The 70,771-nt window shown below is 37.3% G+C and overlaps 3 protein-coding genes across 3 annotated transcripts; 2 read left to right on the forward strand and 1 right to left on the reverse strand.

Moving 5' to 3' along the window:
• The first annotated feature begins 3,406 nt into the window (after positions 1 to 3,406).
• LOC104247119 (AUGMIN subunit 5) lies at positions 3,407 to 21,762 on the forward strand. Its single transcript, XM_009803071.2, has 10 exons — positions 3,407 to 4,218; positions 4,942 to 5,481; positions 6,267 to 6,408; positions 6,776 to 6,952; positions 7,346 to 7,555; positions 8,840 to 9,025; positions 15,992 to 16,151; positions 19,764 to 19,959; positions 20,174 to 20,309; positions 21,054 to 21,762. The coding sequence occupies exons 1-10, from the start codon at positions 3,725 to 3,727 to the stop codon at positions 21,180 to 21,182; spliced, it is 2,370 nt and encodes a 789-aa protein (XP_009801373.1). The 5' UTR covers positions 3,407 to 3,724; the 3' UTR covers positions 21,183 to 21,762.
• Positions 21,763 to 22,802: 1,040 nt separating this feature from the next.
• Positions 22,803 to 24,403, forward strand: LOC104247118 (uncharacterized). Its single transcript, XM_009803070.2, has 2 exons — positions 22,803 to 23,080; positions 23,326 to 24,403. Exons 1-2 carry the CDS (start codon positions 22,909 to 22,911, stop codon positions 24,102 to 24,104), a joined length of 951 nt encoding a protein of 316 aa, XP_009801372.1. The 5' UTR covers positions 22,803 to 22,908; the 3' UTR covers positions 24,105 to 24,403.
• A 2,494-nt stretch (positions 24,404 to 26,897) lies between these two features.
• LOC104247117 (transcription factor BIM2-like) lies at positions 26,898 to 37,844 on the reverse strand. Its single transcript, XM_009803068.2, has 7 exons — positions 37,656 to 37,844; positions 37,455 to 37,571; positions 36,412 to 36,496; positions 34,158 to 34,227; positions 33,956 to 34,051; positions 28,633 to 29,045; positions 26,898 to 27,603 (listed from the first exon to the last, which is right to left on the reverse strand). Exons 2-7 carry the CDS (start codon positions 37,543 to 37,545, stop codon positions 27,450 to 27,452), a joined length of 909 nt encoding a protein of 302 aa, XP_009801370.1. The 5' UTR covers positions 37,546 to 37,571; positions 37,656 to 37,844; the 3' UTR covers positions 26,898 to 27,449.
• Between the last annotated feature and the right edge of the window lie 32,927 nt (positions 37,845 to 70,771).

Consider the following 70,771-nt stretch of genomic DNA (forward strand, 5'->3'; position numbering starts at 1 on the left):
TATTACAGTTGTAGGCTAGGAGCTAGTTGAGTCTTGCGTTACTTTGTTCCATTGTGAGCCTAGTCTGGTAAGGTTTTAATCGAAAATTACTAGGGGCATTGTCGTGTCTTAATATTTTCTCTTTTCGGTGCTAGATCTATTTACTAGCCATCATTTCTGTCTTGTATTTTTCTTATGCATTTTAGGTTCCTATTTTTCCTATGATCTCTATGGTGAAACTAATATTCTCCCCTTTTGTTTTTCTGGTTTTTCTTATTATCTTGAGTCGAGGGTCTTTCGGAAACAGCCTCTCTACCCCTTTGGGGTAGGGGTAAGGTCTGCGTACATACTACCCTCCCCAGACCCCACTTGTGGGATTTTCCTGGGTTGTTGTTGTTGTTGTTGTTGTATTTCCGCTGTATATGATTTAACTGCACAGATTTATTTGGTAGTCTGGTCCTAGTCTCGTCACTACTTCGCCGAGGTTAGACTAGGTACTTACCAGCACATGGGGTCGGTTGTGCTGATACTACACTCTGCACTCTTTTGTGCAGATCCCAGTGCTGTAGATTTCGGACCGCAGTGAGATTGCTGTTTCTTATTCATCAGGTGACCCGAGTTAGTCCTGCAAGCGTCCGCAGGCCTTGGCGTCTCCTTCTATCTACTATTCCTGTTTCTTTCATGTATTTCCAGAGACAGTGTTGTATGTATTTCTTCCAGACCTTTATTTGTAGTACTCCTAGACAGTCTGTGAAGTTGTGACACCAGTCTTGGGTAAATTTGTTATGGAATGGTATTTACAATATTATTAAACTTGAAATTTAATCTTCCGCTTAGTAAATTTTGTTGATTGATAACTGCTGGTTCTTAATTGTTAATGGATTTAGAATGGAAACAAGGTAAATAATTCAATTGGTTAGCTTGCCTAGCTTTCACTAGTAAGTGCCGTCACGACTCCCGAGGGTGGAAAGTCCGGGTCGTGACAGTTTTCAAACGGAAGTGAGTATTTTTTGTTACTTAGACTAACTAGGCGTTTGGACATAAGAATTGTAAAATTCGAAAAAATGGTGAATTTTTTTTCAAGTGAAGATGGTATTTGAAATTTAGAGTTGTGTTCGGATATAAATTTCAGTTTGGGTTGTTTTTGAAATTTTGTGAGTGATTTGAGTGAAAATTTTAAAAAATAACTTTTTACAGTTTTTCAAATTCAAAAATTTTCAAAATGCATCTTCAAGTGAAAATTGAAAATTTTATGAACAAATGCTGATTTCGGAAAAAAGTAATTTTTTTTGAAAAAATCTTCCATCAAATTTTATGTCCAAACGGGCACTAAATATGCTCATATTTTGCAAATTTAGAGGACTAATAATACTCAGTATAATTTAAAGGACAAAATTGAACCTGCCCTTAATGGTAAGGGATAATCTATATATTAATATAAAGCAAGTCCTTGGTCAAGGTGAGGTGGCACTCTCTAAACTCAAGAAATGTATTTTTCTTTTTTGTCATTTTCCCTCATTTTTATACACAATTCAATAAAAATGTTAAACTTCAAAGTCACAAACCTTAACCGTTTCCAGCCGTTACTAAAAGTCACCACTAATTAAACCTTTCCATTTACTAGAAGACCAAAGCCTCGCCCGTTACCAAAAGTCACAACCAAATATTAGGAAGACCAAAGCCTCATCAATTTTATTCCATGCTTTGAGAGTAGGGTAAAAAGAAAAGGCATGGAGGAAGAGGAGTGGAAACAATCGCCAAGGTAGAAAGTTTATACCATGCCATGTTAATTCTTAGTAATATTGTGCTACAATATCAATTGCGATTGTGTATGATTTGAACATATTGAGGCGTGTTTTCCAATTTTTCTAATGAATCGTGATTGTATTGGTAGTTTTGACATATAATGGGTATGCTTATGTTTACTGCGTACCCGTGTAACTCTGTTATTTCAGTACAGTATGCTCAATGTCGTAGCAGTTGAGGAAGGAGTTGACGCAATGATTTTGATCGATTCGTATGTATATATATGGAATTACATGGTCTTTTATGAGTTCATATTATGCTTTTTTGTTTTTATCCGTAGTGCAGTTGAATAGTTTTATTTGATTCTTTTAGTCGCACTATCATCCAAAGCATGAAGTTTTCTAAGTTTTTTCTCGCTCTTCAAAGCAACATGACATTTGTTTTTCGTTGGGCTAGATGGTATTGAGTCTATAATACTTGCAAGAAATATAGTCTTTATTTTCAGGAACAATGTCTGAGAAGGCATAAAACAACCTTTGAAATGATGGCAGATGGACGATTTTTATAGAAGTAATAACATCCTTATTGGAGTCAAATCTCTCCAATAATATATTAAAAGGTAAGATAAAATAACAGCCTATTATTAACAGGATTCTTCTGTGTGCGTGTATAATTTTGGTCATAGCAAATGTGCATTGGCACATCCCTTGTGTATAAATAAATTAAAAAGAAGAATTATTTTTTCCTCGCTTTTTTCTCTCTCTCATTTTCTACCTACTTTACTTTTAAGCGCCCAAATTTTACTATATTTAATTCTTCCCTTCCCCGTCGTTATTTATTAATTAGATGGTTAACACCTATTTATATATGCTTCACACTTTTCCCCTTCCGCTATTAGTATAGTTTATTGACCAGATATGTTAATATCTCAGCTTTATGTAGTCGTTTTTTTTTTTTTGTTTCCATAGAGTTTGTCCTTCCCTTCTCTTTTTTTTTTCTTTTGGTAAAACCTATTTAACATAGGAAATGTTGAATACATCCTTATTGCCCTATTTTTTTTTCTTAACCACGCAAGCATTCTACTCCATGGAAGAAAAGAAACGCTAATAGGCAAGCTAACATGGATGGTACAATCTCATTATGTATCTGTAAAATATTCTTTTTGTATGTATGTACAACTTTTTGATACTTCTAAGTTAAAATCTCTTTAGAGTAATAAATTATTAAGGGAGAATCTTAAAATATTTTTTATTATAAAGTTGAAGTAAAACAGACCTATAAGTTTAAACAAATACTTTTTGTATGAAAACCTTATAAATGGTTTATACAAAAAGGTAAGCATTGTTCTATTTTTTTTTTTTTTTTTGTATATGTACCTTTTCATATATGTTTGATATTTAGCATTTTTCTTATGTATGGCTTACATTATAGTTTATTATTTTTTATATGATAATATTCTATTTCTTCTACATTGACTTATTTCACCAAAAAAAAAAAAAAAATTGTTTAATCGAGCGCGAAGCGCGAGTTTATTACCTAGTTTTGACTAAAAACTCTAACTATACCTTGTAGAACGTTTGGGCCGGGCGGCAGTGAAGGTGAAGCATTAGCATTTAGCACGCGTAATGATTCGAGCGGGACCTTCTATATTTTGAACTTTCACTATTTTGTCTTTGTGTTTCAATTGTCCATTTCGTAATTCTGTACATTACGAGTGTGGATCCAGTGACCCACTAAGCTACAGATCCCTTACGGCCACGCTACTTCTACTCTAACCACTGCCGGCAATCACATTCTTCAGATCTGTTCATCTTTTATGAAAATTCATTTCTCCCATCTTACTTCCCCGAGTTTTAGTTTTTTAAACACTCCCATTTTGCACCAGTTCGCGTTTTTGGGGTATCAATTGATCAACTAACTATGCGTTAGTTTGGGAATTTTCGCTACTGGAGTGAACTTAGCTGCATTTTTTAGGAAATTGGAAACCCTAGTTCCGATAATGGCAGGGTCCGTACAACCAGAAGCTATACTGGAATGGCTTCAGAAGGAGATGGGGTACCAACCTTTAGGTTCATACGCAGCTTCAAGCAAAGCAGCAATGCCCACCATCGATTCGCTTCGCAAGATTTGCCGTGGGAACATGTTACCGATTTGGAATTTCCTCTTGAACAGAGTGAAATCCGAGAAAACTGTTGAAAAAATCCGCCGCAATATCCTTGTGCACGGAAAAGATGATGAAAATGTTAATGCTGTTGATTCAGGGAGGAGTAAAGGGAAGAAGAAGGAGAAGGTAGGGGGAGTGGGTAGGGACAATGGTTTGGGTGAGAATAGTAGGGAATTTGCATTGCAGGAGAGAGACTTGGCGGAGAAAGAGGTGGAAAGGCTAAGGCAGATAGTGAGGCGTCAGAGGAAAGAGTTGAAGGCAAGGATGTTGGAGGTCTCGAGGGAGGAGGCTGAGCGTAAGCGCATGCTTGACGAGAGGTCTAACTATAGGTATCCTCTCTGAAAATTAGCTTATTGTAACGTTATTTTGTCATCTATTAGTAACTACTAGCTTTGTGTTGTTCTTAATTTTGATTCCAGTGATGAGCTTATTTATAGAAGAAAGTCTTGCGTCGATGCCTCATCTTAAAGTGTAATATGCAAAAGGCAAATCTATCTCTTCTAGCAGTTAATTGAATCCATTACATTCTGCTCGGACCATGTATACGTATACCCAAAAAAGAAGAAGCAAATGTATGTGTGTGTGTGTTTATATAATAATGATGGTGGTATCGGTCTAGCTTGTGTCCACCTCGACTATTACCGGGTACCTGCTACCTCCCACCAGTATAGATAGTGGGTATATCTGCCCATCAAGGCTTAGGCGAATGAGAAGAAATCACCTTTTTTGCCACCGCCGGGATTTGAACTTGAGACATAATTGTTCCTCTCACTTCATTGATCATCAAGCCGAGGAATATGTATATATAATCGACTATACCAACTCCAAGTTCATTTACTCTAAATTTTTGGATTCACTTTGATAATATGAAATCGAGTTAACCTTGTGACTATTACTACTGACTCTCTGAAGGTAGGGATGGGACGGGTTGGATTATTTTCGTCATTGTTAAACTTGCCCATTTTCTGTCCATAAGCAACAAGAACCTGTTTCCAGACTGGTTAGCACTGGTGGCATTAAGTATAGCTGATATTGATACTTTTTAAGTGCAGACATAAACAAGTAATGCTGGAGGCTTATGACCAACAGTGTGATGAAGCTGCAAAAATATTTTCGGAGTACCATAAACGTCTAAGTTATTATGTTAGCCAAGCAAGGAATGTTAAGCGGTCTAGTGTTGATTCTTCTGCGGAGGTGATTACTACTTTTCATGCAAATGAGAAAGAATCTGTTTATTCAACTTTTAAAGGAGCCAAAAGTGCAGAGGATGTCATTCTCATTGAAACAACATGGGAAAGAAATATCAGGAAGGCATGCGAGTCTCTTGCTATGCAGATGGCTGAAAAGATTCACAACTCTTTTCCTGCTTATGAAGGAAGTGGAATCCATATGAATTCTCTGTTACAAGCTGCCAAGTTAGGTATTGACCTTGATGGTGATTTGCCCGATGAAGTAAGAGATGCAATTGTAAGTTGCCTGAAAAGTCCTCCTCAGTTGCTACAGGGAATCACTGCATATGCTCAAAAGCTGAAGACTTCGATTACTCGAGAAATAGAGAAAGTTGATGTTAGAGCTGATGCAGAGATTCTAAGGTAATCTGATCTTCTTAGAAATAGCTTTAAAATCTTCATTTATGAGTGGAATTACGTCTACCTTGGATTCTGATTGTTCTTTGCTGTGATTATTTGAATGAGCAACTGAAAACTACTATAACTCCTATTTTCCTGTTTTCTTGTTTCTTTTTGCAGTTACCTGATTTGGTAAATTTACTTTTATGGGAAATATATGTTCATTTTAGTGTGTGGAAACTTCTGACTTTAATTATGTATGACCAAAAATTCAATTGATCAACTGTTGCACTTCCTCATATTTTAATATATCAAAAGGTAAATTAATCAGAGATAAGTGTCATACCAATTGTAGTCGATGCAAACTAGTTAGAACTATACTTAGTTGCTGTGACGCTTATATTAAGTTCGGTGTTGGGAGTCCTTTTATTCTGGTTAGGCACTTTTATACCCGTCTGGGGTTAATTGCAAGATTTCGAAAATCTGGTTTAAAGAATCTCTGACTTGCCTTACAAGATAAACCGTTCAGTATTAGAATGAAATGGACATGAGAGTGGAATGCATACAGAAGATTGATATAGCTGACCCAATTATTTGAGAGTTGATTGATGGAATGAAAAGGTAAACTAATTCAAATTATCTGTTTAATAAAACATGTAATTTCTGACAAGGCCACCGATTTGAAAGGGATAGAGTTCTTTGGTTCCGCTTGATTTTGTGGTAAGGTGTATCTGCTTGAAGCCAGTTTATGATAATTGTGGTATGATGATGTACCTATTCATTGTTATCAATATTTAACTTCAAATCAGGTACAAGTACGAGAATGACAGAGTAATGGATGCTTCTTCTCCTGATGTAACGTCACCTTTACAGTATCAGCTTTATGGAAATGGCAAAATTGGAGGTGATGCGTCTTCAAGAGGGACTCAAAATCAACTTCTTGAGAGACAGGTCCTTTTTTATGTCATCGCGTATAGTTATTTGCCACCTTCAAGTTTTTACTTTGCGAAGTTCCTTAGGCTTTTTTAATAGATTGCCTTATTTTTTTTTGTTTCTTGAAATCCTTTTGGAGCTCTTCGTAAACTGTTGCTCCCTTTGACCTGAATTGGGTTTCCAATTTGACTTGATTATTAGTTGAGTGTTTCCCATCTGTTATACTTCCTTCCCAATTTTTAACCTGACATGGATGCTGTGAGTTCATTGTTAGATATACACTTGTTTTTACGGTTGTAAGAACTAAGACCTTTCATTTTTATATGCAGAAAATCTGTTTATTTTGGTATATTTTCTAAACTGTCTGATTTGTTGTCCTATGCAGAAAGCACATGTTCAGCAATTCATGGCTACCGAAGATGCATTGAATAAAGCCGCAGAAGCAAGAAATATGAGTCAACAGCTTTTAAAGCGCCTGCAAGGAACTGGTGATGCAATCTCTTCACACTCACTAGTAATTGGTGGAACATCAAAGAGTATGAGCAGCCTCAGACAACTTGAGGTTTGACTTCTCTCTTATAAAACTTAAAAATACTGCATAGGCTGTGGACCTGTGGTAAAGCGGGATGCGACACCTTTCTTGGTTTCTTTGAAGAACATTCTGAAGTTGTGCGTGGGCAACTATTGATTGAATAGTGTTATTATTATAAGGGTTATCGTACTTCTTCTGATTAAGTTTAGAGATGTAAATATTGAATATATTGTATTTTTAAAGGTGTTGAATAGTGCTTTACTTTCCTTTGGTTTGTCTGCTTTCTCTTGGTAGTTTCAAACATGCTGGTCTTGCGTGTAATCTTATAATCTTCTCTAGCACAAGCCCGGTTACTTGTATGAAACCTATTTATTGATTTTGTACACGTGGGATGTCCTTGCAATTTTTTTCTTCCTTTTGTAGCTGGAGGTCTGGACAAAGGAAAGAGAAGCAGCTGGATTAAGAGCTAGCGTGAACACTCTAATGTCTGAAATACAACGTTTAAATACATTGTGCGCGGAGAGAAAAGAAGCTGAAGATTCTTTGAGAAAGAAATGGAAGAAGATCGAAGAATTTGATGCTCGGCGATCAGAGCTTGAATCTATTTATAGTGCCCTACTGAAGGCAAGCATGGTACGACTGAACTTATGTCCATCTATGCGGTGCGATATGTCACTACACCAGCCTTCTGTTTTAACATTTTTATTTCCTTTTTTGGAGGGAGGGGGGGGGGGTTGCATGTGATTGCGGTCTGAAGATATGAGACACTATTACTTTCCAACTTAGTGCATGTGTACCTTAAGCAATGTGTTGGAACTTGGAACAACTAACTTGAATTGCTTTGACCATTAAATCAGATACTCGTGCAATGGGACTCCTTAAATATGTTTGAGTTTACTATATGATCAAATGTAGCCTTGCACATAGTCTAAATACTTTTGTTGGAAACTAAAAGTGAAATTTCCCATGGCTTACAATTATGTTGATCATTTACCAAAATGGTCATTATCTAGTACTCCCTCAATTCTATTCTATATATAACAACAAACATTTGACTGGTCAGAGTCTGAGATGTTAATTTGACTTACCTCTTTATTATTATTATTATTTTATTTTTTTAGTCGGTAAAGAGTGGCATATTATATATAATAAAAACACCAAGAAGAGGTGGCTGGATGAGTTACAAGCAAAAGTATTTGATTTACCTTTTTATATTGTCAATAGTTGAAGAAAACACTAAAGTATGGTTGAAAAGCTGAACGAATTGTATAATGAATTTGAATCTTAAAAGTTGTATAGGTATGGGATTGTGTAATATTCTGGGACATCCCTAAATCGAAGAGTGTCATAAAGATTGAAGCAAAGGGACCATATGATGAAGTTATTGGCATAATTAATATGGCTTCAGCAGCCCAACCTTGTCTAATGTACTAGTTCTGTCCCATTTTATGTTTGAGAAATGAGTGAATATAGGATAAGGCATGAGAAATGTCTTACGTCTTAGACTTTTATAGATTTGTACAAAGGTGCAAAAAAATGTGGTACCTGTTAGAACACTGAAGTTTTAACATATGCATTGTTTGACGACCTAGTTTGAAAGGTTTACTGGATAAATTATTGGACAGCATTTGGTTAAACAAAATTGGGTGGAAGTAGTAGGTTATATGTACATTGATGTGCAACTTGATGCCCATTCCGATATATATGCATCTCAGTGTGTCTTCACTGAAGATTTTCCAATTTGTTAATAAATTAGATGTTCCACTGACATATTTATGCTTTTATGCTGGAGAATCTAGTAAATTTTTTAAGGGATTACAACTACAGTGACAACAACAACTAAGCCTCAATCCTGAGCTAGTTAGAAGAAATTTATTAGTTGTTTGATTGCATAAAATTTTCCCTGTTGCTATGTAGGATGCTGCAGCATTTTGGAGTCAGCAGCCATCAGCTGCAAGGGATTATTCATCAAGTTCTATAATTCCTGCTTGCACTGTGCTCGTAGATTTATCAAACTGTGCAAAAGATCTTATTGAGCAAGAGGTTTCAGCATTTTATCAAACTCCTGATAATACACTTTACATGCTTCCATCAACACCTCAGGTTTGTAGATTTCACTAATCCACATATCTAATAAAGACGGTTTAAAGAAATTTAAAAGAATCATTGACGCTGCTAGGTTTAAGGAGGATTTGTGAAATCAACTTTTTAATTGTATGCTAATAGAATCTGTGCTACTTCAGTTACTAATTATTTACTTCTAATTGCTTATTTTTTAATATTTTGGAGACAGTGCAAATTATGAATGAAGAATTAGCAAAGTGACTAGTCTGCTAGGTTTCAAAATCAGATTTATAATGCTCTTCTTGATTGTTTGCTGGTAGGATCTATGTTGTGTTGTAAGCTGAAAAGTAAATTTTGCGCCCACATATTTCCCCAAAAAACACTAATACCACATGTTATGGAACAATCAATTTGGACCAAGGGAGTCCTTTTGAACTAAGTGAATAAATGTAGATAAGCATGCTTTTAGAGGTGTTGACGGGTGTGTCATCCTATCCGGGTGCGGATCTAGAGGTCAGATCCTTCATAATCTAAATTTTAAGATTCGGGGATACGGGATCCAGATACGGATACGAGTGCAGGGATTTGGCAAAAAATAATTTAAAATTCTAAAAATAAATTTATAAAAATTTCCTAAATTATGAGAAATATTTTGTGAAAAACTTACTTGTCGGTTGTGGACCGTGGAGTGCAACCAATAATTCTGCCGTTCATTCACAAAATTTCTCAACACGGAAGAATGCTAACTAGAATGAACCAAATTATAGGGAGATAAAACTCTTGAAGATCTAGCAAACACGTCAAGCTTTCACTATATTGATTTGCTTATAATGGAGAACAAATGGGGTACAATATTTTTTAGTATCTCTCGTCGAATGCCCGTCTTCTGCAAGTCCCTCTTTGAAGCTCTCTGCTTCTCTCCCTTAAAAAAGAAAAAAAAGAAGAAGCAAGAGTTGCTGGATCCATCTAAAGGCCTTCCCCAATAGCGGCATACCCGCTTCAAATTTACCCTAGCTTTTGTTTTGATGTTGGAAGTCAATATGTATTTTATCTTGAATTTTTCTGTAGCTTTGGTCAAAGTACCCAAAATCGGTTGACCATAATATCCGATGTGGAACCCACATGAATGTCGTGTCGACACGGGTATGGCAGGAAATTTGAAGAGTCCGCGCAACATAGGTGTCATTTCATCTAAAAATTAAGTTGTTTGGCCGAGCATTCTTTATTTATTTAGTTATGTCTTTAACATGTCTCGTCACGTGCATGCTTGATTTTTTTTCTCCATGGGCGAATTACATGATTTTTTAAAAAAATAAATGTAGCAGTATTTATTTAATTCTTATTTCTAAAATTAAGAATAAGTGTCTCCATAATCTTTTTTTCTAGTGTAATAGTAGGTATATTGGAAGTATGGATCAATATATGGATTTCTTAGATCAGTTAGTAGGAAGGATGTAGTTGCTTTTGTGATATAGTACAATATCTTCTAGTCTTTCTGGAGTCCTGTGCTTTATTTGTACCATCTTGGTAACTTTATTAATAATACCTTTACCATTTCACAAAAAAAAAAAAGTAACAATGAGACTCGAACTCAGGACCCTTGCCTGCTCTAATATCTTTTCTGTCCATCAGGGTTTTTTATCTACCATTCTCCAGTTTATGCTAGATGCACTTGCATCTCTGCCTTCTTGAAGGGCCCTCCTAATGTAAGGGCTTTGAAGCGCTTGCATATTTTTGGTAGTCTTCTTAAATATTGACAAATGCTGCTATATATTTGTCATTAACTGATTGGGAACCTAAAGGTAGGGTTGATTCGACATCTAATATAATGCTGGAAAGCTCCTTTCTTGAAATCTGAATTTGGTTGTTTTCTTGCTTTGCACCCCTTTTCCTTCATCTGCATCCCTTTTTCCTTCATCTGCACCTCTTTATCCTTTATTCTCTGATTGGTCATATGATGTTATTATCTCTTCTCATTTAAACAATCATGCTATTATCTGTTGTTTTAATGGTCCCTCAGCTCCATGTTGCTTTTCCTCCTCTTTCCATGGAGAAGTACTTTGTATTTATTCACTCAACTTTTTTTGTTTTTCTGAAATTCCTCTACTAAGAACTCTCTCTTTAAGTTATTTTAGGTTAGTGTGACAAACTATTCGCTTTTGACTCCGTTTCTTTTCGCATCTAAATACTTTTTTCCTGCATTTGTTGTTGACATTTGATAATTTTGAGTGTCTTTCTTATATCCCCTTTATTTCTTCTACTTTCAAAGAGTCCAGTTTCACATGCTTTTAGGTAATTCAATAGTAACAACTCTTCTAAATTTAGAGGATACCCCAACGGTCATGAGAATACTAACACTAACAGTGTATGTAAGTCTTCCTCCTGTAAGGGTGTCTAACGGGTGGGCTGGGCCGGGTCGGGCTGGGTAGGCAAATTTTGGAACCGAACGAGTTGGGAATCGGGCCGGTTACGGGTTAGGGCTTACCGGGTTTAACGGGTTCGGGTTCATCCGGGTAAAAAATGAATCGTACGGGTTACGGGTACAAGGGGCCGGGTTAGTGTAATTTTTAATTTTTTTTTTGTATTTTGTATAACTATTGTAAGTTATATTAATATAAAGTAAAAATATAAAGAATATAATGAAGATGGGAAAAAATTGCACTTATAAATTGCAAGTGCTACATTTATTTCAAAATTCAAACTTACAAATTGAAAGGTTTACATTTAACTACAAGTAAATTAACGAAAAAAGAGTAAATTCAAAAGTTTTGCATTGCCTTAGTAAGTTCTTCGTAATCAATATGAACTGATTGGCCTTCTTCTGGAGTGTTAAATTCAGATGGGTTACCATGCGTTAATATATCTCCAAGTTCCTCGTCTTCTGGGCTATTAACATCTTCACGTCCTTGATTTCTTCGTTCCGATCTAATCCAATCTCTGAAACATACTAAAACTTCCAAAGCATTGCTTCCCAATTAGTGACGGGTGTCTCCAAGTTGTTGTCTTGCTTGGACTCTCTGACACAACATTTGAAATTGGCACATTCAGCACGTCCCGAGCCATAGCGGAAAGAACAGGAAATTGCTTTCCATTCTCATGCCACCATCCCAATGGTGAAAATTCCTTTGTGTGAGGCTCTTTTTGCTTCTGCAAGTAGAATTGAAGTTTATCAATGTTCCTGCTACTAGTTTGAGTGTTAGAAAATGTAGAAAAAATATTAAAACTATCAAGGCCTTCATCATCATCCATAGTAGTAGAAGTGGTACAGTGCATAGTGGGATTAACATTGCCTACATTAAAAGCATCATCATCAATTATATTTGCATAATAATTATATAATTGTTGTAAATAATCATTTAGCTTGTTCATACAAACATATATATCTGGGGTTTCAGTTGGTCCAATCTCCATATAAGTATATAAAGCATTCATTAATTGGTAACAATCAGACATCTTAATAGAAGGATTTAAAACAGCACCAATTAAGTAAATCGGAGAAATTGGAAAGAAATATTTTTTGAATTTTGCTTGCATTTGTTTAACAACATCCCTATATTTTTCTTTCTTCTTAAATTCAAAGAGTTTAAAAGAAATTTCAGCTATAGGTACTAAAGCCATAGGAACAGTAGGGTAATATGCTCTAGAAAACTCAACAGTAGCTGTATAAAATTTATGTAAAAATTTAACAACACCATTAATGACCTCCCAAGTAGTAGTTGTTAACATATGGTCTGGATCAGTACAATGCACATTAGCAACTTCAGTTATTGGGCATCTATATTTGTAGCAACATTTTAAAAATATATATGTATAATTCCATCTAGTAACAATTTCGTCTGGTATGAATCTGGGTTTAAGGTTATGCTCGGTATACTTATTCTTAAATTCCCTAATTCTAGATTGTCTATTATTTCCTTGAATAACACCAGCTTCTCTTCTAACATGAGTAATCTCAGTTGAAAATAAATCAAGGCCACTTTTAACAATTAAATTATAAACATGACATGCACACCTAACATGAAAAATTTCGTCAAGTGGTGGTTGTAAATGCAATTTTAATATTGAAATTGCGGCATTATTGCTAGAAGCATTATCAAAAGACATACACAATACTTTTTGTTTGAGATTATAAAATTCAGCTTAACAAATAGTAGTACTTATAAACACAGCAGTATCACTCTGATCTTCATCATATTTAAATCGATAATACGTTTTTGCATACAATAATTATTATCTATCCAATGACGTGTAATTGTCAAATAATCATTTCCATTAACAGCATGGCCAATATCAGAAGTTAGAGAAACTCTACAAGGAAGGTGGCTAAACAAATAACGTATGTATGTTTGATATTGTCGATGAAGTCTAAAGATATCAGATCTACAAGTACTTCTAGGGATACCTTTTAATGAAGGATTATAAATCCTTTGAATATACATAATAAGATATGATGAAGAAGCAAAAGAAAAAGGTAGACAACCCAAAGCAATCATTTTTGCTAACTCCTCACAATCCTTCATTTTATTATATTTCATAAGTCCTCCAGTAGTAGGGTTTAGAGTTGCTTGATTTTCATCTCCATCAGAGCCCCATTCTATAGGATGCTCAATTCTCATATGTTTACTAAGTGTCCCGGTCCCCCTAATTGTCCTCCAGTCTTATGTTTAAAAGTATTATTACAAAGTTTGCATTTAACTCTATCAGTACCTTCTATTTCGTCAAAAAATTTCCAAACCTTACTTCTTTTTCTCCGATTAGTAGTCGGGGCCACAGGTGGTCTACTACTAGCACCATCACCACCACCCCTGCTACCAGCTCCAACACTACTAGGTGTAAGTGGTATCTGATCTTCCATTTCTAATTCATTATCTTTTATACCGAAATTTTCCTGTAATTGTTGATAATCTATATTACTATCAGTTAATGTTTCAGGAATATGTATAGAGTCATTTAAATTACTACCAGATGCTGAAGCAGAAGTACTACCTCTTTTTTTATTTCCCCGATGAGTAACCTTATTACAAACTCTTTTTGCAGCATTAAACATATTGTGAAAATTTAACTACTAGCAAAAATTAAATATGTAAATAAAATAGTAAATAAGAGAAAGAGTTGGAGGGAGTGCACCGAATTCGGTAATAAATTGAACACTTGATGATTTCACAACTCCAATATTACCACGAAGAAACGTCAATTGTTCAAACTTCAAACTTCAAATATTAAATAATACAATAAATGAAATTCCAAAAAAAAATGAGAGCCAAATACTTAATTGCACTTTAGGTGAAGAATGAGAGAATGATAATTGTGAATATGAGTTTGAGAAATGAGAGATGAGTGAAGAAATGAAGAAGAGGGGGATGTATTTATAGTTTTTCAAAGAGCTAATTAGGTAATTACAAAAAGTGTTTATGTTTTTTTTAAAAAGCCCAAAAATGGGCTATTTGTGCAAATCTGCCATTGGGCAACGACTCCAAGGCCAGAAGACCGTTGCCAATGGTCAGAAAAAGGCCCCACTATAAAAAAATAAAAAATTAGGCAGCCGTTATACCAGTCTGGGCCGGTCCGGTCCAGTTAACCGATTCTACAGTAAAAACCGTTGCCCAGGTTTGACCAGGCCGGTTAACCGGTAGCCCCAACGTAAACGGACCAACCCCCCTTACCCCATTAACCCGGCCCCCTTGTACCAGTTCCGGTTTTAACCGGTCTGGTCCGGTTACGGTTAAACCCGGCCTGTTAGGCACCCTTACTCCTGATTCAATATATATATATATATGTAAGTCTACCCCCCCCCCCCTCACACACACATGTAGGTGCATAGCAATCCATGTTATTAATGTCGAGATGTTATCTGTATATATGTTTTAAAATACATTGGAGGAAAACTTCTTCCTTTTCTTTTCCCTTTTCTACACCGCATTACTGAACACAATATTCGGGAATAACTATTTGACAAATGGAGGAGAAGCTAATGTGGCCTTGAATTTTGAAGACAAGAATCACAGGGAAGACCATTTTATCAAGTTTAATTTGTAGTACCATTAGCGTTCACATAGCTCCTCCTCCATTGTCAATAACTATTTGAATGAAGTAAAAATCATATCAATCAAGTTTAAAAGCAATTAAATTTTTTTCTATTTCTATCACAAGATGTAGCTTTATGTTTTTTCAGAGGTAATTTTCTTATAGCAAGTTTGATTTATTATTCCTAATCAATAAAAATACTTTCCTAACGTTTTTAACGATTAATGTATCAGTTTATCAACTATATTTATTCTCTAGTACTGTGCTTTGAAAGACATAGTCCATAGGTGATGAGGCACACATCATAGCACCTTAACTCCTGAAGTAAAGCGCAACTTAAGCGAGACGGAGCTCAAAACCTGCTTTTACCTGAACTATAGTGTTTAAGTTAAGTGCAAAAACTTTAATAGTTGTATGAAGGGATTTTTCATTTTCTCAGGATTGACCTCGGTATTTATTTATCGTGACATATTTTATGATGAAAACTCTTACCATAAGCAAATGGTCAAGATATTTATGTATTAGAGGCATCTTGTACGACGCTATGATATATATATTCATAAAAATATGTGTATATATGTATAGAGATATATGGCTTTTTTCTTTCTCTTCTGATAAGTTATATATACACACGCGCGCGAATATATATGAGCCTGTATATATAAGCTTCTCAGTTTTGTTGCCGGCTAGAATGTATTCACCTGGTAATAACTAAGTATATCCTCCATCTCCCTGCCAAACACACAAAAGAAACTGAAGGATTATTTATTTATTTTTTCTTCTGTGGAAGGTTAAGATAAGCTAAAAGATGGAAGACAGAGAGATGGTGGTCTTACCTAAAATGATAATTTAAAAGTTGGCAAACAAAATGACTGACTGATAATTATTAGTTGCTATTCTGTTTTACATTATCGTCTTAGTACCTTTTGCAGTTTACACTTGCGTCGTCTCCCTTATGGTGTGTTGTTTCATGCTAAATAGGCTCTATTGGAATCTATGGGTGTTAGTGGATCTACTGGACCAGAAGCTGTTGCTGCTGCTGAAAAGAATGCTGCTATGTTGACGGCTAGGGCTGGTGCCAGAGACCCGTCTGCAATTCCATCTATATGCCGTATTTCTGCTGCTCTACAATATCCTGCAGGTGAGTTTTCTTCTTCATTTCAATGTATTATTATCGCTTGAATCAGATGTTAGGTAGCCAGTTTTATTTTTCTCCAACTTCTAGAATAGTTTTCACCACTATTATTTAGCAATAGCCATTATTAAAATGCATAAAAGGACTTGTTTAAGAATAAGGTCTTTTGATCTGAGATGTTGTTTATCTGGACCTGGAACTTAGAAACATAGATTATTGTCCACTGAGACATGTGGCACCATAGCCCCTTTGGTTTGACAAGAATGTGACCCCTGATAGAGTATTTGTGTTGAGAGTACATCTAAAAATTGTGGGATAGAGCCACAAGAAAGTGCCAAAGAAGAAGATGTTGACGCAAACATGATCTGTTATTCCTCCAGATTTGCTGGAAAATGGTTGATTGCTCATGTTTTCAGCTGATAGAGTGCCTACTGATTTGCAGCGGCATTCATTACCAATATAAAGTAAAAGTGAAAGTTAAAAAAAAAGATATCTCTCTCTCACATCTTCAGAGTTTCAAACCAGAAGGAATTGATGGTCCAACAGATCCATGAGGGGGGGAGGGTAGTATGGGACCTCTATTTTAGAAGGAACATGCAAGATTGAGAGATTGCGGAGCTCCAAGATTTGTTGACACTGCTATATGGGCAAGACAGGCCCCCCATCTTGTGATTCTTGGATATGGGGTTTGCGTGGCGATGGTTTGTTCATTGTGAAAAGTCCAGAGCATGTTGGTGAGAGAAGAGACCACTTTTCCATAATCCTCGATCTGGATTCCTTAGGCGCCCACGAAGGTGTGCTTTTTTGCATGGCTAGCGGCGAGGGGAGTGATTTTGACTGCTGAAAATCTGCGAAAGTTGTTGCACTGCCTTGTGTCCTCGGCTTTGTAGAGGGCAATCCTGAATCTTTTTGGTGTTCAATGGGTGATGCCAAGCACTGTAAAGGAAATATTATATAGCTGGGCCGGTTTCCGTAGAAGAAGAAAGCAAAAGGCGTGTAAGTTCGCCCCGTTAGCTCTCATGTGGATAGTTTGGGGGAAGAGAAATAGGAGAGCTTTTGAGGGGATTGAGTCACCTTTTTCACATCTTAAGAATAGTCTTTTATCTTTGATCGCTTTTTGATGCACTCATATAGCCCCTACTTGTATAGAAGATTGAGCGTCTTTTGTAGAGAATCATGTTCTGATGTAAATTCTCTACTTTTTGGTATACTTTCTGTATACGGGAGTTCTCTCCCTTTTGATTAATACAATTTACCTTATGAAAAAAAAGTAATAATAACAATACTATTGAAAGTTCTCTACCAAGTCTAAAACCTATTCCCAACTAGTAGGTAGTACCTGTATGGATCTTTCTCTTCCATTGCGCCTTATTTTTAGCTAAGTTTGCGTTGATTCCAAGAAATAGTATAACAATACTATTGAAAGTCCTCTACCAAGTCTAAAACCTATTCCCAACTAGTAGGTATTACCTGTATGGATCTTTCTTTTCTATTGTGCCCTATCTTTAGCTAAGCCTGCATTGATTCCAAGAATTTGTAGGTCTTTCGAGATGACTTCCTTCCATGTAAGCCATCCAACCCATCTTTTTAATCCTTGCACCTGTATCCTTGCCCCCGAAACTTAAAATTTAGATCATGATGGATCCAACCTCTAGACCCGCATCCGTATCGGACACCTGCACCCCAGTCCGAGCAACTTAGTTCGTCACTATAGTTTCACACCTATGTATTGATGTATCTGTAGGTCGATGTAGGACATGACTGAACCATCTCAAGCGACCTTCTCTCATTTTATCCTCAATGTGTGCTACTTGCATCTCATTTTATCCTCAGTGTGTGCTTCTCTCATTATTCATACAGTGATATGAATAATGATGAAAATTGGCATAAAAGGTATTGAAGTGTGTGACCATCTCATCTAAATTACTTAATTATATTAAATCTCAACATGACCCCTCACGTGTAGGCCTGATCTTTTTATTTATGGGCCAAACACGTAGAAATTCTTTTTTATAATGGGTGACTGAGGCTCGAACCTAGGACCTCTTGCCTGCTTTGATACTATGTTGAAGTGTGTAGTTAGAGTGGGCACACCCATAATTACTGAAATATATTTAGTCTCAACTGTGGATACGAAGAAACCATTTGTAGAGGAGAGAATAAGGGTGTACAAGGGAGAGGAGCTGTTGTCTCTTTTGGTTGTTAGGGAGTTGAGATTTCTCTTTATTCTTGTGAAGATTAGGCTGAAGAATGAAGATGACGAGTGGCAGACTGAGTACTAAAAGATAATATCTCTCATTTATAGGTTGTTCAATGTTTGAGTTAAGGAACTATAAAAGTAGTTCTTTTAGCTCCAGTGGTGCCAAAATCCGGAAAAATAACTTATTCTTCAATAATCAGATGCAATGAATATGTACTTATTTTGCATACTATCTAGATATTCTAAACTCATGCCGTGAATGAATACAAGTTTTAGACCCCTGAATTTCCCCACAAATTAAGAAAATATCTAATAATAACGTAAAGTGGGAAAAAAGAGAAGAGTGGCTGGAAGCCTAGACAATCATTATCGATCAATCATCTCTCAGGAAGTAGAGCAAAATGAATCGTCTTTTGAATTCTCATTGTTGAAGGTGTAGAGAATCAATGAAGAAGCTTACTGATTTAATTGAAGGGAACTAAGACAATTAGCTTAGCTAGCATTCCAAAAAGAAAACTATCTCCGGAAAGCAAAATTTGCATTTGGGATCGGGTGGAGCCTTAAATCAATTGGAAAATAGCATAGCTATTATTGACTTGATGGTGACTCTTGTTCCCATGAATACAACCTCTTGTTCCCAGTTCTTGGATCTTTAGACTAATATTCTTTTGGAAGTTATTTTTGTTGATTGTGTTTAAATCTAACTGTATATCATACCGTTGAAGTGTTTTAGATGGAAAAGATATTTCAGTGTCGTTAGTCGAAGTGTTGAGTCTGCCAACTTGTCTGGCTTGGTTAGAACAGCTATGGGCCTATAGTTTCTGGTGCAGCTAGCAGGTCTTGAGCAACTATAAGATGGATATAGTTTTCAATTCTAGGTGCCTAATTGGACCAAAAATTTAACCACCAGGGCCATCTGAGTGTTAGAAACAGTAAGGGAAATTCTACCTGATTGGATACCTGGACATCTGAGCTTCTATCAATGCCCAACATGAAAATATAACCAGCAAGGAGAAACATCAGCAACCAGGAAGGATGTGATAATTTGCAAAACCTTCAACAATTAAGGCAATATAAATCACCTCAAACCCATATAAGTATACGGCGTGCTTGTGATTACTCTATCCCATAACAAAATCACAAGAGATGACCTAAACCATGAGTAATCAATCTGAATAAAACCTATATGAATGAGTCTCTTCAGCTCATTGTTAGCTTGTTATGTTGTTTTTGTAATATGTACTAGATCTGTTAGACACAATTGCTTTTATTGAACTTTAGATACTCCATACCACGACTTTCTTGAATTTTATATTCAGGCATTGTCTTTTGAACTTGGCTTTGCATTCCTTGATGTCATACTTTTTACACGTAGTGATTATTGTATGTACATCTTTTTTTCTTTTCTTTTTTTTTAGGTTTGGATGGCTCAGATGCCGGCTTAGCAGCAGTTATAGAATCTTTGGGATTTTGTATGAAGCTTCGTTGTTCTGAAGCTTCTATATTGGAAGACTTGGAAAAGGCAATCAACTTGGTTCACACACGACGAGATCTTGTTGAAAGTGGTCGTGCGTTATTAGATCATGCTTACAAGGCACAAAATGAGTATGAAAGGTGCGGCAAAGGTCATGCATCAATTTTTCCTTTTGTTTTCTTTGTCGAATCCTTGCTTATTTGCAATGCACAAGTTTTTTTAATGCTTATTCAAACCAGAAACCAGGTGCCTTTACAAAAGATTGAACTCTAGTGCCTGGAATATTGTATTTCATTGTTGGACATTTGGCTTGACCAATATAGGTTGATTGGTTTTATTACCTGTGCTTTGTAGGACGACAAACTACTGCTTAAATCTGGCTGCTGACCAAGAGAAGACAGCGACTGAGAATTGGCTACATGAATTGGATGTAGCTATTAATAATGCTAAACACTGCCTTGACGAGGAATGCAAGTATGTTCGGGGCCTGGTGAGTAATTTTTGTCGCTATGTATTTGTTTACCAGTTTGTTGAAGTAACATCTTATAGGTATCTTAGAACTTAGTTGGATAAAATGATGGAATTACACATTTCTTTCGGTCTTATATGTTCAATCTATTTAATACTTTGAGATGGGCTGTGTCAATAACCATCTTGTATTACATGCTGTCAATTATCTATCCAGATACAGACATGGTCCGTGAGAGTGTCCAAAAAGAATGTAGGACACGCCACAAAAGACTTACTTTTTTTAATGAAGAAAAGACTATATTTTATTTAATTAAGTGTATTTTGTAAATCATTTTCTTTGATATTTATCATTTCATGTCAGCCAAATGAAATCTTTACATGTATGCTAGATTGACCCTCCGTGGATGAATTTCCAAGATCTTTCTGCATGATTGCATGAACAGAAAGTACTTCATGTGAAGTGCCAAGTACCCATATGTGGGAAACAATTGAGTTACCTTAATTGATCCAAAGATTGTGTTTTGAATTTGTTTGGTGTTGGCAGAAAGCCAATTCTTCATGCTTCAGTTTTGTTAATTCAAAAAGGGGGAAAGCAAAAATAAGGGTCTAACTTCGGAGAAAAAAGGAATTCAAGCTCTTTAACCAAGATATCTTGATGATGCTGTTATGTCTTTTTTTTTATTTCCTTTCTCACATACTCATCTTTGTTCTGTTCTGGGAAGTTTACTTTTTATGAAATGTGATATTGTGGAATCTTTTACAGGTAGATGAATGGTGGGAACAACCAGCATCGACTGTAGTTGACTGGGTTACTGTTGATGGACAAAATGTTGCTGCATGGTGTAATGATGTGAAGCAGCTTAAGGCATTTCATGATCAGCAACTTCGTTGAATTCGATTTTTTAGCAGCTGTTACACAATGTCTGTAAATTTTCCTTTTCTCGCTTGCTAGTTCTCTGCAACTTCTTGGGGTTTTGGTATTTGTCGATGTTTCTTGCAGCAGCAGCGACAAAGCAGGTCACCTGCAAACCTAGGCGGCAGTTGTTGAAGAACAATTGAGACTTCAACCTAGACCTAGGGACTGTAAGATATTTTGAGCCAACACTAGTCCCGGAGAGGGGGGGGGGGGAATTTGTTCGAGGTTGAAATGTAGGTCGAGTGCAATATCTTGTTGCATTTCTCATTTTGTACAGAAATTCTTGTGTTATTTTGAAAAAGAAAAGAAAGAACAGCTTACGTATGGAAATCTCAAGGACCTAGTTATAAAGTAGGTGGTCAGCATGTTACAGTATTTGAGCCTCGTTATATTTTCCTGTAACACGTTCTGATTGATGAGACAAATCATTCAAGCTTCTATGCTTGGTTTAGATTTTAATTTTCTTCCTTGTATGGCTTAGTAGTGGTACGTTTCTTAAAGAATTTGGTAACTGAACCAAATTATAAGATAGAAGCTGCAGATTTTGAAGTTTGAAGTGTATCTATTAGTCGAATGATGGGCAGACATACTAATTGCAATGATAACGTTGTCCAACATGGAATATATTTTCGAAGGGTTAAAAGTCTATCTACATTTAGCTTTCGAGTTTTGTATTTTTATAATTGTATTGGAAGATAGATATAGATATAGATATAGATGAGTACTTAATTTTGCCTGATTTTGCGACATCTACCACAATAACTGTTATTGGTTCTAAGAAGCTTAAAGGATTTCACATGAATGCAGAACCAGACTTGCGGGAATTCTTTTTTTATTTTCAGTTTAGATAGGGGTAAATTTCCTAACTGTAAAAATACAAATAAGCAACAATCTCGTGGCCTCTACCAGCTTAAAAGTTGGATAACCGAAACCCATACTATTTTGTAGGTCTATTCTATTATGTATAATATAGTTTTTGGACGAAAGGATCAATTGAACTCCTTCGAACCATGTAGCGCCCCTTTGTGCAGGGGCGGATCCATCCTTACAGTACCGAGTTCATTTGAACCTAGTATTTTCGACGTGAACATAAATTTATGTATAAAAATTCAATAAAATTATAACAAATATTAAATATGAAACTTCAAAAATATATTGGGTTTAATATAAAATCTTAAAAGTCAGAATTTAAATCCTGAATCCGCAAATGCCTGTGTACAAACAAATTGGACCAACCGTATCATAATTTCATAATATCAAGAATTTTGTAAGTCCTACAGAGGTCTCGTGAACCAACAAGGACCCACTGTCTTCTCTTGGTAATTCTCATTCTTTACCAACTGAAAAAGAAAGAAAGAAGCAAACTCATTAAATTAAAAATGACTAAGAAAAAAGATAAAGTGAAGCAAGTTGACATAATTCCAATCTGTATTCTTGTCTTTGTTTGGTGGCAGCAAGGTGAAACTACTATTGCAACTTTGCACTTCACAAGTTTTGCATGAGCAGATAAAGAGGATTTGGGCAAACATCCATTATCAAATTATGTTTTAACTGTCCATATTCTACTGTATAAATCTCCCACACCAACAACATCCCCAGTATATAATCTTATTACTAGCTAGGTAGCCAAGCAATGACTCATGAGAGTTGAAGTCTTCATTTTTGTGCTCTTGAAAAGCTACAGCTTTGTACAATCTAAAAGATGATAAACAAGAGAATATCTTGGTTTTGGATTATACTCCACTTACTTAACCTTTCAGTTTCACAGGCTAGGCCTATTTCCAGACATCACCTAACTGCTGTTGTTATAGGGACTGTGCTCTGTGATGCTTGCTACCTACAAGATTTTTCAAAGGCTAGTCACTTCATTCCAGGTTCATTATCCTTGTCACCTTTTTTTATAATAGTATATTTATTGTAAATACATTGTAAAGAATTTTACACTTTAACATATCATAGTAGGTAACGTGCCTTATTTTCCAGGTTATTCATCCTACTTTTTGTGGACAGTTACGTGTACCTAGTTATCCTTCACGTAGAGTAAATTATTTTACACTGTTAGTATATGCTTTCTTTCTTTGGAGACTTCTAAACTTTTAATGCATGTTTCTGCTTTTAGGAGCTATTGTTGCAGTAGAATGTGCAAATTCAGGTAAAAGGTCAAGTTTTTACCAGGAAGTGAAGACAAATAAGCATGGAAAATTCAGTGTACACCTTCCTTTCTTGGTGGACAAATATGTCAAGCAAATTAAAGGATGTTCGGTTAAGCTGATCAGCAGCAGCAAGCCACATTGTGCTGTGGCATCACCAGCAACTTCATCTTCCTTCCAACTCCGCTCGAGGAAAAAAGGGATACATATTTTCTCTGCTGGATTCTTCACTTTCAAACCTGTCAACCAACCAAAGCTCTGCAACCAAAAGCCAAGTAGCCATAGTACCTACAACAAAGAAGTATATCTGGAGAATTCTTTAACTTCAACTCCTAATGATCCCACATTTTCTCAACCAATTCACGGTACACCATCAAGTTTTACTACCATAAAACAAGGATTGCTTCCACCTCTTCCAAGATTGCCTCCTCTGCCGGAGCTCCCTCCTCTACCACCTCTTCCATTATTTCCACCAATTTTTCGTCCACCTCCAACGTCTCCACCTTCAACATTTCCTCCATTTATTCCACCACCTCTACCAGTTTTAACTCCTCTTTCACCTCCAATGTCTCCACCTTCAATATTTCCTCCAATTATCACAACACCTATACCAGGTTTAACTCCATTACCACCACCACCTCCGCCACCAACATTCCCTCTCCCTCCGTTCCCATTCCATCCCATACCTGGCTTCCCTGGAGTTCCTCCTGCTACCACTTTATCTCCAGAGAAAAAGAACTCTCCTTAGTCCAAACACAAATATAAAAACACCTGCAAATAGCTAGTAGTTTACATCAAACACTATGTATAACTCTCAATCATTCCCTTGGGTTCAAGGCAGAATAAAGAAACAAAGGAGATATATTGAAGACTTGGTGATAAAGCAATAAAAAACATTAAGCTGGCGTTCTAAAAGACCTTTTTCTTGTTACTTCCTCTTCATGTTTGTAGGTTTGTTGTTTAGAAAGCATATAAGATGGGATATGGCAAAGTGATTGTATAATATCTAATAGTTCTTCAATAAAATCTACTACTATTAACATGTGACTGCAGTAAGTAACCACTCTGCTAATCTACTGAATTTAAGAATTAAAGATATCTGTATTCTATAAGAATGTGAAGAATATTGCCTACACTCTCCCCCCAAAGCCCAACAGCTCCTCTGTTTCTAATTCCTTGGCAATGCCCAGATTCAGGTGTTCAATAGGTAAAATACCTCAGTTGAAGGGCAGCCCGGTGACATCCCGCGTTTACGCAAGGTCCGGGGAAGGGCCGCACTTCAAGGGGGTGTGATGTAGACATCCTATCCTAATGCAAGCATTAGTGGCTAATTCCACGGCTCGAAACCGTGACCTGTAGGTCACACGAAGACAACTTCACTGTTGCTCCAAGATTCCCCTTCGGGTAAATACCTCAGTTGAGGTGTCTAAATGAAAAATGGTTACAATTTTAAGGGGCCGTCCATGTATTCAGCCTAATTCCTTTGTTGCACTTGGACCGGACAAGATGGAGTAATTAGCTGCTTCTCTGTAATATAAAGTACTACATATGGTGACTCACTAAAATAGTTAATTTGAAGATAGAATTAACTAGACTTCTAAAAGATGGCCTAAATTTTCTGCTTAGTTTTAGAGGATGACGAATGCCTACAACTTGTACTAGTAAACCGTCATTCTTACCATTGAACTAGAACTTGAATAGAAGGCTATTTGGTATAAGAAGCATTGGCAGGTATTAGTAGCTCTAGGCCAACGTTTAGAGGACATCTTCTTCACAAATCGCTTATGACCTATTGTCTTTCCAACAATTAGATGTTTAATCTTATACACTAATCTTAGGTCCTGGAAACCATCACTTGACATGTAAACTTTTTCAGCCTACTGCACTTTGCTTATGATTATAGCCTAATATCAACTCTATAATCTCATGGAGCAACACGAAAACCAGCTTTGTCGTTTGGCCCTGTTCAATATATATGTCACTGCTTCTTTCATGTCGCACCAAGATAGTGGAAAGTTGAAAAAGAAGACATACATAACTTTAAGACCGAATTATACGTACTATCATGATCACATTACATCATATGCAACGAGTGGTATCCGTATTCATCAGCCAAGAACCATTTATCATTAATATTGTGTGCTCAACAATCAGCAGTCCATATAATTGATTATGTTTTGGAAAAAAGGTAAGAGATAGTTTTGAATGCAAAATTGGGATATACAGCTTGCTGAAGGATGAGACTGATAAGCTATCACACAGAAGCATCTATCAGAATTTGTTCTGTTGTGAAAACACAGAAAGGAGATGTACTCCCCATAATAGCAGAACTCTTATAGTCCCTCAATCACTCTTTTATACTCCAGATTGCTAATATTGAATATTAATAGGGATTGGAGATACATTTTTCAGCGCAGTACCAAATGTCATTGTTTGTGACTAGTTAAGTCATTGCCACCAGCCTTTGTATTTCATTCTTTGCCTCTTCTACTAGCAACAAAATGAACATAAACACGAATAAGAAGTCTTGATTTCGAGCACGGGATATAAAAAACTTCTGGGCACACAACTTTTACCCCTTATTAAACCTATCCGGGGCAACAAAATTTTGATCTAGCTATACTATATTTGAAACTTATTTATTCTCACTAAAGAGGTTTTAGCCTAATTGCAATTTGATATACAATTTACCTATTATATACGAAATAATGTATAGTCTCTAATTTTCCTATTTTCTCTTTCCCTCTTTCCCTCTCTCATGCTTGAAATTCTATCTTCATTCTAGTATTTGCCGCTCTAATTCGCTGATTAACCCTCATTATGTTTTCTCTTTCTTTTTTCTTTTTCTAAATGTTAAACAATAAACACCAATGATCACTTCTGAAAGAGGGAAGATCCTTAATTTCTTTTAGTTTTTTTTTTTTGTTTGGAATCAGTAAACTAAAGAGTATTAATTAGAAGCGAGCAAATTGAATTAGAAACCTGTTAATCCATTAAAAATTGTATTGACAACCATTAAAGAGTTTCGAAGCTTTAAATTCGAAAATCAAATTTTATTTGTTTGGATTGGGTGTTGTTGCAAATGATTAAGAATATTCTTTGGAGTTTTTATCTCAACTTCGAGAGAATTAGGTGAAGATTCGAGTTGATTTTAATTAAAATTTCAAACTGAAACTAAAAAAAGACATGAATAAATTATATATATCCAGGTGTACAAACGACATGCAAAATGTATAAGACTAACATAATTGCATAAAAGATGTACGTAAATTATGCAATTTAACTTCATTCTATATATATATATAAAATTGTATACAGGTTGTACACAAATTCTATGTAAATTGTATAGCTTTTGACCGGATTCTTTACGACAAAAAATTGTATATAAATTGTAGCTTCTAACCAGATTTGTATATATTATGTAAAACAAAATTTAGTTACTTTCAATAAATAAGAAAACCTAGCTAAATCAGGTGAATAAGTTTAAATTTCGTATATTATACAAAAATCCCCAAGGCAAACCTAATTAGAAGAGGGCCAGTGAAGCTAAACTGGGAAAGATTTACTAATAATATGAAATTCAAAATGGGAAAATTAAAAGGAACGACATACTGAGATTTGAAACTAAACTTGGAATTCTTCTGTAAACTCCCTATGAAACCAGACCGGACGGAGGCATCTTAAATAGACAGGCCCTAGCCACATCGACATGCTGCGATTAGGTAATAGAAAAGTTTCTAAAACCAAACTGACAGATATTTACAAGTCGACTGAGAAACAGGAAAAGAAAGTGAGCTAAGATTTAACTTCTAAATCAAATACCCTTAAGAATGAAATGCAGCTTCTCATACTCAAATGGAAGCCTTTTATCCTATGGGGAAAAGAAGACGCGATGAAAAAGAAAAATACTACAGCAGTCTTGAATGATTTGAGCAGCCCAGCAGATGAAAGACCATCAGCATGCACAGTAAACCAAGAAGCCTTTTGTGAACCATTTCGTCCACAGGCACCGACCTCTTCAAGTGTCTCGCCAACAAACCTACACCTATGATTCAGAAAAATTAGGAGCGGAATCATCTTGCTAGAGTGACAATCACATGCTACTTTCTGTTCTAAGCCTTTTACGAGCGTGATCATAATTATCTCCACTACTTGGGCATTTTGCAATATCAAGCTGTACTTTAACATTGGCCTGTGATAAATCGACTCCCATAGATGCTAGTGTCTGGTTTAAGGTGCTCAGCAACCTGTTCAACAGCAAGACCCAATATGTCACCAAATAGAATCCAAAATCAGTAGCATCATAACATAATGCAGATCAACAAGCAAGTTCGAACCAAAACATGCCACAGGCCCGCAAGGTCCAGAGGGCAACTACTCATGTCAGAATAATATGTACATCAGTTTGTTATTCATTTATTCATTGTAATGAGAAGTCTGGAAAAAGTTAAAGTTAGGCTCAAACCTCAACTTCCAGATAACTGCTTAGTTGGAGGCGGATTCAGAATTTGAATTTGATGGATTCGACTTTTAAAGTTCGTAGCACTAAACTCACTGTACCTTTGAAATATTATGGGCTCAGAATCTATTATTTGTTGCAACTTTAATGATTTTTCTCTCTCACACACACACAAATGAATATATATATATATATATATTCCGCGTCAAAAATATTGGGTTCAAATGAACCCGTAGCTCAAAAGCTACATCCAGCTCTGTTGTTAAGCATAATACGTGTAGATAAACCTACCTTTCTATTTGATGGCTCAGGTAGAAAAGTTGGGGAGCCATGATATATGCAGGCAAACCGGATTAATATTAGATTGCTTAGGTAAACAAGTTGGGGCACCAGATATGAGGACTTCCTTCAGGCCAACAGAATCTTCTCTGGTTAGGTACTTTATTCACAGAAAAGAATGGAGCCAGTGCTGCAGGTTTTACAAAAAGCCATACCTTGGAGCTCAAACAGGTTACAATTTCTATTAAGTCTACTAGCTAATAACCACGTGACACATTAAGCAAAGCCGAATCCGTTTCATGTGCTTGGCTATCACAGTAGTATTCTAATATGTCCAGTTTTAGGTAAGAAATAACATGACCTAGACTGCCACTAGGCCAACTGGATCCAAGGGACTTAAAGTGATACTACTTCACATGCATGCGTAATACAAGTTTGGTGCCATTACCAAAATTAGCGTAAAAGACATAAATTTGAATCTCCACCTTACCAGAAAATCCACGTCAAAGTTAATTGAAGTCCTGAACAATCATCTTACCTTTGAGAATACACATTTGAGTTGCCAGCTTCTTCACCATCAACTTTCACTTCTTCCTGATCATTTCTACCATAGCTCGGAACATCAGAGTCGATTGCATCCTGTTTACCTGGCCAATATAATGATTGCGGCTGGGAAGCACAATGCTCAGCATCAGGAGACGATCGAGAAGGTTGAATGGACGCATTTTCAAATAGATTACACTGCAGTGGCATGTTAAAGGCAACTGCTTCATTCGCTTCCATATGGGGATCATCTGTATATAAAGCAGCGGTACTCAAGTTCGGTTCTACAGAGTTCTGTGCACTTGTAAGTAACGTCGGGTTAATGACAATATTATCTTCATGAGTAGAGCCATTTCTGATTATTTGAGACTGTTCTACAAAGCCTTCTACAGGCCCAGAAGTGCTTCTCTGTCAACAACAAGAGAAAAACATTAGTTTCACTTTCAGAATAAGCACTACTGCATACATCCTAAAGTTGCGCATCACCTCCTCCTAAAACAGCCTGAACTTGGGTAATTAGGCTTTCAAGGGAGGAAAAAGGAAAAGAAAATGTTAAGCCTCCGTTTGAACCGTAGGCAGGAGTTTCTGATAAAAAAAACAGCTAACATCTGGATTTTTCCGTACTTGGAGAGCATCAGGAATAACTACTGAATTACGAATTTATTGTACAGCAACGGGGCATACAGTACATATTTTTACATTAATTACTGTTCAGAGAATAATATCTGCAGGGAAATTAAAGCACTCACTCAAATGATTTTATATAGACGCAGTTTAATACTCCTGGATCAAACAAATTCTGCTTTCAAATAGTGCACCGATTTCATTATTTTCAAAAATTAAAGATTACTGCACCAAGGCATGTGGTAATGACGAATCTTCTCAAGAAAAAGAATAATAAGAAAGAAACTGCTGTCATTGAAAAAGAAGGAATGACATGTGGAGCAAGTTCCAATTTTCTTTTAAGAGTATTTGAGAAGAGATTTGCCAAGCCAATATACCACTACCACACAATGGTATGCAGGAAAAAGCAAGGGTTTAATACATGAAGCCTTTCCGCTAGGTTTATCGGAATGTCTTGTCACTTTCAAAAATATGACGATTCAAGGAGATGCTGATCTCAAAGAAAAAAGAAAAAGGGAAAAACGCAGAACTACCTGACAAAAACCGAAATTTAGCTTCTTTCTGTAACCAGCAGAGGAGTTGAGAATTGAATGAAAAGTTATGATAGAAGCTTTGCTTTTATAGGCAATAGGCACGATCGCTACAGTCGGTTACCAAAACGGAAAGGGTCTTTTCAAGAATGAAGTCTTAAGAGCGGGAATCCTAATTTCCTTTAAATTTGGAGAAGAATTCCATATCAAAAATCAGTTTAACTAACTCAATGAAGATTGTTATTGATCAGCATCTTCCAAGATTAGCTCGCTAATATTGTAATTATAATAGAAAAGAAGAGGAATTTATCTACTAGTACATTTTTTTCCTAGTAGAATTCTTAAGTCTTCATCTGTATGGAAGTGGAATTGACAGCCGGTGATCCATATCAACGACACAATAGAATCAAAGATTTGGAGCGAAAGTAGCTAGGTCGAATTCTTTTAATAACATGGAAGCTAGCTGATGTCCTTATCTTTTGGGATTACGACAATCAACACAAGCTTTGACTACTAGTAAAAAAAGAATTACTACTAGTTATACAAAGTTCAACTCTTTGAAATTTCAAATGCAAAAGATAACACTAAAATAAAAGGATAATCTCAATATTTAAGGTAACACAAAGGCGGACCCAGGATTCGACGGTCATGAGGGTACCGTTGCATTTAATATAAATTTATCATTGCTCGTAAAGATTGGTACGGGGGCCTCTGTTAATATTTGACTATTTCTTGAAGATATTTGCAATATATATGGAGTTTTTGCCTGAGTTTTCCAGGTACCGGTGACCCATCTCCCTACCTTGTAGTTGTAGGTCCGCCTTTGAAGTGATGTCTACGTAATATTTCCACAAGAATACTCCGTTTGAAATTTTCCAAATTGGATTTTGTTAAATGATAATGGAGTCACGTGCACTTGCATACCAACCAAAGTTTCAGAATTGGTAAAAAATAATTGGATCAGCAGCCCGCTAGGCCCATGAGACCAACGAAATTTAGAGTCTCAATTGCTCCAAGTAAACATGTTGTCTTTATTCGTACTTCAAGTCTAGTCTTTGATGTTTGACGAGTCTTATGTTTACCATGGATTTAAATTAAAGTCCAAATGTTATTTGGGCTAGTCCATTTAGTTGGACTCCAAAATATGAGCCCATTTTACTAGCCCAAGTAATGGCTATTAGCTCATCTTAAAGCCCAACCTTATGTCATGTGTCAAGTGATGTGGCGATCCAAGTCAAATAAATGAGCCAACAAAATCATGCCATATGTCAAGAAAAGTGGCATGCCAAGTCAACAACCAATAGAATCATGCCAAGTGTGTAGAGCTTGTCGCTGGAGCAATGTGATTGGTCAATTCAAATGGACCAATCAAATCAAAGTCCATCTACACACCAACTCCACTCCCTAGAACTATAAAAAGAAGTCTTAATAAACCTAGAAAGGCATCGGAAGCATAGGCAAGCTACTAAAGAGTGCTCTGAAGATTAACACTTCAAAGAATTCTCCAAAAGCATTGAAAGATTCAAAGCAAAGATCAAGAACAAATCAAGATTCGAGGCGCGACCAAGCTAAAGACTATTTACTCGTAGCATTGAATCAAATATGCTCGTAGAGAATAATTCAGATCATGTTCAAGACGGTGATTCAAGACCAAGTTTTTCAAACCCTTGAATAAAAATAAAAGTTCAACATAATTTATATTTTTATCGGGAAGAATCAAAGGAATATTATAGAGATTGTAACATTTATCATTTTTGAAATCAAATACTACAGTTACTCAATTTTCCTGCCTTTATTATTTTTTTAGACATAAATCTTTATTGTTTACAAAATTTTGCCATGCCCTATTGGTAAATGCTTCATCTTCAAAAAGAAAGTTATGGACGTGGCCAATGAAGGAAAAATCTTGCTAAGGATGAAAATTAAAGATCAAACCAAGTCTCTGTCATTTTTGGTCCGCTGGATCCCACTGTCCTTTGCAACTTGTTGAAGTACATGAATGGGAAGATATCCTAACTGCATCACCACCAAAGATGATTAAAGTCGATGATTTTGAAGCTATGGATGTTAGCACATCATTGTTCCTTCCTATAATGAATGAAGTAATAGCGAGAAAAGATCCCAATTATTGGTTCTATTGTTCTAATCCGCTTATGTTTCAAGAAATCAAACCCAAAGTCAATTCATTCAATAATGCCCCCTCGAGACATTCTGTGTTGGATTTTTCCAACCTTATTTCACCTTCCTTGCTTTCTGTTGAATTTCAATTGGAATGTTAGGGATTTACGTCCTAGATTAAGTCCCAAAGTCCTAAAGTCCCTCCTTTCAATTCAAGTTGACGTAATAGTTTCTATGGTAAAAGTTATTATCCAAATTGAATTTTTTTCCACTTTTTTATTGGCTTCATCCTGAACGTCCCACAACTGATGGGAAATTTGTTCGAAAATAAATATTTATTAAATAATAAAAGCGACATTATCCCTAGGAAAGTGAATCAAGTGCTGACCAAACTGATGATGAAGGTTGAATTCTTGTGGCTTGGCGGAGACGCCGCAAAACAAGTTTATAAAGGGAATTAAGTAAACAATTGACAAGAAGAAAAATGGTGAAAAGGCCCAAGAAGCAACTGGTAAAGAAGAATCTAAAGAAAGTAAAAATGGAGAAGAATCACAATTGAAGGCTACGTCGCCCAGTGATTTGCAAGAAATTTTGTAAACAATAATTTTCGGGTCTAGAAAAATAACAATCAAAACAGGAAAATTGAGTAACAAATATAATATTTGATTTCAAGATATGATGAATGTTACAATCTTTATAATATTCTCTGATTCATCCCAAAAGATATAAAATATATTGAACTTTGATTTTGATTCAAGTGCATGAAAAACTTGGTCTTGAATCTCCGTCTTGAATGTGATTTGAATTATTCGCCACAAATACCTGGACGAATGATGAACTTTGATTCAATGCTATGAGCAAATAGTCTTTAGCTTCGTCGCGTCTCAAATCTTGAATGTTTGTGGAGAGTTCTTTGAAATGTTAATCTTCAGAGCTCTCTAATAGTTTGCCAATGCTTTTGAAGCTTTTCTATGCTCATGAACACTTATATTTATAGTTGTAGGGAGTGAAGAAGTTGTGTAGATGACTTTAATTTGATTGATCCATTTGAATTGACCAATCACACTGCTCCAGTGACTAGCTACATAGTTGGCACGAACCAAAACGTAACAAGTCAGAAGAACACTACAACTCTCTTCTCCGTCTTTGGGACTACTATTTCTATGGCCCATTTGTTTCAGTCATCTTGTCTACTAAGGTATATTTTGTCCTTTTTTATTTTTCTGATATTTGATGTCTTATAATTGTACTTTTCCAAGACAACCTTTCCCCAAGATTTAGTCCATCTTCTATCGTTGTTGCAAGCTAGGTAGCATTGGCTTAATTACATGTTTCTACCATATGTAATCAAATTAGGTAAAAAAATTGTATCTAATCAAACTTTGATTGTCCATAATCGCAGGTTCAAACGATATTCAATCATCTTAACATCGATAAACAAGTAACCATAGAACGATCCACCAAGATCATTCACGGGAAATTGTATTTTATTCTTTCATATACAAATAGTTATGCAAAACTATAATAATATCGATATTACTCGACAAAAAAATGTACTATTGACTCGACATACACGAGCAACGCACGTGCCGATAGATTAGTATATATACAAGTTAAATTAATGACTTTAACTCTATGCCCAGTCAAATACTAATTAAGAAGGAATGGAGAGAGTATCTTAGTAACGGTAAGTCCACCTTAACCATCTTCGGCCTCAAGGTGTAAAGGAGTTAACAAGGTGCAAAGATTTGACTATAAGTTGGTCATAACCAGAAACAGTCTATAACAAGCAAATGTTGGACCAAAAGCCATGCAAACATTCTGAAGCTCATAGCAGAAAAGCTGGAGATCGTCCTTGAATAAGGACAGAAAACTGCTGTATTGATGCTAATGGTAGTACAACAGAAGAAAACATGATAAAATTTTGTTATATTACCAAGCGAAGAAAGCAACTCAGTGAGCGAGACAGGAACAGGAGAGCTGTATGCAAAATACTCCACATTACTTAAGAGTCTAAAAGTGAATTAAGTATCACAAAGATCTTACCCATGGCATCAACTTCGAGGGTTCTGCGCTCCATCCTTGGTGGGCTCCCTCATACCACTGCAATTTCTCTTGTAAAAACTGGATATACTGTATAACCTGCAATTTTGTATTAAATCCTGAAGCTTATCCTTGTGACGACATTGGTAAACAAGATTGAATAAGCAGCAACATAGGGAAGAAAGTGAAATGTCACAACTCACACCTCTAACAAGAATGAAGCTCTGTCTCTCTTCTGATCAGTTTCAGGTATGAGATTCCTTAGAGCCTGAAATCTGCAAAATATTAAGTCTTGGTCAGCATTGGGAAGGAAATGCTGAAGAAGTGCCTGAAGAGGCAACTAAAATCCACCAAGTACTAAAAAAACCTATAAAACTACTACTGTTATGTATTGTACGAAAACAACACCTAATCATTAAATCATGACCAACAATGTTAGATCCCTTTCTGCAAAATAACCAAAAAGTTATGTGCGCGTAAACCATCTGCAGCCTTCCATGCTGGTTGAAAATATTCAGTTTTCTTACTTATAGAGGTATACACAGAAGAGTTCTCAAACATTACAGTGAGATCGTCACAAAATGCCATTTTATAGGCTAACAACCAACTAAAAGGCTAGTTCAACAACTCAGTCAAGTGTCCTACATTGATGGAGGAAATTTGTTGTTGTCCCCTTATATAGTCTTGAACAATTCTCACTTCATGAGCTAGCTCTACGGGTCAGTTAGGCCCATAGTCCATTTCTTATCATAGTATTAGAGCAGACCCATCGCAATTCTCGGTTTACCCAATGAAGGAACCATTTTAACTACGTAGAACTCCGAGCAAATTCGCAAAGGACTTCCTACCACAGCAAACTGGGGCTAAAACTTTTAAGAGAGAAGACCGAATCCGGCTCCAAGAGGCCAATACTAACTTCCGCACTACGCTTATCTCGATTTCTTCAAAACTCCGCAATCTCACCCTATCACCTTAGGTCACCATAACATAATACTGTGACAATTTATTTTAGGACCAATATTGATCCCTTATCCAACCTCCTGCTTTGTAATCCAAAAATTGGTAGTCTAACTAGAACTTGCAAGTGGAGTAGAACAAAACTTGGCCTAAAGTTTGAAAACAACTTCGAATGCAAAACATAGTAATACTAAGCATTGCAACACATGATCAGCAATATTGCCAGGCCCTATGAAATATGAGAGTTTTGCTTCTTTGGGATTAGAGCCATTTTAGGTTGCCCTAAAGAGTAAAGATAGGAACACAATCGTCACTGCATGAGACGATGGATGGCAATTTTAAGGACTAGAATGGATCTGGAAAATTGTGCCACTTTTCGATATTTTTCAATACAAGCTAACTGTGATTTTCAATCAATAAGGACTATAAGACAAAAATCAACAATAAACCTATGATTCTGAATGATGATCGTAATCAGGATGATGCCCTACTCGACGTTGGTCGTAATTACTTTAAAAATGGGCATGCGAGAATCTGGCAGACAAAGACAGGCTCAATTGGATTCAAACGGTGGTAAAAATAAGTGTTTGATTGCGAGGATGCGAAGCTAATTAATACATCCTCGGTGATTGACATGTAAGGTGGATTATCACCTAAATAAGAAATTTTTGACCACTTGTTGCAAAGAAATGAGCAGGTCAAGTTTTTCTCAACAAAGATATATGCTTGCAATTGCATGGACGGAAGATTGTTTAGGCAATCTCCGAAACATATTGAAAATGGGCTCTTATCTCCATATATAGTCTTACCGGTCCTCATCTCATAAGCTAGCTTTTGGGGTTGAGTTAGGCCCAAGATCCATTTCTTATCAAAAGGATATTTTCAAATTTGGAAAGAGCTAATGAACAAATATAGGAGACTCAAACAATGCATTGAGGACTATTCAAACTTTTCCAAATGCAAGCAATAACCATATACATTACACAGATACGAGTGTGGGAGTCCAATACGGCTACAAAATAATACTCACCCCACTCCATATTCTATCTGATCCTTTTTATGTGTTTGTCTAGCCATGAAGTTCAAGATGTTAACTTCATTTATATTTATATTAGCAGTAACAGAAGACCATATAAAGTAATAATTGAAAAGATAATTTAACAATGATTCCATCACATCAAAGTTCAAAACCAAATAAATTTGAATATTTGAAAGCGTACAAGTATAATACTCCCTCTATCTCAATTGATGTGACAATGACACATTTCTATTTCAAACCAATTTAAATTTAAACTTTGTTTTACCCTTAATGAGATGATTTAAAGCTGCACAATGTCTATTTTTTATTCTAGACCACCAGTTTCAAAAGTATTTCTTTCTTTCTAAAACTTCGCGTTCAGGAAAACAGCATCACATAAATTGTGACCGAGGGAGTAATACGATTTAGTGGAATGATGCCATTCATTATAAGATGTCCATAATTGAATAAATAATAGACTTGCCTCTCGTTAATTTTGATCCTCCTTCGCTGCTCCGTCTCAGAATGCTTTGAGCGATGAGAATTTCCCTTCCCATCATTGCTCTTCCCTGTCACCCTCAAAATATCAAACCCCACAATAGATTTTATCAGACAAAAAAATAAAAATCAAATTGCAACAGCAGTTAGCTTTACAATAACGTATCCCTATATAAACAAATGTTGTAGGTTATATACACTGACCATACAATGCTTTTCTTACACCATCAGTGTAATATAATAGTAAATTACTTACCATTTTAGGTTATCAATTAATGTTAAAAATAAAGTTATCTTTAATTACTTTTGAATTTAAGTTATATATACTACCAGTGGAACGTTTTTCTTACACCATCTTGTAATATAACCCATTATAGCAAGTTACCTACCATTTATTCTATGTTACTAATTAATACTGTAAAACAAGGTTACCTGCAATTACTTTTTAAAAGACCAACTTGTGTAAATATGTTTTTGACCCGGTGCATAGAACTTAAACTCAACAAAAGTTAAGTTATATATTACAGTTACACGCTGATAGTGCATTGTTTTTCTTGCACCATCAACTCAATATAATCTGTTCTAGCAAACTTCTTACTATTTATTCTAGTTTACCAATTAATATTATTAAAAAGAGTTACCTGCAATTACTTTTAAAATGATCGGATTGTGTAAATATTTTTAAACCTTATATACACAGACAGTACAATACTTTTCTGACATCATTAGTGTATAACATGTTATAGCAAGTTACTTAAGATTTGTAGGTTACCAATTAATGCTATTATATAGAGTTACCAATAATTAATTTTGAGTTAAGTTATTTAATAAAGGTATATGCACATAACTCTAGATAATAAACATTTTATTAGCAAACTAGAAAATGGTAAGTAACATACTATAAAAAGTTAATTTAGATTGACGGAGTAAACTGTACGTGCATATAACTTAAATACATTACTTTGTAAATGACCTGATTATGTAAATTTATAATTTTCGAGCATAGAACTTAAACTCATAAACAAATACCCTTTTGAGAAGAGCCATCAGGAGTTCTGGAAGAAAACTCCTCATCGTCCTCTTCGTCATCTTCATGGTGAGTTTTCACAGTTCTCACCATTTTGCAATTCCTCAGCGCACAATTATCTGAAACCAAAAGTCTAAATAAGAGTACTTTAATTAAAGAACAAAAAGGATACTGAACTGTTTAGAGTATACGGAGAGACTGACGATTTCGGTGAGGCTCCGATTATCGGAATATATTCTCGAAACCTGGAGTGAATTGATTTCGGAAATTACAAATATGGTATTTGATGAAAAAACATAAAAGAATATGTGTATGTATGATGAAAAACAAAAAACAGAAAAGAATGAATATGCGTGCAGAGCTATGTCGCACAGCGAAATGTTGGAAACCCTAGACAATTAAGTGGATGTTGGTGGGTGCTAAGGTAAAACTGCATCCCATTTATTTTTTTATTTATTTAAGGTAATGTCTTTAGTTACTTCTCTTTTTTATTAATAAAAAAAAATGAGTGATCAACCTGATTACTAGCAAAAAGAAAAAATATTGGCGTTAAGACCATCTTAACGCACCTCAACTAATTCACTAAATGTATGTTACTTTTCAATAATGCAATATAACTTTGTTCATCAAAGATATATAGAAATTTCGACTAATTTATTTATTGGTCTTATTAGTGTCTACAAATGAGCATAAAAAGAATCAACCAAAGATCCAGGTGAGAATTTTGTTTAAAGAAAAACAAAATTGGAAAAAAAGGTTCATTACTTTGATTTTTGTCACTTTAACTTAAAAAAAAGTTAGTTCAGAATACTTACTTATTTAGAAAAATAAAAGGGCATTTCAATTTTATCCTCACTATTCCAGGAAGACATATACTATCAACTACTTATTAAAAATAAGGGTAATTTAATTAAAATTATAATTAAATAATTTTTTTAGTTGGTGTGCCAAAATCTTGAACAAAAAAAGAAAAAGAAAAAAAGATCAATAGAGTATTTCGGATCGAGGAAGTGTGACCAAGGAAAAGGATAACATAGAGTTGGTAAAAAACAATCTTGCTAAAGCATCTTTACCAATTCAACAATTAAAGTACCATCAAATTTCATTTGCTTACTAGTTTTGTCATTTGGTTCTTGTGTTAGGTTGAATTGTATTGGATTCCTTTTGTCTGGTCAAATAATCTAATACTTGACACATGAAAATACCAAATTATTTAAGTGATCTCCTATCATAGGTCCTAACCAATGTAATAATTGTAGGGATTCATATACAACGGACCCATCGTCTCAAATAGTTTAGAATCAAATATGTGAATTATAGTTTTTGCTCAAGCGCGGAGAATTATATTTTTTGCTCAAGCGTGGAGCTACCTTCAATGGAGGGTTCAATTAAATATCCTTTGTTAAAATATCATACTATGCATAAAAGGTAAAAATAGATTTTTTTTCAGAAAACTTGGAGTTTATGAATTCTTATAACAACCTTAAATTTGTATACAATAATAGTTAGATCCACATGAGCAAAGTTGGTTCAAAATTTGCTTAAGGTCATCGGTTCCACTGCCTTTACTAGTAATATCGTATTAAAAAATCACAACTTTATCAAAGTTAATTAATCATCTAAACTTAAGTTCAAGAAAAAAGCATATCACCAATTTCTTTTTTTCCCTTCAACATACCATTGACAAGATGATTACGGAGGATAAAGGTTACTTCTACTAGTGAAGATAGCTAACTTGCTAACAAAACATACGGTAACTAGGAATGGCAATAGGGCGATGCGGGTGCGGGGCGGACGGGTTTGAACCTATACGGGGGCAAGGCAGGTTTGGGCCCGTGTGGCCTGCGGGGCGGGGCGGGCTCACTTTTTTAAAAAAAAAATATTTGCAGTGCGGGGCGAGGCGGGCTCACTTTTTAAAAAAAAAATACTCGCGGTACGGGGCGGGTGCGGGTTCAAATCTTGACACAAAATTAAGAAAGAGATGAATCTATTCTACACAAATTATATTGCTGGCTATTTTAAAATCCAACCCCCTCCCCTCGAACACACCACAACCCCACCCCCACCCCTGAAGAAACAAAAAGCAGAAGATAAATTAACAAGTATACTTTGATAATGAAAGAAGGAAACGCCAAATATCGATATCAGCCAAGATCGAGATCAACCAGGATATAGATCGAACAAGATTGAGGGAAGTAAAGAGCCAAATAATGGAAAGCCAAAATATTCGCAATCAGACGAGAATCCCGGCGAAAATTTCGGCACGTATCAAGAAGAGGCCGATTAATTAGCTAATCATGGGATTTTTTACTGTATTTATAATTGTATCAAGGGTAGGACTCCCCTACTATATAAAAGGGAGTTGATCATTTGTAAAAGGTACCATATTCACGCAATACAAAGCAATATACCACCTTTCTTTTAAGCTTTCAATATTCTGTTACTTTGTTCATATTTTCCAATGAAATATTTATTTGGTTCGAGGGCGACCTAGCTCGAGGGCCAAAAGTTTGCTTTTATTTCTATTTACAGTCAATATCAATTTATGTATTATCTCAATTTATGTCAAGTAAAATCACGTGTCCTCAAAACTACGTATAAATTCAATTGTTATTCGTTTTTTGGGTAAACACATGTTCCAACGAGTTTCTGATTTGATAGTCTTTGTAACCATATGTACCGTTAAGACCTGAATTGCGGCCATCATATAGCTCTTCCTTTGATAACCCAAAATCAGCGACCTATTCAAAGGTAAGAGGTAAATACTAGGAAGATGAAGGTAAGCCGTAAACGTTGATCTACCAGCTAAGATTATTTGCAACGGTAAAATTTCATTAATGGAAGATGTAGCAGAAGTCTTCATACTGTTGTCACAAATAATTCGTTCACACAACATAAAAATAGTTGCCCCTACTGTGAATTTGTGACCGGAAGTTCCGATGTCTTGATAACTTTTGACCATGAAAGATATGCACTAGAATCAATGCTTACGTCAAATCTATTTAAAGAAAAAAGGCAAATTAACATATCAAATAGTGGTAAAAAGAAAGAAGACAAATTATCAATTAACAAGTCATTTATTAATAATAACTTGAAAGAAATATCAAGCCACAAGAAAGAACAAAAACCAAAAAAAAAAAAAAAAAACTACGCATTAACCCTCCTGCTTGGCTCTGCCATCAAATACATTAGGTATCGAAATTCTAACTTTTTGACAACATCCAACAATTTAATACCAGAACAAGGCCCCTCCTTTGGCTTTCTCTCGCGACGTATATGTTATACACAACTTAAATTCAGCTGCATATGGCGCATTTGTGACTAGAGGCTCGCAAAAGCAACCTCGCAAAAGCTACTTCAGACTCGCAAATGCAAACCATGTCTGACCCATCCATGTCGTTAATGCGACCAAACATTTGGCAATTGCGAAGTTCCCCAGCTGCCGCTCACAAAAGCAACTCACACTATCACAAAAGCGAACAAAATATCGGAAGCCCGCAGTCGTAGATGCGACTCACATGCTCATAAATGCGAGACCCTCCCCGCGACAACATCCTCGCATATGCGATAGTCGTATCGGCAACCTCCTCATTGCAAATGCGAAGAACCAGAACCAACAATACAAAAACCTTCTGGAACCACCCAAAATCACACCCTGAGCCCCCGAGACCCGTCCAAATATATCAACAAGTCCAAATATATTTTCCAAACTTATCCAAATACTCGAAACACCACAAATAACATCAAAACCAAGAATTGAAGATCAAATTATTGTCGTAACTTTTAAACCTTCATACATACGTCGAACGCATCCGAATCACACTTAAACATTTCGGATCACAACCAAACTTTGAACACAAGTTCCAATCAACAAAAAAAGCATATACAAGGTCTCAAAACCACAATAAGAGCCCGATAACACCAAAGTCAATTCTCAGTCAAACGTATGAACTATCCAAATTTTTAAGTTTCCAACTTTCGACAAATAGATCTAAAACCTTCTATGAACATTCAAATTCAGATCCGAACATACATACAAGTCAAAAATCACCATATGAACCTATTGAAATCGTGGAATTACCAATTCGAGATCGTTTACTCAAAAGTCAAACCTTGGTCAACTCTTCCAACTTAAGGTCAAATTAAAAATCACTCTATCAAATCCATCCCGAACAACTCAAAAATAAAAATCAACGATGCACGCAAGACATAATACACCGCATGAAGCCAGTCGAAGTCTCCAATCACATAGCGAAATGCTAGAAAAAGAACTCAAAATGACCTGTCGGATCGTTACAAAAGTGATAAAAAGTAAAGTCTATAGACATAAATACGACTTGTGGCACGATACTTTTGTAAATATCCTAGCATTAATTATATGGAGATATGTTCTCATGTGGTAGATGCAATCGCTTTCAGATTTTAGTTTGACAATACTTGAAATCCTTGATATGCGTATAATAAAAATCCTTTAACGATTTTAAATTATTCTGAAGCACATAAAGGCTCTCAAAAAATTTATTAAATAAAGCTTCAGCAAATCCTTATACAGATTAAAGCGATCATGACGTATATGACTTGTTTTGTGTCTTAGTGTAATTGGTTACTTATATATCTTGCTAGAACCAAGAGTATAATAATATGCCATCGAGATGTAATTTTTTGCCTATGTAAAAATATTAAAATGTGATTAGTTTATGTTATAAAAATATATTATTGATATAGATTTGTTTATTCTAACAAATATTATGAAGATTTTAGTTAGTTATGAAAATGCAATGCATTATCTGAGATCGTTCTTTAAATAATCTATTTGCATGTGAGGATAATGTCATATGATGATATTCTACAAAGCAGTCAATTATTAATACTTATTTCAGTAAGGCCACGATAATAGTAACTTATAAAGCAAGTCAAGAATGTATCTGCTGAGATCAAATTCTGCAACAATGTGGTCTTTCTTTGAAAAGAAGATTCCTGTAATATTAAAGTTGATGGTGTTAAGATAGCTCAATTGAAGAGAATAATATATCGAATGAGACAAAATAAAACATATTTTACCTAAATTCTTTTCAGACACGATCTTCAACAGAATGATAAAATAGATGTTCAACAAATTTATTCAAGTAATAATTTGATGGAATAATGCATTAAGACATTGTTGATCTCAACATTTGAAAAATTGTTATATAAGAGTGGAGTTCCTCGTTTCCGAAATATCAAGTGATACTTTATCAGGGCGGAGTATAACACGCGATGTACTTTTTTTTAAGCCAAGGTTTTATCTCACTAAATTTTTCTGGCAAGATTTTTTACGAGGAAGCAAATAATGTGTATTACAAGATATGTGTACTCTTTTTCTTTCACTAGATTTTTCTCCCATAAGGTTTTTTTCTAGTGTAATGACCGATAGGTCTTTTTGAGTTTTAGCCTTCATTTTCGTGTTTTAAGACCCCGAAGCTCCGTTTAGTTTTTTGCCGATTTGCATGCTCAGCTCGTGTCTTATTCTGAAAAGTTTTATGTGAAAATTTGGAATAAATATGAATTTTAGCCTTAAAAATGATTTGAGTTGACTACGATCAATATATTGTGTAGACGAACTCGGATCAGTATTTTAACGATACCGGTGGACCCGAATCGTGATTTTGGACTTGGGCATATACCCGAAATTGAACTCGAAAGTCCCTAACGTGATTTAACATGATTCGTTAAAAATAGTAATTTGAAGGTTTAAAGAATTCCGAAGTTTGATCGTAGATTAACTTTATAGCTAACGGGTTCAGATTTCGGTTCTGGAACTTAGTATATATGCATTTTACTATTTAAAACTTGTGCATAAAATCTGGTGCAAAACATAGTTGATTTTATAAACACCCGTTGATTTTAACATTTAATCTATACTTTTTCATGGTAGAAATTAGGGATTTAGGTAGAAATTGGAGATTTGGAGAAATTGAGATTTAGACCTCAAATTGAAGTCGAATTTCGAAACTAATTACATAATCGGGCTCAGGGGTGAATGAATAATTGAGTTTTGGTTCAAATATTGAGTTTTGACCAAGTGGGTCCGGGGTTGACTTTTGTTAACTTTTTTCATAAATATTAAAGATTGAATCTTTTTCACTAGTGGGTAGATTCTAAAGCTTATTTTGAATTATTTGAACTATATTTGAATAGATTTGATCGGTTTTGTTACTCCCCGCAATATTATGTCGATATTACATCCCGCAGTATTATATTATGATGATGTTATGCCTTGCAGTATTATATTACGATGATGTTACGCCTTGCAGTATTACATTATGATGATGTAATGCTTCGTAGTATTACATTACGATGATGTTACGTTTCACAGTATTATATTACGACGATGTTACACCATGTAGTATTGTACGTTGAATTTGTCGTAAGGTAATTAACATCAGTCCAAGAAAAATATTATTTGGAGATTATAAAGATTATGCTATTTCAAATAAGTGGTGAGTAAATTCGTGAAGGTGAGAGGGGAAGCAAGTCAAAGAAAATGAATTTTCGTCCAAGTTTGACATGTTGGGATAAAATACGGGTTGAACGATAATACCCGATATTTATGGACTAGTGCCATACAAAGTACCACATGACCATGATAGGAAGGTATATAAGGTGTGTTAAAAGTAAGTAATATTTTAAGTAATTTGAGATGATTCTTAATTATGTGGGTAATTGATAAATTATTAGATTAATAGGAGATTAATTAAGTAATGAAGCCAATTAAGAGATTAAAACAATTTGGATAAGTATAAGGGGGCTTAATGTGGCAGCCCCAATTTCAACACTATGACTCTTGAATTCCTGTAATTACGTGGCAAATTTAAAGGATTTGGGTGGCCAAGTGATCCCACACAAGTGGAGCCCACAACCAAAGACATAAGACCTCTCATAATTCACTTTTCATCTCTACAAAGTAATAGACAAAATTCAGCAAAGTATCCAACAAGACTTCTCAAGATACTACAATCAGATGTGAATTTTCCATAGCAAAGACTAAGAGTCATTTTTCATACCAAAGACTAAGAATCATTTTCCATGTCAAAGATACTAGCGTTGGTCATTCTGTAAGTTTTCAAATTTTTCATTTTCAAACACTTCAAATCAGATTCTAAACCTTACATTAAGCAACATGATTCCTACAAGTTTCAATAATTCCAACGAGAATTATTTACACATTAGCAACGTAAGATTTTGTGATTCTAAGGGAGTATGGTGCTACCTTTTTCAAGAATATCATAAGGATATCTTCCTACTTCAGGTATGTTAAGGTTATCCCTTCTTCTTTTTTTGGCATGATCCATACGATACAAACGAAACGAGAAAATGTACAACTTCCATAAATGACTCTATTCATAGAAATGCTAGAGATGCCTTTGTTCTTGATTCTCCATGTGTCATGTTATTTTATCATCTATTCATGGGTCTCAAAAAATACGTAAGTTGAAAATGTTTCTTCATGATATTACTCAAAAGCATAATGGTCTTATGACATTCCAAGAGATTTTATTGATGTACTTCTCATGCATTGCATTCATGTACATTGACCCATGACCAGATAGCATTATATACGCGTATATATGTATATTATATGTATATATAATATGGGAAAAGGTTACAACGTGATATACGCACCACCACCTGATCAGCTGGTATACATTGATGATTTTGCCCACAGTGGCCGAGATGATATGATGGGATGCCCTCAGAGGCTTAATGATGTTATGAACACATGTACCTATGCATGACATGACATTCATACGCATATGCATGACACTATAATTATTTCATGAATTACAAAGTTATCCAAACTTACAGGTTGAGTCATTTACTCTATATTTCTTCCATGTCTGTTATATACTTATTTATGTGCCTTACATACTCGGTACATTATTTGTACTGACATCTCTTTTGCTTGGGGACGCTGCGTTTCATGCCCCAGGTCCCGATAGACAGGTCGAGAGCCCTCCAAGTAGGCTATCAGCTCAGTAGAAGATGTTGGTGCGCTCCATTTGCTTCAGAGTTGCTTGTTTGGTTAGTATGATTTAGACATGTACTGTTTGGTATGGCGGGACTCTGTCTCGACCTTTATAAAAATTATGTATTCTTAGAGGCTTGTAGACAGATGTCATGTACGTAAAAGATTGTATGGCCTTGTCGGCCTATGTTCAGTATACGAGTGGTTATTTTGGTCTTATAGACTTGTATGTCTTATGTAAAAGTTGGTATCATGTATTGTATTCTACTTATCTCACGGCAACCTTCCGGCTCAGTTATCTATGATAGTATGATATGAAAAGATACATTATGTTGGTACTCGATTGAGTAAGGTACCGGGTACCCGTCGCGGCCCATCGGTTTGGGTCGTGACAGGTTTGGAGGCCAAGTCTAGAGGAAAAGCCGTGGTTGAGCATTAATTTAGTTACGAGGTGAGGTAAGTATCGTGGTTAACCTTGATTTGAGGGATTAGGACTTATTGGTCTATCTGCTATGTGTTTTTTATGTGTGGACAATGTATATGTGAGGTGACGAGTACCTATGCATTGACATTATGTTAAAGCATGTGGGCAAAAATTATTTCTTTGTATTATATTGTTCTGTTAATTATGTTATCCATGCTTAAGTTAGATTATTACTTCTTTGATTATTCGTTTCGTATTTATTGCTTATTTCAAAGTTGTTGAATATTTCTAGAAGTTGAAGTTTGATATCATGGCACCATATTGAAGTTAAATTATTCTCCGCATTGTTTATTATTCGAATTCATATTATATTACTATATTGTGAGGAAGAGAGTAAAATCAAGAAGGGTGATGCCGTACCATTTCGTTCATATTATCATTATTACATGGTGAGGAGGAGAGTAAAAGCATGAAGGATAATGTCGTACCATTTCATTCATATTATTATTATTACATATTATTATTATTATTACATGATGAGGAAGAGAGTAAAAGTACGGAGGGTGATGTCGTGCCATTATATTTATATTATTGCATGGTGAGGATGAGAGTAAAAGCACGAAGGACGATGCCATTCATATCATTGATTTGACTGATTTTCGGTTTTGGTGATTTACTTGGTTATTTCGTGATTTCATACTTCTCGTATTTCTTATATCTTCCCCTTTTCGCATGTCCCCTCCCAGTTAGTATGTTATCATTTTTTTTGTTATTGCTGCTTTATATACACTTGTACATGTTTATTTACATAGGTGTCTTGTCATAGCCTCGTCACTACCTCGTCGAGGTTGGGCTCGACACTTACGGAGTATATTGGGTCGGTTGTACTCATACTACACTTTGCACTTCTTGTGCAGGTATTAGTATTGGTCCCAACGGTGCTTGAGGTACGACATCTCGGATCATTTTATACGGAGACTCAAGGTAGATATGTTGGCGTCCGCAGACCTTGAAATCTCCTTCCATTTTCTCTTTTTTACTGTTTATTTCTTGCGAAGTAGTTGTATTTATTTCAGACCTTGTTTGTAGACTTCTAGTTGGTCGTGTACTCATGACTCCGGATTTCTGGGAGTAGGTATTATCACGTGGTTTATATCAGTACTATGTTAGATTTGGATTTTATTTCTCGTTGAATATCATTATTGTGTTTTTAATTATTAAAATTTGTTAATTAATTATTTCACGCCAGCTTGTCTAGCAAGTGGATCTTAGGCGCCATCACGACCCCGAGGTTGGGATTTCGGGTCGTGACATCTAGTAATATTTTAACGTGGTACATTATCTATGGACATCTAAGGGGGAGTGTTATAAAATATTAAATTATGGTGTATATCCATAACTCCTAAAAAGTTTACTCTCACTACTCTTCTTCATGTTGTAGTTAATCCTCTACAACTTTTACCATTATGGTTATAACTCCCTCACCTTCGTAATTTCTTCCATGATCTCAATGGTTAATCCCATGCATGTTCATGACATCCTTTGGTATTCCTCAATGTAATCCAATAAATAGAGGGTTTGGGCATTACATTGTATATACTTAGAAACAATTAAAGAATAAGAAAGCTCGATCTTCTCTCTATGTTATCTATTTATTTTCTTATTTCATATTACTACTTTGGCCTAAGTTTTTTTTTGACATTTATAGCTTATGGATGTATCATGTTCAACATTTGCGTATACGCTTCCTTGTTCTGAATTGGTCATCCAGGGGCGGCTCAACTGATCTCGTGGCCTAAGGCGAAATCATATTGAGAGGCCCTTAAATTTATTTTATAAAATTTGTACACTAACAAAAAAAAATTGCTTTTTAAACAACAAATTAGTCATTTAACACACACACACAAAAGAAAAAATTAGGAAGAAGAGCACAAAAAATAAATTGATGGATTATCAGTGTTGAGGTCCGGAACTCAACGTGAACATTTTGATTTGGCTATCATCATAAATAAAAAAAATAAATGAACGTACATAACGTAATAGTTTAAGTTTTGAGCATTGATAGTGTCAAAAATATTTACACCTTCTGATTAATTTAAATAATAATTATAGTCCATTCCATTAAGTAGCACTCATTGATAAATATCTAGAGTAAATTGTAAATAACCTAATATAATATGTTCGAATTGTACTAAAAAAACTGATGCATGAATAATTTCGTGTTCATGGAGTGTCATAGAAGATTGTAAGTAGCACTCCTGCTAATGCTTTATTGAGAGCGCCTTTTTGAGATTGTAATTACATTAAAGTTTCAATCTTTTTTGAGTTTCTAATAATATGACTCATATTTTTTTAGACAACAATTTTTAAAGGACAACCTAACATAAATTGGGACGGAAGAAATATGCAATTCGAATTTCTAAATGTACTTTTTTGTTTGACACAATTTATAAATGCTTACGAAAAAGAAAAAAAGACCACAAGTATAAATATGAATTAGAAAGACAAGATTAAAAGGACACTTGTATTGCCAATAAATCAAATTTTTATACGCATTTCATTACAGTAAGCGTTCACTATCCTCTCCTTTTCTTTGATTATTTTTTTGTCAGCATGAATTACAAAGTTTACAATTTTTTTTACCTTTTTTCCTCTAAAAAATTCAACATTTTTTTAATATTTTTAAACCATAAAACTAATTTTAAATTTTTTTGGGGCCCCTAGAATTTGGGGGCTCAAGCCAATGCTTTGCTTGCTCTGGCCTCAAGCCGGCCCTGTGGTCATCCCAACTAGATTACAATTACACTAAATGTTGCTTGTGTCTTGATTTGTATCCAACAACCTGGTCCGTCACTGGAAAAAGACACCAGGTATTTATGTATTTCTATGAAAAGATCTTAAATAGGCCAAAAATAAGTTGTCTTAATAGTTATACTTATATGTTCATACGATTGTCGCTACCAAATCGTCTTGTAGTTGTCTTTTGACCTTATTGAAGCTCCCATACGAGGAGTCCGAAACTAAAATGATGTATTTTTATACATAAAATACGTTTATATTATTAAAAAAAGTTACATTTCTACATAAAACGTAATATAATATTGCATTTTATTTTAACGGAAAGTTAGCTGTTAAAGTAAAACGCAGTATTATACTGCGTTTTACTAAAAAATTAATTTTTTTATAGGAAAATACAATATAGTACTACGTTTAAGGAAAACGTAGTATTATACTGCGCTTCCCTATAATTAAATATAACCATCCTTCTTCCCCACGGCTAGTTCAGTCGAGTTTTTAAACCCTCCCCCCCCAACCATTTCTGTTGGTCCCCCCTCCCCCATTTAAAAAAATTCTTGGGCCCCACCCATCACACAAAAAGTGAAGAGCGTAGGTCCCACATACAACCCAAGGCTTGGAATCCTTCTTTCGGGGTCAAAATTTCAAATTTTCGATATTTCAAAAAACATAAATCGAGGTATTCCGATTTAGTTTATGTCAAAACTCGTAGAGCATATGCATATTTGTTTTCTTGAATGTGTTTCCACATTGATTTGTGTTATGTTTGCGATTAAATTTGTATGTTATTTTTATCCGGATTGAATTATTAGTGTTTTAAAAATAATTAAAACTTGATAAATAATTTTTATTGTTAATGAAATTGTTCACAAATATCTTTTATTGTTTTATATGTAATTTCGTGAATGTTATGTTCATATGTTTATTGTTTTTATTTAGTTTAGATTATTTATTTGTTTAAAGAATAGTGGCTTTTTAGAGTAGTAAAATATAGAGCTTTTTAGCGTAGTAAAATATAGAGCCTTATATCGTAGTAAAATATAGAGCCTTTTAGCGTAGTAAAATATAGAGCCTTTTAGCGTAGAGTCTCTGTAGTTTAAGTATGTACTAACTACAAACTCTATACATTTACACTTTTGCAAAATTAATTATTTAATTTATAAAATAAACTTACAAAACTAACAAATTAATATATGTTGTCAAATTAAATATCGAGCATGTAATTCATAGTTGTATACCCTGTCCAATTAAAAATTAATTATTTAATTTATAAAACTAACAAAATCTTAAAAATAATGAAATTGACACACATAATAATTAAGGATAGCTTGGTGCTACTGGGCCTTAAATATCGAGCCCGGAACACATAGATAATTACTCTGTCCAATTAAAAATTAATTATTTAATTTATAAAACTAACAAAATTTTAAAAATATTGAAATTGACACACATAATAATTAAGGATAGCTTGGTACTACTGGGCCTCAAATATCGAGCGTGAAACTCATAGTTGTATACCCTGTCCAATTAAAAATTAATTATTTAATTTATAAAACTAATAAAGCATTAAAAATATTAAAATTGACACACATAATAATTAAGGATGACTTGGTGCTACTGGGCCTCAAATATCGAGCTTGGAACCCATAGATAATTACTCTGTCCAATTATAAAATTAATTATTTAATTTATTAAACTAACAAAATTTTAAACTTATTGAAATTGACACACATAATAATTAAGGATAACTTGGTGCTACTGGGCCTCAAATATCGAGCCTAGAACCCATAGATAATTACTCTGTCCAATTAAATAATTAATTATTTAATTTATTATAACACAAACACATAATTAATATTGTTTAAATTACAATAGACGACATGAACTTGCCGCCTGTGCATCCTGGACCAGTCGCGGATCAGATATTAGTGTTACAGGGTGACCATAGGTCCGCCTATGTATGGGAGGGACATGTATTGGATCAGACTCTCCGCGCCAGGAGACCGGACGACTTGTGGGACTTTTTGAGGGAGAGAGCTTTCCATGCCCGCATAGTCCATCGCCTGCGTGCTACGGGCTTCCTTAGGATTTTTAAGATTGGGCGGATGCAGCTCGACTGGTCTCTCATCACGGCGTTGATAGAGCGGTGGCGACCGGAGACACACACTTTTCACCTGCCCACTAGAGAGGCCACCATCACGCTTCAGGATGTTCAGGTTTTGTATGGGCTGCGTATTGATGGACTGGTCGTTGCACTGCCCCAGTATATAAGAGTTATGACGCGTCCCCAGTATTTGGATTTGCTGGGGCAGTATACTAGTTTCAGACCATAGGGTGAGGCTGCAGTTAGAGGGGGCAGTCGTATTTATGTGACAGCTATCAGACAGCATATGGAGGTATTGCACCCCGATATTACCGGTGAGACAGAGGATCTCCATATTGATTGGTACACGAGGTTGGCATTGTTCCTTCTTTTTGGGGGTGTCTTGTTCCCGAACACTTCGGGAAATCTAGTGAGTTTGCGCTTTCTGCATCATCTGCAACAACTAGATGAGTTACCCCAGTACAGCTGGGGTGCTGCTGTTCTAGCATACATGTACAGGAGTATGTGTCGGGCGAGCATGGTCACCCAGGTGGACATATGTGGTTTTCTGTCGCTTCTACAGGTGACAACAATTTCGAATACTCTGTTTATTACTCTGAATTCTATATAGTCAAAATGACTCTTAAATTTTGCATCAACCTTTTATCTTAGTAAATTGAGGAGAGCATGCGAGGAAGCGTGTTTGAAACAAAAGAGAAAACAAGTGTCAAAAAAAGTTGGAATTGATACAAACAACTGGGAATTTTTAATAGAAGGAATGTTGCATTGTGCGCTGTAAAAGCCTTTCACATGCACATTCTTGGATGCAGACTTGTATTTCAAAGTTTAATAGCATTAATGTGATATCAATGTTGAGTGCAACACTCAATTTTGATAATAGGCTATTTGTTAAATTCAAACTTTATTTCTTTCATTTCGGAGGATATCATGACATTGTATTTTGTCTTTTATCTTGTTATAAATAAAACTAACCCTAGGCGTTTGCCTAGCGGATTGAAAAAAAAGGTTTGGGCCTGGGAGCAGATCCTGCCATTGTAGCCACCTCTACCACCACTAGAACCGGGTGTAGCACCTCCGTTTATCCCTCTAGCTACGAGGTGGGTTCTACGGCGTCGGAACTACCGAGGGAGTGATGATCATCATAATCTCCCCCTTGTCAGGGGTGTGTTAGATATGCTGGTGGCCGGACAGGTAAATATGTACCTAAACTTACTTGTTATAAATTCACTTGTGTTGCGCATACTCACTTTTATGTTATTATTTGATAGTTCATCTGGATGCTATACATCGACGAGTTGCTAGCTGATCTGCCCGATTATTGCTCGGTCGATCGACTGCTTTGGAGCACTTCCGTCCCGATGATGTGCCTCTATGTGGTGGAGCATCATGCCACAGAGCGTGTACTTCACCAGTTTGACCGTCCCCAGACTATACCGAAGAGCCTGCATGGGTGGCTACACATTATCAGCGGGATGATCATTCTAGGGTGGACGATAAATTTGTAGGATGGCTAGAGGCGCATGTCCATATTTAGGACCAGCAAGAGGACTTGATTCCTCCACCACCTTCACAGATCCAGCAGGCGACTATTGAGCTCTATACGTCATGGTACCGCCGTCACACCCAACTGATGATCGGGAACCCCATTCATGTACTTGGCGGTCGGTACAGACCATAACCCGGTAGGCACAAGGCACTGGTATGTTTTTGTGGGATAAGTCTTATAATTGTGATATAGCATTATTTAATTAATATTTTAAATGTTGTGCAGGCTATTGGGCATCACATGTTCTACCAATTGGTACAGGAGATGCAGCAGCATGGCGAAAATGCTGCAGTCGTTGAGTATGGCCGGCGGGTGGAAGAGATGGCTCTCCAGACCCTGCAGCAAGCTAGAGAGGGAGCGAGGTTGGATTACGAGGCTGAGTATACAGTGCCAGAGGAGCACCATCGGGGTAGGCCTGTCCCACAAGGCAGGGGTCGGGCATGAGCCAGGGCTGCCCCATGAGGCAGGGGTGCCACACGGGGTCGTGGGGGACGAGGAGGAGGTGGCCCCTAGCAAGGGAGCGTTGAGGCACCTGTCGACCCACCTATTGAGGCACCTGATGAGGATCTTGAAGATGAGGATCTTGGAGATGATCAGCCGGGTTATTTTCCTCAGCTAGACGAGCCTTCCAGCAGCATGCCGTCGTACAGCCTTCAACTGTCTCTGCTAGCATCACAGGTCACCCCGTCATATCCATTGTTGATCACAGGTACATTCGACGGAGATGTAGGCCAGTTCTTTTCAGGCCCAACTACCATAGCTGAGGATTGGCCGACTCGAGACGTGGATGGCGAGCGCAGGTTGAGTTATGCCTCATCCCCGGCAGTTGATGCAGATCTAACACAGGCGCAGGTATGTTTGTATTACTGTAAAATTTCAATTTGTTTTCCTTTCCTTAATGATTTTCCATAAATTAATTTTTTATTTTCTTATTAAGGCTTCGTCCCAGCCCATCACGGAGGCCACTATATGCGATGATGAGGACACCACAGATACTTATACTCAGGAGGTCGACGAGACCATGGTGAGAAAATGTTTTTGACTTAACACGTACATTACTAATATACATTTTCATATGCTAAGCTTAGTAATTGTTTTGTAGGTTGCTGACGGACCGACGACCCCTTCTACCAATCCTGCCAGCTGTACTGTCGATGCTGTTGCGCATCCTCACATAAAGAGGTGACTTGATGATGATGATCTTGATAGTGTACCCGGACGACAGGGGATGCGACTCAGGCCAGCGGCTGCATTGACGCACATAGGCTGCGGGACTCATTGATTTATTTTTGTTTATATTTTGTGTTAATACTAAATTATGTAAATAATGGCAAGAATTGTATTTTAACAACAATTTTATTTTAACAGAACAACACAAACACAAACACAAACATAGCAAACCTAAAGATACACATAACAAAAACAAACAGTACAACTAATGAAAACACATGACAAGGGAAACATAAAGATATACTACTACGCTCAACAAGTACATGTCATTGTTTATTCACGACTGTCACACCTCCTTTTTACCTACACCCCGCAAAGGGGCGTAAAGGGAGTTTTTTCAATTAAAGGACAATCGAAACGAGATTTATTATTTAATTTAGAGTTGCCACTTGGGAGATTTATGGTGTCCCAAGTCACCGGTTGAATCCCGAATCGAGGAAAAGATTAACTCTGTATTACAATTCGCGAACCAGAAATCCGGACAAGGAATTCTGTTAACCCGGGAGAAGGTGTTAGGCATTCCCGAGTTCCGTGGTTCTAGCACGGTCGCTCAACTGTCACATTCGGCTTATTTATCTAACTTTAACAATTATGAGCTTATATGCAAGTTTTAACTCTTTACCGCTTTTATTATTATCATTATTATTTTAACAGAGAATTGCAACGTTGTGAAGACGTATCTCGAACCACGTCACATCAATGTACCCGTGGTTGTCGATACATTTCGACTCCGTTGGGATTTAGATTTGGGTCACATAAATGTGCACCCGAATTTGAGAAGGTAATGTTATTTAAAGTACGCGCCTAAAGAGATTAACGCATGATTATTTTGGGAAAAAGGCCGTGAAGTTCGCTAAGCGGCCGATCCCGAGTTCTAAGTAATTAATACATACATTTGTGAGGTCCCCGCAATCTATGCATTTTACTAGGCGAGGCTCATCTCGTTTATTTTAAAAGGACAATCCTAAAGTGACTACATTTTTCTATTAAGTTCGTCTCTAAAATAAAAGAGAAGAAGTCCTAATTAGTTACATGTTTATAAGCTCGTGCCTCTTATTAGTTATTAGATTAAGACAAATGCAAACGGAAAAGAGCTTGCTCAAAGGGAGATTGTATCGTTCCTTGTTCTATTAGTTAATAATACTAAAGTTGAGATTATGAATTGAACACGAGATTGACACACAGTAATATCAAAACAAACTAACTATTCTTTGATTAATTTAAACTAACATTATTAGATGAATGGGTTATTAGAAGAACCAAATGTAATACCAAGCCATTTTTGAACTCTTTTTACAACTGTCGAAAATACCTCAGTATTTGAAAATTGACGTTAGGCTAACATTATTCAAGTAACCATTTCGTTAGCTTTGAACCTATATGATGATACCTTCAATTCATTTGAATCCAAAAAAAACTTGGAAAAACGGTAGCTCACATGGTCTAGATACAGTCCAGTTAGGTACATTTACACGAACCAGTCTTATTATAGAAAACTAAACATTATACATATGCAACCCTATGACTCATTAATCAGTCAACTACATATTTAGACAAAGAAAGAAAAACTCTATTCGAGCAAAAATCTAAACAGGAGGAATTCAACAGGAACAAAGCCTGGTCAACACTTCATTTCGCTTCAAGCCAAGAGTGTACAAATGTGTACCTGGAAGGAATACAATGGGGAAGAAGAAGAGAGGAAGGTCAGCAGCAGCAGTAGCAAACATCAGTTGCAACAACAATGCAACAAAAGATAACCAGCAGCGACTCAGGAAACCAATTAAAATTCCCAGCAATACCAACAGCAACACAAACACCCAGTAACTGACCCCAAAACAGCTTGATAGCAACCAAATATCAATCAAAACACAAGCAGAAACACCCTTAGAATTCAGTAATCAAGAAAAGTCGAAAATACAACTCCACAGTTAAAGCTGAAGCTCTTTTCAGTTTCCATGGGATAGCACTAGTTGAACTAGACTAACTCTTAAAAATCTCTTCCAGTTTTTCAGAATGTTCAACACCCTTAAGATTTCCAGCATGTTCCTCCTCTCCTCTTCTTCACTGTGTCCAGCTCCTCTCCTTTATAGACAAACTTTTTTTTACCCTTTCGCTCTTAGGAGCATTCAGCTAATTAAAAGAGTGTTTCTGCCCATGATATTCCCTGACAGCCACTACTACATGTTTTTCTCTTTTTTAATCCAAGGTTATGAGTGATTTAACTTATTTAATCAACTTCCCATGCCATTAAGCCTTGTTACCCACTATTACTAAATAATTCATTAGTTTATTGGTACTTTAGTACCCTACTGTCAGCCATTCAAACTAAAGCATTTTTCAAGTTTTGACACCCCAAATTACCCCTGTGATGCCCTGAACAACTATTCTACCTCAAACCCCTGAGACCACATCAGCTATAACCAATTCAAACTTATCAGAATCAGTTAACGAATCAAGCTAGAAACTTAGTTTAGATCAAATATCATCAGAATGAAACCAATGATTCCGGGCAACATATATTGAACTATTAAGTTCAGATTGATTCACACAGATACAGTGAATAAGCTAACCAATTCTAACCTAAACAAGAACAAATGAACACTGAACTCAACAAACTGAACTCATATGAAAAACATGGTGAATAACAATGATAAAGGGAAATTGGAACAAATTGAATCAAATGATACCAACATGCTTATTTCAACACAAAATTAGAACAGAAAAGAAACAGGAGGGTAAACCTACTAGAATGAACCAAAAATTAAACTATTATCATGCTAATCTAACATTCAAGCATAGCAGACTAATCGACGACACTTATTCAATCGATTACACAAACTATAACATATAACAATCGACAACAAACAGAAGCAATGATAAAATTGGACCAAATAAAAGGTCTGATGGAGAAAGAAAAGAGTAATTGATAAAAGACGAATTTGAACTCATCTTAAACAAACAAACAACAAAACATGAAAAACAAACAGAGAAACAGAACAAATACCTCCGAACTCAGACCTATCTCTCACTCGCTCTGCTCGTAACTCCGACTTGAGCCTTTTGGGGTAAAAACGGACTTTAATCGAGTGTTCTCAACTGAGAACACTCGACTAAAGTCGATTAGAACCCCCAATTTTTCCTCGGACTGCTTCTAGGTTTGGTGTTAGGGTTTGTTTGTTCGATTTGGGATTTGAATAGTTCCGATGAGATTCGAACGAAACTCGGGTGTGATTTGGGACTGGGGAGGTGTAGTGGTCAACGGGTGTAAGTTTGGGGGCGATTGGGTAAACTAGTTTTTTTGGTCGGATTTTTCGATCTAAGATTCGAAAAGCTCTGTCATGATTCGAGGTTAAAGGGGTATGGATTCAGAAAGAGGAAGGCATGGAGGTTCAGCGGTGTTATTTGGGTGGCCGGTGGCGTCGTTGCCGCCGGGTTTCAGGCGAAGGTGTGGGGTGGCGGCTCTAGGGTTTCGAGGGGTCGTTTGGTCTGTGGTTTGGGAGGCGAAGAAGAGGGGTCGAGAATTGAGGGGGGGTAAGGGGTTTAGGGTATTTTGGTATATTAGATTAAGGGGATTAATGTGAGCCGTTGGATTACAAAATCCAACGGCTGTGATCAAGCCTAAGCGAAACAGGGTCATTTTGTTTAAATGTTGGGGCGGGTTTGGGCTGGACTGGGTACAGGGACGGGGTTGGGTTGGATTTGGGTAAGAGATGATCCTGGCCGTTGGATTGATTCAATCCAACGGCACTAATTGAAAGTGGCATAGACGACGTCGTTTGGGACGTCTGAGTGGGCTGATCAGTCGGACCGGGTTAGACACAAAGTTTGGGCTGGATTTGGTCAAAATTAACATGGCCCAGTCCGATTTCTCTTCCATTTTAATTTTTTCTTTCTTTTTCTTTTTATTTTCTTCCTAAATTATTTTGCTAAAATTATAAACCACGTTAAAAATACTAATTATCTTCTAATAACAATTATCACATATAATTAAATGCCAATTAACAATAAAATCACACAATTCAACATTAAATGCTAAAAATGCAAAGTACATTATTTTTTATGATTTTCATTTTCTTCAAATAAGTCACTGGCTAATTAATCCTAAATTGTAAATGTAAATGTAACACATATATTGTTGTATTTTTCAGAAGTAAAAATAGAATAAAGATGCACAGACAAATACAAATAAATCACAAGCAATACACAACTATTTTATTTTGAATTTTTGTGGGAGTAGTTCTTGTAGGGCAAAAATCACGTGCTCACAGCTGCCCCTCTTTGTCCGGAAACACAAAGAGTTTCCGTGCAAAGATAAAGTGAGCGGATACGAGCGATTTTTTTTGCCTGCTCGGCTACTCCGTGTGAAGCATTTTTTTGAAAGATTTGACCGAACCTCTGCTTCAAAGGTTTCCTACATATCCCTGGCTAAAGGGGAATCAGGTCAATATAGTTCGGGAAGTTTCGGTAGCTGGGACTACCATGAAGCTGTAATTTTGCTGTTACTACTACTGCATGCTGTTACTACTGCTTTCCGACCTCCTTATTACACCGTGCTAAAAGAAGATAAGAAGCTAGACTAAACTAGGGATTACAACATCTTATCTATCTTCAAACTTGCTCTTGTAGCCTTCCTTTTAATTTCTGCAGCGGAATTTACGCTGGGGATATTTTGTTGTAACCCTCCGCTTTACTGACTCTTGACTTGAAATTGAGTGTAGTCCTCTGTGCTACAGGCGGGCTCCTAACTTCAAACTTGAAATTTATTCCTCTGTTCTACAGGCGGTCTCCTGACTTCGCTTTGAAATGTACTCCTCTGTTCTCCAGGCGGGCTCCTGACTTCAACAACAACTATTTCTCCAGAATATAACACTTTCATTCTCCGGGCGGGCTCCTGACCTCAACAATTTCTTAAAAATATAACACCTCCATTCTCCAAGCGGGCTCCTGACTTCAACAACTTCTTAAAAATATAACACCTCCATTCTCCAGGCGGGCTCCTGACCTCAACAATTTCTTAAAAACATAACACCTCCATTCTCCAGGCAGGCTTCTGACCTCAACAACTTCTTAAAAATATAACACCTCCATTCTTCAGGAGGGCTCCTGACTTCAACAACTTCCTAAAAATATAACACCTCTATTCTCCAGGGGGGCTCCTGACTTCGACTACAACTCAAAAATATAACACCTCCATTCTCCAGGCGGGTTCCTGACCTCAACAATTTCTTTAAAATATAACACCTCCATTCTCCCAGGCGGGCTCCTGACTTCAACAACTTCTTAAAAATATAACACCTCTATTCTCCAGGCAGGCTCCTGACCTCAACAATTTCTTAAAAACATAACACCTCCATTCTCCCAGGCGGGCTCCTGACTTCAACAACTTCTTAAAAATATAACACCTCTATTCTCCAGGCGGGCTCCTGACTTCAACAACTTCCTAAAAATATAACACCTCTATTCTCCAGGCGGGCTCCTGACTCCAACTACAACTAAAAAATATAACACCTCCATTCTCCAGGCGGGTTCCTGACCTCAACAATTTCTTAAAAACATAACACCTCCATTCTCCCAGGAGGGCTCCTGACTTCAACAACTTCTTAAAAATATAACACCTCTATTTTCCAGGCGGGCTCCTGATTTCAACAACTTCCTAAAAATATAACACCTCTATTCTCCAGGCGGGCTCCTGACTTCGACTACAACTCAAAAATATAACACCTCCATTTTTCCAGGCGGGTTCCTGACTTCAACTTTAACTTGAAATGACAACAACCTCCATTCTCCAAGCGGGCTCCTGACTTCAACTTCAACTTGAAATGACAACAACCTCCATTCTCCAGGCGAGCTCCTGACTTCAGCTACAACTCAAAATGTAATACCTCCATTCTCCAAGCAGGCTCCTAACTTCACTACTTCCCAAAACATAATATCTCCATTCTCCAGACGGGCTCCTGACTTCAACTACTTCTTAAAAATATAGCACCTCCATTCTCCAGGCGGGCTCCTGCCTTCAATGACTTCTAAGAAATGCATTTTATTGTTGTTGCTCCTTCCTGCCTCCTGAACCATTTTCCTTCTAACTTGAAATTATCTTCTTTCAGAACTGCTTCCCTCAAAACTGGTGTTTCATTTCTCTGAAAACTGCTAGGGATAACACCGGTGTTTTATTCAAAAATATGTTATTTGCCTCCTTCAAAGACTACTTCCCTTAAGACTTGTGTTATCTTCATTCCGAAATTGCTTCCTTTAAAACTTGTTTGGCCTTCTTCCAAAAACTGCTGGGGATACCATTTTCCCCAAACTTGTGTTATCTTGTTTCTTCCCCAAGTGGGTACCGGACTTCCAGAAAATTTTCAAAATGAAAGAATTTTTTTTGCCCCAGTTTGACAATCTTTCTTGTATCATGATGTCTTTTCATCATCTATAACATTTCCTGTCCCAAAGCTGTTGGGGATGAGATTATTTGTTGGGGATGATATTCCTGCTGGCGATCATATTCCTGCTGGTGATGGTTTTTCCCCTCTTCTTTCCCTGCTCCGTGTTGTCCGACCCTCTTGGAACTTGGTCGATAATCTTCCATGGATGCTCTTGTTTCTTGATGATTCTTTATTCACCAATTGTTGCTTCCCACTTTTCTCCATACTCTTCCCGAAATCCTAGACCAATCCATCATTTGGTCTTGCAATGAATGTCTTTCTCATTCCATTGCATTATCTTTGGCCCGTCCTATCCACATTGTGTTTTTGCACCATCTTGGCAACTGGTAATAAGCTCTGAAAATCCTTTTCAAAAACAAACTGCTGGGGAGATAAAGTCTTTAAAAATAAAAAAATTATGAATTCAAGAAAATAAGAGAAGAATAGTTTTCTGAAAAATGTTGGGGAGAACTTATCTGAATGGTACAACCGATCCCAATGATCACGTCGTGCATTTTGGATTAACCAACTCAGTCTATTTATATCAATCAATCTTTCTGATGGCCTTACTTTGTTGGGGATATGTAAGCGCCCAATTCTTTTGTCGACTCAACATCTTTGCACTGCTTGATGCCTCGACGAATCCTTTCTGTCAATCTTATCTTGTTTGCCTCTTTTGACCCCTTGTCGCCTCATAGTGCCCTTCGAGGGGTTTTCACTAATAAGACTCTCTCATTTCCCTCAACTCCCGTCGCCTTATGGTGCTTGTGAAGGTTTTCACCGATAAGACTCTCTCATTTTATTTCTCTCAACTTCCGTCGCCTTATGGTGCCTGTGGAGGTTTTCACCGATAAGACTCTCTCATTTTATTTTATTTTTTCAGCTGGGGATTGGAGTGTTACCGATATGACTCTCTCTACTGGGGATTCTTTCGGCTATCAATTCATTTCCAGCTTATGATCCTCTTCTCTGCTGGGGATCAGAGTGTTATTCCCGACTTCCATTTGCATGACTTGACACTTCTCGGATACTGATCGGGAGGTCTTTTTGGACATCAATATGGGTTTTTGTGTATGGCTAAAAGAAAAGGGGTATCAAAAGGTTCAAAATAATTTTGATGGGTAAAACATTACAACTCTTGGAATCAAACTTCCTTCCCCAAAATTACAAACACAACTTCTGGCCCAGTTTCTTGCTTGGGGATTTTTATTTTTGTTACACTATGACCGAGCCGTGAGGCGCCTACGTATCCTTTTTGAGGAATCAGGTCAAACGTAGTTCCCAATTCCTTTGTTTTTCTTGTGACTTTTCTTTTGTCTTTATTATCATTATTTTTCTCTTCTCTTTTTCTTTCATTTTCATTACTGATTCCAAAAGAGGGGCATGAAAGAATAAATAAGGCTCAAAAGGGGAAGCAAATGTTGAAGTGTTTGGATGGAAGAACAAATTGCCTCCGTCATTTCATTCTCTGATACCATGCCAAATGCAAACAAACAACAATTACAATTAAAAAAAATCATACATAATATCTCTTAACTGCGTTAGAATTGATAGCCATGTCGACGCATTTCCCTTCGATATCTATTAAACATAAAGCGCCATTGGACAACACTCTGGTTACAATGAATGGCCTTTGCCAATTCGGGGCGAACTTGCCCTTTGCCTCAGCCTATTATGGGAGGATGCATTTCAGTACTTGCTGGCCCACTTCAAACTTCTGGGGACACACCTTTTTGTTGTATGCTCTTGCCATTCTCTTTTGATATAACTGGCCATGACACGCAACTGCCAATCTCTTTTCACCAATCAAGTTCAACTGCTCCAAATGGGTTTTGACCCACTCGTCATCATCAATCTCAGCCTCAGCGACAATCCGAAGGGATGAAATTTCAACTTCTACCGGTATCACTACTTCAGTTCCGTATACCAACAAATAAGGAATTGCACCTACTGAAGTATGAACAGTAGTGCGATAACCCAACAATGCCAATGGTAACTTCTCATGCCATTGTCTGTACCCTTCTACCATCTTCCTCAGTATCTTCTTTATGTTCTTGTTGGCCGCCTCGACCACTCCATTCGCCTTGAGACGATATGGTGTGGAATTACGGTGTGTAATCTTGAACTGTTGACATACTTCTTTCATCAAACTGCTGTTAAGATTAACACCATTGTCCGTGATGATAACTTTTGGGATCCCAAATCTACAGATGATATGGGAATGAACAAAATCTACCACTGCCTTCTTGGTTGCCGACTTGAAAGTTTTAGCTTCAACCCACTTAGTGAAATAATCGATGGTCACCAGAATGAACCTATGACCGTTGGTAGCTGCCGGCTCAATAGGTCCAATGACATCCATGCCCCAGGCAACAAATGACCATGGTGCTGACATTGTATGCAATTTTGTCGGCGGAGAATGAATCAGATCTCTGTGTATCTGACACTGATGACATTTCCGCACGAAAATAATACAATCACGCTTCATAGTGAGCCAATAGTACCCTGCTCGAAGAATCTTCTTCGCCAATACATATCCGCTCATATGTGGCCCACAAACTCCAGCATGTACCTCTGTCATAACTATCGTGGCTTGACTAGCATCTATACATCTCAGCAATCCCAAATCTGGTGTTCTTTTGTACAACACTCCTCCATTGAGGAAAAATCCATTTGCAGTCGTCGAATGGCTCTCTTTTGATCTCCGGTGGCTTGCTCCGGGTATATCCCCATCCTGAGGTATTCCTTGACATCATAGAACCATGGTTCGCCATCCAGTTCTTCCTCTAACAGGTTGCAATAAGCATGCTGATCACGAACATGAATATGCAACGGGTCCACATGAATTTTGTCTGGGTGGTGCAACATTGATGCTAAGGTGGCCAAAGCATCGGCAATCTCATTATAAACTCTTGGGATGTGTCTGAACTCCACTGATCGAAATCGCTTGCTCAGATCGTGCAAACATTGTCGATATGGTATGAGCTTCAAATCCCTTGTTTCCCATTCACCCTGAATCTGATGCACCAGGAGGTCCGAGTCTCCAAGACCAAGATGTCCTGGACATCTATGTTTGCAGCTAGCCGTAGACCCAAAATGCATGCCTCATACTCAGCCATGTTGTTGGTACAATATAAACGCAGCTGAGCCGTAACAGGATAATGATGTCCTATTTCAGAAATAAGTACCGCTCCTATACCAACTCCCTTCGCATTTGCGGCTCCATCGAAAAAAAGCTTCCATCCTGGTTCCTTGGTCATTTCAAACTCATCTATATGCATCACTTCTTCATCAGGAAAATACGTCCTCAAGGGCTCGTATTCTTCATCAACAGGATTCTCAGCCAAATGATCAGCCAATGCTTGGGCCTTCATTGCCGTCCTCGTCACATAGACGATGTCAAATTCTATGAGTAATATATGCCAATTCGCCAATCTCCCTGTGGGCATAGGCTTCTGGAAAATATACTTCAGTGGATCCAAGCGTGAAATGAGATAAGTAGTATATGATGACAGATAACGCTTCAATTTCTGGGTCACCCAAGTTAGGGCGCAACATGTCTTCTCAAGTTGAATGTACTTAACCTCATAGCCTGTAAACTTCTTGCTGAGATAATAGATGGCTTGCTCCTTCCTTCCTGTAATGTTGTGTTGCCCCAGTACGCAGCCAAACGAATTCTCCAGGACTGTTAGATAAAGAATTAACGATCTTCCCGGCTTAGGTGGAACCAACACAGGTGCATTTGATAAATATTCTTTGATTTGGTCAAATGCTTCCTAACAATGCCTCGCCGACTGACGATGAATCCTAACAGCTTTCCAAATGGAACACCAAATGCACATTTGGCCGGGTTGAGCTTAATATCGTACCTTCGAAGTCTTTGGAAAAACTTCCTTAGGTCTGCTATGTGGTCTTCCTGATGCTTGGATTTTATGATCATATCGTCCACGTATACCTCAATCTCTTTGTGTATCATGTCTTGAAACAAAGTAGTCATTGCTCTCATGTACGTTGCCCCAGCATTCTCCAAACCAAATGGCATTACCCGATAGCAATAAGTCTCCCACGGCGTAATGAAAGCCGCCTTTTCCGCATCTTCTTCATCCATCAGAATTTGATGATACCCAGCATAGCAATCCACAAAAGACCCGATCTCACATCCGGCACAATTATCGATCAAGATATGGATGTTGGGTAATGGAAAGTTACCCTTGGGGCTTGCCCTGTTCAGATTGCGGTAATCGACACACACCCTAATCTTCCCATCTTTCTTCGGCATTGGCACCACATTAGCCAACCAATCAGGATATCGAGTGACCCGAATAACCTTTGCTTGCAGCTGCTTGGTTACTTCCTCTTTAATCTTCACACTCATGTCTGTTTTGAACTTCCTCAATTTCTGCTTGACGGGAGGGCATGCCGGGTTAATGGGCAATTTGTGAACCACTAAATTCGTGCTTAACCCCGGCATGTCATCATACAACCATGCAAAAACATCTTTGAACTCAATAAGTGCTTTGATTAGTTCTTCTCTGATATTTGATGCAATGTGGATGCTTATTTTAGTTTCCCTGATATCATCTGCATCCCCTAAATTGATGGCTTATGTGTCATTTAAGTTGGGCTTGGATTTCTCTTCAAACTGGCTTAACTCTTTGTTTATCTCTTCGAAGGCTTCATCCTCATCGTATTCCAATTCATCATCATAATCGACCTCTTGTACAATTAGTTCGGAATCAAATTGATTTTTTAGACTAGGTTGAAGATCCGTTGTGCATGCCATGTCATTAGAACCAATATAAAGAGAACTGTTCAGAAAGAGAAAAGAAGAAAACAAAATTAAAACAAAATAAGAAGAGAAAAGCTTTCACTTTATTAAAATACGGGATAACAGAGTTTCACACTTTGCCGAATACAAAACAAAACTGGATTACAACCCTGGAATAATCCAAAAAAAAAACAAGAAAGAAAAAATCAAAGCCCACTACCAAGACTCCCTCCGGGTAGGAAGGGGAGTAACCATCCAATTGTTGATATTTGCCCTAGGCCCCACAAACTGTACATCTAACCTACTGGACCCTTCTCCAGCTTCTATCATGTTGACATCGGCGAACAGCCTTTCAAAGCCCTCATTCAAATCTCCATCTGGCCCAATCAGTGGTCCTAGAACTTTCGGGACGGACAACTTTCTGATACCTGCTCTGACCAATGATCTGGATAGGCGCGAGATTGGCTTGGGAAGGACCCAGACTCTTTTCTTCAACTTGCGGGCCCGTCTCACATCCGCCGCTGTAGGCTTGAACCCCAACCCAAAGGTATCCAGATTTTTGGGCAAAGAAATCGGCTGAACAATACCATGAAGATCAGCCCCTAAACCTTTGCCTGGCACAAACCCGTTCTTCAACATCTCCGAGGCTACCATGATAGTTGCAACTGCTATTTTGGGAAGTGGGATGCTTTCACCTTCGGGAACTTTGTCCACTAAAACCGTATCGAAAACTTGGTAAACCCACGGTCCCTTATCATCATCAGTCTCTATGAAGGGTGCGATGGCATCACTTACGGCGCTTGCATTGTCTTCCCCATATACTACGATATCTTGCCTACCCCACTCAAATTTGACCATATGATGTAATGTAGAAGACACTGCTTTGGCAGCGTAGATCCAGGGTCACCCCAACAGAAGATTATATGACACTGCCACATCTAACACTTGAAACTCCATGGTGAACTCGACTGGACCAATTGTTAATTCAAGTATGATGTCACCCACTATGTTTGTACCACCACCATCAAACCTTCGAACATAGATGTTGTTCTTGTGAATCCTGTTACTATCGACCTTCAGTTTGTTCAATGTGGTCATAGGACAGATATTGGCACTGGACCCATTATCAATCAGTACTCGAGTGACTACCGAGTCTTTGCACTTCACGGTCAAATAAAGGGCTCTATTATGTTTTGTACCCTCCACGGGCAACTCGTCGTCTGAAAAAGTGACCCTGTTGACCTCGAAAATCTTGTTTGCTATTTTCTCCAGATAGTTCACCGACATCTTATCCGGAACATGGGCTTCGTTCAGAATTTTCATCAATACCCGGCGGTGCTCGTCTGAATGGATCAACAACGATAACAATGAGATCTGTGCCGGGGTCTTCCTCAACTGCTCCATAATGTAGTAATCTTGCGCCTTCATTTTCTTTAAAAATTCTTCCGCCTCTTCCTCGGTAACTGGATTCTTTGTCGCTACTGGATTGGCCCTTCTTAACTCCGCGGGAGCAAAACACCTTCCCGAACGAGTTAACCCCTGTGCCTCACATATTTCCTCCACAACTTCTTTCCCCTTATACATTACCATTACTTGACTGTAGCTCCATGACACAACTTTCTCGCTGATTATCGGCAACTGCATTACTGGACTGATAACAATTGATCCTATACATGCCTCATTTACGGCTACTGGCTTGCTTGATATCCTTTACACCGTTACTTTGAACAGCCCTGGATTCTTGGCAACATCAGACAAACTCTTCCCTATCACCACCACTGGCTTGCCTTCTACACTTTCCGACTGTACTACCGCTTTTCCACTGATCGACTTTTCTTTCGGACTGGCACGGATCATTATTACCGTTTGTGAGGGCTTCTTGAGCTTCCCTCCTTCGTACACTAGTTCGATCATGTGGGCTTCATGGTGTGCCGACAACGGGTTCTGATTGATGTTAGGTGCCTCTGGCTCCTGGACCTCGATCCTATTTGTGTCAATAAGATCTTGTACGACAGTCTACAGCTTCCAACACTTCTTAGTATCATGCCCGGGAGCCCCCGAACAATATTCACAACTTACCGAGTGGTCCAGATTTTTGGGAAGGGGATTTGGCAATTTGGGCTCCACAGGACTCAATAGGCCTAACTGCCTCAATTTGTGGAACAGAGTAGTATAGGTTTCTCCCAGCGGAGTGATAATCTCTGCCTCTGCACCCTTTCATTCCTGAAAGTCTGATTCCCACGGAAACCTGGCCCCGAAGGATTCCTGTAGGCCCTTGGTGGTGGATATGTGTTTTGTGGAGGTGGATATGTGTTTTATGGAGGTGGATATGTGTTTTATGGAGGTGGATATGTATTTTGTGGAGGTGAATATGTATTCTGGGAAGTCAGCGCACGCCATTGCGGGCGAGCCGGAGGCGGGGTGTAAGTTTGGGCGTGATGGACAGAGAAATGTGGCTCTTGTGGTGGGTAGTAGGGCTGTGGAGGGCCGTATGGAATGTGTGGGTAATTTGAGTGATGGGGTCTAGGTTGGTAGTGAGGGGGGCCTCTAGATCTGGACCAAGTACCTGCCTCGACTATTGCGACATCTTCCCTTTTCTTCTTTCCGAGCACACCTCCCGTGCCGCTCTGGATGGCCTGAGTGGTTGATTTAATCGCCGAATAGCTCAGGATTTTGTTGGACTTAAGTCCCTCTTCAGTCATACCGCCCATTTTACTACTTCTTTGAAAGATTTGCCAACTGACGTCACCAGGTGACCGAAGTAAGTTGGCTCCAGAGTCTGCAAAAAGTAGTCCACCATTTCCCCCTCTCTCATCGGAGGATCAACTCTTGCCGCCTGCTCTCTCCAGCGGAACCCAAATTCTCGGAAGCTTTCCCCGGGCTTCTTCTCAAGTTTCAGCAATGTGAGACGGTCAGGGATGATCTCAAGGTTGTACTAGAAGTGGCCTGCAAAGGCTTGTGCCAGGTCGTCCCAGGTGTACCACCTGCTAGGATCCTGTCTTGTGTACCATTCCAGTGCAAACCCGCTTAGACTTTGACCAAAATGAGCTATCAACAACTCGTCTTTTCCCCTGTCCCCTCTCATCTTACTGCAAAAACCTCGCAGATGTGCCATTGAATCACTGTGCCCCTCATATAGATCAAACTTTGGCATCTTGAACCCTGTCGGCAATTGAATGTCGGGGAATGGGCACAGATCTTTGTAGGCCACACTAACTTGGTTGCCTAACCCATGGATATTCCTGAAGGACTGCTCCAGGCTTTTAAACTTTCTAAGCACTTCGTCTTGCTCTGGGCTCTTAGCCGGCTTTTCAGTCTCTACCGGGATCTCGAAGTGAGTATTATAAGTATGAGGCTCGGGTGCTTTGAAGGTTGGTTCAGGGGGTAATATTGGTTATCGTGAGCCTGAAACAACGGCTCGCTGGATGATCTTTGCAGCGTGGCTGGTGGGGGTGCCACGAAAACAGGAACATTTGGTGGAGGAGGGTTCTGATTGGGTTGTAAAGCTTGGGGATCATAGGCATTTCTTCCCTGATAGTATTGGTGACTGGGGAGGCTTGTCAAAGGGACGGGGGGAGGGTATTCCAGCATGTGTCCTGGTGGGAGAGTGGGAGTAACGGGAGGGTCAGGCACTTTTTGTACCCAAGCTAAAGCCAGCTGCATTTCTTTCATCTCCTATCTCATCTTATCCATTTCCTCCTTCAGCATTTGATTCTCTATCCTTTCATCCTCGACACTTTGGTCTGAACTAGTCATGCTTTTTAGTATGGGCCCTTTGGATCTTGTTTGGTAATGGTAATCTGCCAGAACGTTCTAACAAACTAACTGGTTCGAAATCTCTGGAAAACAACAAACTTGTTAGCGTTAGAGTTCATATTGCAATTTCACATTGGGGGATGTAATGTTCCTAGGTAGTTTAACCATTTCTAACATGTCTTTGCTTCGACCGCATGCATCATTCCGGCTTACTTTGTTTGTGCCTCGTTTAAGTGTTTCTGAAACTTTCTTTATCTCTCTTTTTCTTTCTTTCTTTTCCTTTCTTTTATTCACTTTGCCTTTTCTCTTTTTATTTTTAGTGGTGGTCGAATCTTATGTAGATTGCCTACGTATCATCTCCCCGCATGAATCATATCGCGCGTAGTTCTGCTACAAGTGCGGAAAATAAAGACACCATTTTTGGATTTTTCAACCTTTACTAGCAAAACGTTTTATTACAAGGCAAAACATTTTTGAAAGGAAACTGACAGGCTTGATACAGACTACAGACTCTATGCAAAAGGGAAATACAAACTCCAACGGACAATAGACTCTGAAGACAAGGAAAATACAGACTCAAACTATGAATGTTTCAAAGTTTTGAATTTTGGCGCCCGCGGGGCGTCGTTCGGTCTCACCGCGGGCTTTGGTGCAAGGCCCCTTTGCAGATCTTTCAAATCTTCCATGATCTGGTGGACATAAATCATTATTAAAGCAAAGAAGGTGGTACGGGACATATCCTCACAAGCTAGGCACTTTATGGTGATGTAGTGCCCGATATCGTCGATTCTTCCCTTGATTTTGTCCCTCTCCGTAAGCAATCGCCCTATTTGTTGATTCCGTGTCCCCAACACTTGAGCGTTGTAAAATAGTTGATCCTGAAACTCATTCATCTGTTTCTTCATTTGGGCCATCAGATCATAGTAGTGCTTCCTATCTATTCTGGCATCTCGGGCTTGTCTGAAGATCTGCTTTTCGTAGTCCCTCTTCATTTGTTGCGTGAACCGTACTTGCTCTTCTGTCTTCTTTATCCATTTCACCTGGATTCTCGCTAGACCAACTTTAGATTTTTCCAGGTCTTCTTGATATTCGAGGACTTTTTTCTTTAGACCGTTTATGAGCCTTTTATCAGCCCGGCTTCTCTCCTGGCTTCTGGCAGCTATTTTCATTTTCTGGATTTGAGTTTTGAGGGCCTCGTTTTCCTGAGCTAGTTTTCTCCTTTCTCCCTCATCTGCAGCAATATGCAAATCTTTCTCAAATTTCAAATCCATAACTTGCTTCTCCAACTTGCTTATTGTCATCCTGTACTCGTGTTCTTTAGCCAACCAATCCCACTGTTCTTGCGACGCCTTGACGAACTCCTGGAGATGGGGTCTTTTAGCCGGCCTTTCATGCTCAAGTTCTCTCATGTACCAAGCAAGGTATCCTGGCGCCACTTCGCCTTTAGCCTGATCCTGCACGCAAGTATCTGCTTTTAAATATTGGTATTCACTCCAGATCTGACGGACTCTTGCTTTAGGGAACTGTCCGTCAGGGCTAATCTCAATTACTTGAGCACTAAGATCTTCCTCCTGTGGCACTGTTTGGCATCTCCCGAGTTGTCTCAAAACCCGATATGGCGCGTAAGGCTGAATGCTCTTGAATCCCATCAATAGAAAGTGGGTCCTAGCTGCCGGCATATGGATGACCTCGTCAACGGGCAACCATCCTAGTGTCCACTGTATTTGGCTGGCGGCGAGGGTCCAAACGAATGATGTCCACGCCGTAACTCCCTCGGGTAGACTGACCCCTTGATTCTTGTGTAGAACTCTTCTATGCAAGTTTTCTTCGAGGAACCATAACTTAAGAGCTGGGAACGGTGGCAGAGATGCTCAGTCATCCATATTTGTAGCAAGAAGTTACACCCCTCGAAAAAGTTCCCTCTGGCTTTGCAGGCTGTGAGAGCTCAGAAGATATCAGATACTATCATAGGCGCAAGAGTGCTTTCATCTTGAGTGAGCAAGGTACTGACGACCCCGGCTATTTTCAGATCAATGTTTCCGTCTTTCCTTGGAAATACCAAAAGGCCCAAAAAGGTTATCATAAAAGCCACTCGTCTATGCTCGTCCCATTTCTGACGGTTACTTTTGCTGCATAACTTGTTACCCGGGTTGTTGAATCCTCCGACATGACCGTATCTGTCGTATATGAAGTGCAGATTACAAAAACCTGCGGCTAAATCTGGGTTATGGACCGTCCTGGGTATCTTTAACGAATCTAATAACCGATGCA

This window comes from Nicotiana sylvestris, chromosome 9 (assembly GCF_000393655.2).
Source record: "Nicotiana sylvestris chromosome 9, ASM39365v2, whole genome shotgun sequence".
NCBI classification, from domain to species: domain Eukaryota; kingdom Viridiplantae; phylum Streptophyta; class Magnoliopsida; order Solanales; family Solanaceae; genus Nicotiana; species Nicotiana sylvestris.

Coding starts and splice junctions, on each gene's coding strand:
- LOC104247118 (XM_009803070.2), top strand. CDS start 22,909: ATGATAAACAAGAGAATATCTTGGTTTTGGATTATACTCCACTTACTT. Junction 23,081..23,325: donor GGCTAGTCACTTCATTCCAG/GTTCATTATCCT, acceptor TTCTGCTTTTAG/GAGCTATTGTTGCAGTAGAA.
- LOC104247119 (XM_009803071.2), top strand. CDS start 3,725: ATGGCAGGGTCCGTACAACCAGAAGCTATACTGGAATGGCTTCAGAAG. Junction 7,556..8,839: donor CCCTACTGAAGGCAAGCATG/GTACGACTGAAC, acceptor GTTGCTATGTAG/GATGCTGCAGCATTTTGGAG. Junction 19,960..20,173: donor GCACAAAATGAGTATGAAAG/GTGCGGCAAAGG, acceptor TGTGCTTTGTAG/GACGACAAACTACTGCTTAA.
- LOC104247117 (XM_009803068.2), bottom strand. CDS start 37,545: ATGGTGAGAACTGTGAAAACTCACCATGAAGATGACGAAGAGGACGAT. Junction 34,228..36,411: donor AGGATCAAAATTAACGAGAG/GCAAGTCTATTA, acceptor AATATTTTGCAG/ATTTCAGGCTCTAAGGAATC. Junction 34,052..34,157: donor GAGCTTCATTCTTGTTAGAG/GTGTGAGTTGTG, acceptor ACAAAATTGCAG/GTTATACAGTATATCCAGTT.